The sequence below is a fragment of the Triturus cristatus genome, chromosome 3_2 (assembly GCF_964204655.1).
Source record: "Triturus cristatus chromosome 3_2, aTriCri1.1, whole genome shotgun sequence".
Lineage (NCBI taxonomy): Eukaryota > Metazoa > Chordata > Amphibia > Caudata > Salamandridae > Triturus > Triturus cristatus.
This window is the reverse complement of record NC_140584.1, coordinates 1,098,842,630-1,098,914,718: the sequence shown is the minus strand read 5'-3', so window position 1 is coordinate 1,098,914,718 and position 72,089 is coordinate 1,098,842,630.

Below are 72,089 nucleotides of genomic sequence, written 5' to 3'. Positions count from 1 at the left end.
TTGTCATTTACCTCAACAAACTCTGGCAGTGGCATTCAGGAGAGGCAGTCTGCTCTGAAACTCTTACCGCCAGATACATGGCTAATAGTGAAAGTGCACTCGCGTAGTTTTGACACAAGTCTGGCCAACCTGGCTGACACATTGTTTTGAATGCCCCAGGTAAACGAAGGGTATATGATCGGTATGAAGTTCAAACCACATCCCCAAAACATACATGTTAAACTTTTCAACAGCCCAGGTATATGCCAGCGCCTCAAGTTCTATTGCTGGAGCGGGTGATACAAAAATGTTGTATACCCACCACATTTTGCATGTTTATCAATTAGATTAATTAATTAATCGTAATCGAATCAATGGATTGAAGTGGAATTAACTAATCAACCTTATTAATGACTGAAATACACGTGGGATTGCTTTGCATGACTTTATTAATTTGTAAACTAAAATATGTACGCATACCAATGATAGACAATTAGAATATTGCATGATATATGTCGCTTTTGTGATGTATTTGTGATTTGTGCTTTATTTTGTAAGTATAAAACCGCTTGAGTGTTGCTTAATGCTAGATAAATACACACACATATGGGTATTAGTGAGGGAATAACATTTATTTAGTCATTTTTATGTATTAATTACGTTTTGTCTTTCTTTTGCTTAAGTTGACCATTTGGGCCTGTCGTAAAATGGCTGCCTCTGGTGCCTAACCCGACTGCCGACGCCGAACAAGGCTTGGGTGAAGTGCGCCTGCGCTGACGCCAGCTACAGTGGCCTCGTCATGACCCTAACCAGACTGTACCCTACAAGGTTACCCTGGGACACAAGCCAGCTTTTCTGAAAGAACAATAATGTGCTTCTAAAAACCGGAACAATCAAGTATAATGACCTCAGAGACTTTATTTTGGTTGGAATCCTGTCAGACGATTTCAATTGACCAATCAGAACATTTGAAGATCCGTTTTTGATACAATTTGTCAATGATTTGTACTATAAACTATGGTAGAATAGAGAGGTTGGTGCGGGTTCGTTTCTGGCCTTTCTCGATTTCCTGACGTTATGCTGACGGAGAGGACGGTGACACTGCAGGACAGCTGTTTGCCTGAATCTTTGATGGACTGAATTAATATCCAAACTCCTGATAAACTGAATTTACTAACTTTGCGAGACTGCCAGATTTGACATAGAGGACGACAATTAGCGAGAATAGGTAAATATGAAGGGCAACTTGATCAAATGAATGACTTAATTTGCAATATTAATATAAAGATTGAAATTGAATATCTACAGAAATGAGTTGGGTTGTTTATTCATTGAAATGTGTTAACAAAAAGGTTAATTAGAGAATTAGAAATTAAGCTAAACCAGCAACTAACTGATCCATCCCGATTTATGAGAGGAATACTTAAGGTTAAATCCAGGGCCTAATGAGTATAAGAAGGTTGTGTAGAATTGTCACTCATTAGGGTAAAGTGGTATTTCCTTCTCATGCCAGCGTTTGGAAGATAATCGCCTCCCAAGAAACACGGATTAATGGTGAGTGAATGTTGGTGTTATGGGCCCCACCAGCGAACGTATGGATAATGTGTGTATGTGAGATCTTTGGTCTGTGACGAAGGGAGGGATTTTGCACTCCACGCTGGAGCAGTTTTCTGGTAGCAGGATGATGGTTGTTATTGTTTTGGTTTAGTGATTATTGCTTGTACATTGCTGATTGATTTTTGGTTATTGATTGGTATTGATTTATGTACTAACACTCTATGTTGAGTTACGTTGAGTTATATGTTGTATGCACGGCTTCTGGGATGTAGGAAGTCAGAAGTTTGTAACGGTTCCGTAGTAGGGCAGAGGTAAGCGCTGCTCTCGGGAAAGACGGAATTGTTGTTGCCCTGTAGGTACACAGGGGAAACGTGTGTCAATTGAAGTTGCACGACGCATTGTCTGGGTTCGATTCGGTAGCATCATCGTGTGTTGCCATTAGAGACTTTTATAGTGAGAGAGAAGAGTGTATGAAAGCGAAGGTTACCTGTGAAGTTCTGGCCTTAGGTACCAGGGATCCAACTGGCATTCCGATAACGCTTATCACTGAAAAGGTAATAGGTACTCTCTGAGCTGGTAAGAAGGACAAAGAAGAGGTAAGCGCTGCTTTGTTAACGTATGTCATAATTCTGTAGTAGAACAGACTGTTCGCTGTTCTCAGGAAAGACAGGATTCTGTGTGAATGTACTACATTTTCTTGTGTGAACAAGTGTGAATGTAAAGGCATTCGGGTTAATTGCCTAACTCTAGGTTTATTTCTCAGGAGCATTGGGTCTCCAACTATGTGTCTTAAATACTAGAGAAACAATTAGCTAATGCTTGTTAGAAGGGTGAAGTAGAGGGATGTGCTACTTTATCAACAGAAGTAATGATTCCGTAGTAGGGCAGAGGTAAGCGCTGCTCTCGGGAAAGACGGAATTCTCGTGAGAAAGGTCTATTGCTATTCTTTGGTTAGCGAAGCGGACAATGGAGATGTTTCTATGTTGTTACTAACAGAAGTGTAGAAATTGAAACAAAAACGTATTGAGCAGATTTGTAAAGGAGGGGTAGACAGGAACAGGAGCAGGAGCAGGAGCTGCCGCAGCGGCTGTTGACGTCAGAACGACCACGCTGGGATTGGACAGTCGGTCAGAACTGGGAAACGCTCCTGATTGGTGCGTTAGAGTACGCCGTGCTAGGAGTGGAGAAATACAGGGTGACGTAGACGCTCCTTATTGGTGCGTTAGTGTGAGTCGCACTGGGATTTGAGGATTGTGACAGTGACGTAGACGCTCCTTATTGGTGCGTTAATGTGAGTCGCACTGGGATTTGAGGATTGTGACAGTGATGTAGACGCTCTGAATTGGTGCGTTAGTGTAGGTCGTGCTGTGATTGGATAGACTAGCGGTACAGTTGTAAAGAGAGACTAGCGATACACGAAAGGCAAGAAAATGTATTACGATCCACTAGAAAAAGAGAGAAAAACATGGTTAGGAAGAATCAAGAAGTGGTTTAAGAAGGACAAACCAGTTAAAACTAGGGAAGGACAGTTACTTCCTCCGCCGAAAACCCCTGCATCCTTTATGATTGCGAAATATGGGTATCATACTTGTATTTGGTTAGGTAACTGGGTGAGATATACGAAGGAGGACGGAGTATTAGCTTTTCCAGAGCATGGTTCATTTAATTTGGCTGTTTTGAGAAACTTGAGAGAGAAAATGATGAATTTAGAACCAAGACCTAGACCGACGCAGTTTGAGGCTTTGACGGAATGGGAAGACGAAATGCATGAACGAGAGAGACAAAGGAATGGTAAAGGATATAGGTACCTGTTTGGAAGACCATACGGACATGAAACGCATAATGATCGAATGAGAAGATGGCGGGATGCGAGTATGACTGAGGGTGTGTTCCCTGTAATGACTGTAGGAGAGAATGAAGGACGAAAGTGTGTAGAAAAGAGGCATAATGTGGAGTTGAGAGGGTATGGAGTGAATGAGTCCGAGGATGATGTTCTTGATGATATGTTCTATAAAAATCCACCACCGTATCGACCAGAACCAGAAATATTAACTCCAAGTGCCCCAATGAGAGAAACGATGCGAATAATAAAATCGGAGCCAGAATCCCTAAGTTTGGGTAAAAACAGTGCTACTAGAGAGGTAGAAAAGAGGTCGGAAGACAAAACAGATGGAGAAAATTCTGTAGAATTAGCGAAAACGATCCTGGAATTAACTGAGAAAATAAGAGAATTGACCAAGAATCTAGAAGCGGTAACTGTTCCAGTAACAATAGGTCCAGTAATGCCTATTTTTGACAAACAGAAGGACAGTGAGCATTGTTTTACAGTCCCTTACAGAAGTAATAAACCAGTAGAACAACCAAGAGTGAGTCAGAATGAGAATCCATGGAGGCAGACTATGAGTGTAATGGAACCGAATTTTACAAATAATCCATTTATAGATCAGAATTGTGCAGAGAGACGTATGACAATGATAGAGACAGTGTCAGAAACACAAAAAGATTTTGGACACGGAAGTATAGAAAAACCAGTAGGACCATCGACAGAAGAGCTAAGTTAATGGTTAAGAAGCTTACAGAGGAAAGACAAAGAATCCCAATCAATTGATGTGGCCAAGTTACGAATGGTATTGGAAGAATTAATAATAGGGACTATCCCAACAGAAAAATTGAAAACCTATCAGGATGAAGAATTATTATTTTTGTGCAAAAGTGTGACCTGGAGAGCAAAAAACTTACATGAAAGGTTAGAAGAAGTAGCAAATGAGATGGGCATTGATATTGAAAAGGTAAAAGCCTTACAGAAACCATATTGAGTAGATTTCACTAAAAAGGACATTGAGAATATGAACACCACAGGACGAATAGGTCAAATTAAGGACATAATCATTTTGCTGAGAAAATGGGGAGACGTGGATAAATGGAGAAGCAGGGGTATAGAAAACGCGATGATGCCTCAGATAAGACATTTTCAGTATTTCCTGTAAGAGAAAAGGAGAAGGTAGTGACGGAATCCCCTATGAGAGAGATTCCAGGAGGAGGATATGTACATGTCCCATGGACAAGACAGGATATTTTGTCTTTTACGAATGATTTCCCTCGACTGCGTGAGAAGCCCGTCGAGTGGTACAGGCAAATAGACAAATTTGTGAAATTGTCTAAAGTATTATGGATTGATTTGAATAGTCTGTTTGACATAATTGTACCAGCAGATCTATGGACAGAGTGCAAACTTATGATTAATTGGCCAACCCAGGAATATCCTAGGGATCCTAAAACAGGAGCTCCAGATCCCGAGGTAATGAAGAAATATGAGCAGGTTATGGTATTTTTGAAAAACAAAGTGCCCCCTAAAGAGTCAGTTTGGGTAAAGATTGATCGAACACATCAGGAAAGTAAGGAGTCAGTACATGCATATTATGAGAGGCTAATACTAGCTTTTAAGCAGTTTAGCGGAGAAGAGAATCTGAGCAAAATGCATTTGAGTCATTTTGTGTACAGATTCGTATATGGTTTACGTCCAGTAATTGGTGAAATGATTAAACAGCATACGGTAGATTGGCAAAACAAGAAAATAGATGAAGTATTGAGACATGCTAAATACTTCAGTGATGAAATTGAAGCAAAACAGCGGAAGTTAAAAGAGAAGGCAATGTGGGCACAGGTAAAGGTAGCATAAAGACAAGAAGCACAATTAGTGGAACAAGCAGGGTCAAAGCCGAAATTTAATCCTGGGAAGTACAAAGGGAATATTGAAGAAGCTAAAAAGAAATTTCTGTGTCATAATTGTGGCAGGATAGGGCATTGGAAATCCGAGTGTAAGTTTCCCCCGAGTACTAACAATGAAAATCCATCATTGAACCCACAGGTGCAGCATGAGGTGAGTGGTCAACTGCAGCAACAGCAGCCAGTTGTTTCCCCACAGAATCAGGTGCCAAAACCGCCTTTTCCACAGAGCAGAAACACACATAGTATAGTAGTGAATCGGGATTCTACAATGAAGAACAGGTAAATAAGCTGCCACGCGCTAGCGCTGTCTCGCAGTATTGGCTGCAACGCGATGAGAGTGACTCAGAAGAGAGCTATTGACGGTGCCGAAGGGAGGAAGGAGAGTGAGTACTTGGCGCAGCTCTAGAAGTAGACCAGACAGGACCTTTTGTAGATGGGAAGGTTAATGATGAAAATATTACTTTCCTAGTGGATACTGGTGCAGCTCGATCAACTGTTAGATCAGCTGAATCTTCCTCTCTCGGATGAAACGATCCAAGTAGTTGGTGTGTCCAACCGACAGATTAAAACATATCTTACAGACCCAGTGAAAGTTAGCATACGGACATTAGAAATGCACCGCTTTGTGGTGTGTGACACCAGTCCTGTGAATTTATTAGGTAGGGACCTGTTGTGCAAAATGAATTGCACTATATTTTGTACTCCAGATGGAATAGCTTTTGAAACACCAGATGATGATGTATTGTATAAGATGACCATAGCTAACAGAGAAAATGAAGTTTCTGAAACATATGCTGTATTCAATCCTGATGAATTACCTAAAGAATTGAGACAATCTGTAAAAGCAGGATTTTGGGATTTCACTGGAGAAGATGTAGGGCTAATGAGAAATGTAGATCCAATTAAAATATCAGTAAAGGAAGGAGTAACATATCCAAATGTTCTGCAATATAAATTGACACCTGAGATAATTGAAGGTGTAACTCCTGTAATAGAGAAAATGATCAGGCAAAGAATTTTGAGAGAAATAATGAGTAGTCCATGTAATTGACCGATAATGGGACTGAAAAAGCCTAATGGGAAATTCAGGATAGTGCAAGATCTGAGAAAGGTGAATAAAATTGTGGTATCATGTTGTCCCATTGTACCAAATCCAGCAGTGATTCTATATCAGATTCCTCATGATGCAGAATGGTATACAGTGATTGATCTGTGTCATGCTTTCTTTTCCTTCCCATTGCATCACGACAGTCAGCAAATTTTTGCATTTAATTTTGGTGAGCGTATTTTGGCATGGTGCCGAATCCCACAGGGGTATACAGAAAGCCCCTCAATATTCAATCAGCTATTAAAGAAGTCTTTGGAGAGTCTAGAAATGCCCAAAAGCTCTGTATTAGTCGAATACATTGACGACCTTTTGGTGGCGTCAAAAACACGTGAAGCTTGTGAGGTAGACAAGATAGCCTTGCTGAATCATTTGGCAGATGGAGGACTTAAAGTGTCACCATCGAAATTACAGTTTTGTAAGAAGCAAGTGCAGTATTTGGGACATAACATTGAGAAAGGACTAAGGAAAATAACCAAAGACAGAATCAGAATAATAAAAGGAATGAGAGCTCCCATGACTCAAAGAGAAATGAGAATGTTTTTGGGAATGGTTGGATACTGCCGTCAGTGGATCAGCAACTTCTCATTGATCGCAAAACCTTTGGTGCGATTAACGAGAAGTGATGTGAAAGATCCCATTGAATTGTATAAAGAGGAATTGGCAGCGTTTAGAAAATTGAGAGATGGTTTGTGTGAAGCACCTGCATTGGGTATGCCTGACTATGAGAAAGAATTTGAGTTGTATTGCAGTGAGAGAAATGGATGTGCACTTTCTGTATTGATCCAGAAGCATGGAAAACTGAGATGACCAATTGCATATTTTTCATCGATGCTTGATCCAGTAGCTGTAGCTTTACCTGGATGTTTGAAAGCGGTGGCTGCAACATGTCGAAGTTTGGAGCAGAGTGAAGGAATTGTGATGGGATATCCATTGAAAGTGTTTGTACCTCATGATGTAGCGATCCTGTTAACAAGGAGTCGTACTCAGTATATGACACACAGTCGGCTGACTAAGTATGAAAAGGTCATATTAGGTGCAACTAATGTGAGTCTTGCAAGATGTTTGAATGTAAATCCTGCAACTTTGTTGCCTGATGCCGAGATTGTGGAAGTAAGAGATGAAGTAGATCATGATTGCTTGGATGTACTTGACTTTTGTACAAAACCACGACCAGATATAAAAGATGTACCTTTGCCAGAAAGTGATTTTGTGATGGTCGTTGATGGGTCATGTTTGAGAACAGATGAAGGAGTGCTGAGTGCAGCATATGCAGTATGCACAGTCGCAGCAGTAATAGAAGCGTCCTATCTGAAAGGAGTAAAATCAGCCCAAGTAGCAGAACTCGTGGCCTTGACTAGAGCATGCAAGATTGGGAAGAGTGTGAGAGTGACTGTGATAACTGACAGCCAGTATGGCTTTGGAGTGGTCCATGACTTTGGCCAACTATGGCTACAAAGAGGTTTCCTGACCTCGAGTGGAACTCCTATTAAGAATGCTGAAGTGGTTGGAAAATTGCTTGAGGCGATACAGCTGCCTAGAGAACTGGCTGTTGTAAAATGTGCTGCTCATAGTCAAGGTGGTGATTATATCGCCACAGGAAATAGGTATGCCAATGACATGGCACAGTATTGTGCACGAAATCAGAATTCGGTCAATCGGGCTAAGGAAAGAGAAATGTCTTCTTGCTCATTGATGTTTACTAACATTGTGGGAACTTGGGAAGAGGTAAGACAGTTGCAAGAAGAGGCAGGAGATGAGGAAATGTGACAATGGGTAAAAGCAGGATGTGCCCCAAGGTAAAAGGATCATGTGTGGGTCTATCGAGATGGAAGACCAATTATGCCTGATAGCATGATGGCTACCATGGCACGGATGTATCATGGCCAGGGACATATAGGGAGAGATGCCATGATCAGGTCAATTAAGCAGACCTGGTACAATGGAAAATTCAGGCTTGTAGCAGAAAGTCTTTGTCAAAGGTGCCTAATATGTCAGCAATACAATCCTGGAAGGAAGACAGTAGTGAATCTGGGAACAATAGGTCGGGAAGGAGGGCCTTTCACCAGAATGCAAGTAGATTTCATTGAGATGCCTCCCTGTAACAGACTGAGGTATGTTTTGGTTGTGGTCTGCCCATTCTCTAGGTGGGTGGAAGCATTCCCAACAAGGAGAAATGATGGGATGACAGTGGCCAAGCTACTGCTGAGAGAGTTCATCCCTTGGTTCGGGTTCCCAGTGACAATTGAATCAGACCGAGGAGGATATTTCCATTATGAAATTGTAGGTTTAATTTGTGAAGCATTGAATGTACAACAAATACTACATTGTGCCTACCGACCAGAGACTTCTGGTGTGGTTGAACAGATGAATGGTACTATCAAAAATAGAATAGGGAAAATGTGTTTGGCCACAGGTATGAAATGGCCTGATGTCTTGCCTCTGGTACTTATGACTATTAGGTCAATTCCAGACAGAACTACAGGATTGAGTCCTCATAAAATAATCATGGGACGTGCGATGAGACATGTGTTTATACCAGTCAACAAGCTGATGACTATAACTGATGACATGGTGTTGGAATACTGTAAAGGCCTGGCTGACGCAGTTCATTCTGTGTTTCATCAGGTTGGAGCAGATGCCACCACACTTGAAAAGAAGCCAGCCCATGATCTGAGCCCAGGTGACTGAGTAAGGATAAAGGTCCACAGAAGAAGAAATTGTTTGGTCCCAAGGTGGGGAAAACCACGACAAGTCATTCTGACCACGACAACAGCTGTGAAGTGTGCTGGACTGAAAAACTGGATCCATGCAAGTCACACAATGAGAATTCCGAATCCGGTGGACAGCACAGGGAAAGAATACTTTGATGAATCAGAATCAAGTACTGAATCAGATGACGAAGGGTCAAAGACATGAGAAAACTCTGCAAGGGGGGAAACAGAACCAAGTCTAGCTTTGGTCCCCAGAAGTAGCTCTCAGAGAAGAAGATTGCAGATTTCTGAATCCAGCGATTCTGGAAACGAGCAAGAAGCGCAGGGTTCTAAAAAAGGACACAGAAAGGAAAGAGGGAAGAGTACTGAAGAAACAATAAGAGAAATTTGTGAAAAGGAAGTACCAGATGAGAGACTGAGAGAAATTCCACCTGAAATAACAAATTTAAGTGAACAAGGGACAGGTACAGAGAGAGAGGGACAGATTTCTGTGGAAGACCCCCGAGGTGGTGTAGGGAACTGCAACATCCAGGTAGGTGAAGGGACAAGTAGCCAGCAGGAAGATTGTGTGTCGGAGATCCGATGAGGGACAGAAGTAGGGAAAACAAAACAAGTGGTGGAAGAAGAAATAATTGAAAAGACAAAGCAAGTTGAGACAGAGTCTGAAGAGAGTGAAAATTAAATACCTGAAGGTCGAGTTCTAAGAAAGAGAGCTTGGAGGAAAGAAAAGAATGACAAAGGAAGTAAAGTGAAAAGAGTTGCAAAAGATGACGTTTGGCCCAATAAAATAAGGAAATTGAGATATCGACTGACACGAGTGAATTCACCAAGAGCTGAACAGGTGAATGAAGTGACAAGTCAAGAAAAATCAAAAGAAGACGAAATAACTGAGGATATAGAGAGTAAAAGAACAAGGAAACCTAACCAGAAGTATAAGTCACCGGAATGGACGTACATGGCTCTGCCTGAAAAGGGAGAAGAGGCAGATAGTCATGGAAATCCAGAGGAGGCTGTACTGAAAGTGGTTGAAGAAGAAGTAGAATCGGAAATCCTGAGAGTTCTCTTGTCCGACATTGGAGAAGAAGAAACAGAAGCTCAGAAAATTCTGTATTTGGATGACGAGAAGAAAGTGAAGAATGATGAGATGCCAAACTGAATAAACCAAGAAAACTGTTGATGAAGAAAACAAAAAATTAAATCAAAAGATAGAGGCTGGTAGAACCAAATAGTTGTTAGAGCCTTGGGTTATAAAACTAGTTGTGAATTGAAAGAGGCTAAGTCAAAAGACACGGTCCATTTTAACAAAGATGGCTAACATAGATAGTAGCAAAGGTAGATGTACATTCATGAAAAGATGGTGTAAAATGTGTTGTTGTTGCACAGGATTATTAATGCTTTTATGGAGCATCCTTGCTCTTGTCATTTCTTTTAAGGTCACTATAGATACATTAGAAGGACATAGTGAGATCAAAACTAATATAGGGAAAATTCCAAAGGTAGTTCCAACTAGAATAGATAATAATTATTTGCATAAAGATAGGTCAATAACAGATTTTTCTAATAATGTGTTTTCAAAATTATTGTATGAATATGTAAAGACAATGGACGTGCGGGACTGCTACGTATGTATGCAGTTACCTGCATCTGTTTCTGAAGGAGTGACTTATCATCACCTCCCGGCAACGTATGGAATAAGCAGTAGTGTAAGAGCTAGTTTATTTTATCAGACAGGGAAATTAGAATATTATTTTTCAGATGTAGATAACATTTTTGCGCAAGTGCCTTCTTATAATAAATTCAACAAAGTAAAACCTGCTAGGGTATTCGGTGAATTTTTCTTAGAAAAAAAAGAACTAACATTAGAGTATATTTTTAGAAACAATTTGACATGCAGTTTGAAGAAGGAGGAAAAGACATTCTTAGACATGGTTGAAGAAAGGAGATTGAAAATGCAAAGAAAGGCAGCAGAAGGGAAAGTGGAGAAAACAGTCTGGGATATAGAGAAAGAAAAACATTTGAAAGGAGAAGCTAGTCCAACTATAGCTTTAGATTGGCCTCAGAAAGGGAAATTTTGCATTCAAAGGAATCAAACTGTGTATGATAATTATTTTCTAGGTAATAGTGAGTGCCATGATACATACCAAATCATGGGTGGATGGGGACTTAAAGGTGGTAAAGATCCAGTCTTTCCTGGATTATATTTTATTTGTGGGAACAGGGCATATTATCGTTTGCCAGACCATTGGTATGGCACATGTTACGTAGGCCTCGTCTTTCCGCAAAATTTACATATGGCTAGAGGAGAAAATGGTGTACATAGTTTAAATAATCATTTAGCGCGGAGTAAGAGAGAATCCTGGGCACAAATTGTAGGTGACATTTTTGAAGCATTGATACCAGCAGTGGGAATAACTCTGAATGCAAACAAAATTAGAAAATTATCAACAGTAGTGGATCGCTTGTCAACAAGCACCGCTGGAGGATTTTTATTGGTAAACACTGAAATGGTTGCAATGCGTGCTATGGTAATGCAAAATCGACTTGCCCTTGATATATTATTGGCAAAAGAGGGTGTAGTCTGTGGAATGCTGAAGGTTCAACATTGTTGTACTTGCATTCCTGACGAAAGAAAAGATCTGAAAATTTATATTAAGAATATTACTAAATTGCATGATGAAATAGTACCACTGGAGGTTGAATGTGTTTGGGAAAAGATTGGAAAGAAAATAGCTGCTATTAAAAATTTCTTAGTAAAGCTTGGTAGTATATTTGTAGGCAAAATATTGTTTCCATTAACATGTGTAATTTGCATAATTTTAGTGATAAGATTAGGTTGTATCTTTTTGTAAGAAGAATAAAAACAAGAAAAGAGTAAAAAGTGAAAAATCAAAAAGAAAAGATAAGAAACAAGAAAGGGAGATTGAGGAGATAGAATTGGAAGAGTGGAAGGAGAGTATGTACGAATCAGCAAAAACAGAAGACGTAGGTGAAACTGAATTATGATTAAGAGCAAGAAAACATTTTAAAGATTCCGTAAAGACAGAAACAAATTTTTGGGTGGTATGGTGATAAAATCACCAAAGGGGGCATTGCTGGAGCGGGTAATACAAACATTTTGTATACCCACCCCATTTTACATGTTTATCAATTAGATTAATTAATTAATCGTAATCGAATTAATGGATTGAAGTGGAATTAACTAATCAACCTTATTAATGACTGAAATACACGTGGGATTGCTTTGCATGACTTTATTAATTTGTAAACTAAAATATGTACGCATACTAATGATAGACAATTAGAATATTGTATGATATATGTCGCTTTTGTGATGTATTTGTGATTTGTGCTTTATTTTGTAAGTATAAACCCGCTTGAGTGTTGCTTAATGCTAGATAAATACACACACATATGGGTATTAGTGAGGGAATAACATTTATTTAGTCATTTTTATCTATTAATTACGTTTTGTGTTTCTTTTGCTTAAGTTGACCATTTGGGCCTGTCGTAAAATGGCTGCCTCTGGTGCCTAACCCGACTGCCGACGCCGAACAAGGCTTGGGTGAAGAGCGCCTGCGCTGACGCCAGCTACAGTGGCCTCGTCATGACCCTAACCAGACTGTACCCTTCAAGGTTACCCTGGGACACAAGCCAGCTTTTCTGAAAGAACAATAATGTGCTTCTAAAAACCGGAACAATCAAGTATAATGACCTCAGAGACTTTATTTTGGTTGGAATCCTGTCAGACGATTTCAATTGACCAATCAGAACATTTGAAGATCCGTTTTTGATACAATTTGTCAATGATTTGTACTATAAACTATGGTAGAATAGAGAGGTTGGTGCGGGTTCGTTTCTGGCCTTTCTCGATTTCCTGACGTTATGCTGACGGAGAGGACGGTGACACTGCAGGACAGCTGTTTGCCTGAATCTTTGACGGACTGAATTAATGCCCAAACTCCTGATGAACTGAATTTACTAAATTTGATGGGCATAGATTTGCGAGACTGCCAGATTTGACATAGAGGACGACAATTAGCCAGAATAGGTAAATATGAATGGCAACTTGATCAAATGAATGATTTAATTTGCAATATTAATATAAAGATTGAAATTGAATATCCCCAAGTATTCTAACTCTTTGGTGGCAAATTTACATTTTTCCTTCCTGGCTGTCATGCCCTTGTGCATTAGGATGGACAACACCTTGTCAACAATGATATTATGTTCTAGAGAATTTTTAAAGACCAGTATGTTGTCCTGGTAGTCCTGGACCCCTTTTATGTCAGTAAACAAAACATCCATAGGTTTTTAAAAGACACAGGCAGCTGATGCCAGCCCAAAAGGCAGCCTAAGTTATTTATAGGTACCATACAAGTGACAAAAGCTGTCAAGTCCTGAGAGGCCTCATTTAAGACAATCAGATGGTAGGCCGATCTCAAATCAATGATTGAGAACCACTTTGCGCTGCCTAAGTTAGCTAGCATTTACTGTATCCTATTTAGGTGATGGCAGTCCACTAAAATGTTAGCTTTTAAGTTTTTCAAGTCGGCACAGAGCCTAAGCTCACAGTATTTTTTTCCTTCATCTACTATCGGAGCCACCCACTGGGATGACTCTGCAGGTTCTATGATGCCTCGGATATAAAGATTCATTAGCAATTGTTAAGCTCATCCCTGACAGACAAAGGAATATGTTGCACCTTGTGAATTAATAATTTAGCATTAGGTTTGACTGTGATGTGGTGGACAAAACCCCTTGACAGTCCCAACATGTTCACTGAAGAGTACCTTGTACTTATCTAAAATTGTCACACGTGGTTCCTCCAAGCTACATACCGACTTCTCAGATGTGCCAACTCGCATCACTAGAGTGTCAGAGCCAGGAACCAGGTATAGACCCGTTTTGGATAGGTCCTGTTCTTACCTTTGATGACAACGTATACTTTAGTAATGGTTTCTCGACCCAGAAATTGCATCTTTGCTGTATAGAAACCTAGAATATCAATGGGTTTCTCGCCTAATACTTTAGGATTAATATCAGGTGTAGATAGAACTTTTTCTCGCTCCCACTTATCATAGAAAGTTGTGTCATGGAAAATTGTAATTGGCGAGCCGGAGTCCGCCATAACCTGTGAGGAAAACCATCGGTTATGGCATCACAAGTTGGAACTCTCACAGCTATGGATACCATATTACGATCAGCCGTCAAAACTACATTGCTGATGGAATCAGTGTACGAGCCAGCTTCTGCATCAATGTAGCTAATGCACATAGGAGCTTTGCTACTCTTGCACACCACTTGAAAGTGTCCTAATGTATTATTTTATTATTATATGGGACGGGTATGCTCAAACGTGAGTCCCGTGCTCTCCATGCCACTGGAATCAAGCTATCCTGGCTGAAGAGGGGTGAAACCCCGAAACCGGTCCTAGGATGCTTGTTTCCAGTCCAGGGAGGACCTGGCCTGGCAGTTTGGCTTGGACTGTTCCCATTGGGCACAGGGTCAAGACTGATTTGCATATGGCTGGGTCCAAACTGGAATGGCATGGTGAGCAAAAAACTACGGATTTGGGCCCAGATCTCTGTACTGAGGTGAATGTATGACATTGTTCTGCACTGTGTCCATCAATAGTTCTTTTTTTCTAATTTATTTATAGGCATGCAACGTTTGCACAATGCGGGACAACCAGTATATTTGCGAACATGGTTCTTGAATCCACATCGGTAACAGTAAATTGAAGCCTTCTTTGTATTTCCGTCCTGTACAAAAGACTATTCTCTACTATTACCTTCTTGTTCTAGAATTGTGCTTGACACCAAATTGAGTGTAGACGCAGAATTTAAAAAGTTTGAGGATATTAAAGATTGATCTATGCTCTAGGCTAACTCTTAAGGGCCTCATTACCATGAGACCCGGAAAGCCTCCGACCGCAGGTTGAAGGCTTTCCGGGTCCCATCATGGGTTTCAGTTTGGACCGCCACATTATGATGCAGGCGGTCGAAAGTGAAAACCGCCGGACATTCCAACTGGATTCTGATGGGCTAAAGGAGCCCGTCGACTAGATAGAGGCCTGCCCATAATCCCTATGGACAGCGTTTCCGTCATAGGGATTACGATATTGCTTTCCGACAAGCTTTCCATGTCGGGATTTCCGACATGGAAAGTCTGTCGGAAAGCAACATTGGGGTCCCCTAGAACGGCCCTTTCACCCTGCCCCCTATTCATACCTGCACCGGGTGGCAGGCACCCTGAGATGCCTACCACACGGTGCAGGGATGAACAGATCCTCCCAATTGTCTATGGGAGCTTGTGCTATGGCCGGTTTACGGCCGCAGCACAAACTCCTATAGGCAAACAGGAGTATGCGACCACACCATGTGCGGTCGCGTTGTAATGCTGTGGTTGGGACCTCCAACTAGAGGTTGGTCAGAACTGATTCTACAACTGTTTCCCCTCGACATCGTAATAAGGGGTTGTGACAACTAAGTAGTCGTTCCTGGATCTCCCTGAAAGCACAATTAAAAATGAACTGGTCACAAATATATGTGTCTACATTAGGACCAAATTCACATGTGGCCGCTGAAATCCTGAGTGCAGCTATGTTCTCCTCAACCCCTTGTTCAGAAAGTTGCGTTTAACAAATCTATGTTTTTCCAAAAGTGATGCTTGATTCTTCTGCAAATTATTTACGCAATCTTTCAATGGCTTCTAAGTGTACATCCCAAGACTGTCCACGTGACCTCAATGTAGGTGGAAAATTGTTGAATATTTGCTGAGGTGTCAGATTTAAACTACCATACAAATGTGTGACTTTACATTCAGGACAGTAATTGCCTGCGTTAATAGCCATGAGGTGGTTTTTAAATAAATAAAACTAATGTGCACACTTTATGGTAGGTTTGCCAGGTGAAGACTATAAGGGAGGGCGCTGCGTAATTTGTTGTGGTGTGTCCATACTGCAGAACTAGGTAGCAAACATCTTCTAAGTAAAACAGAGGTAGAGCTGGGACACTTGAAATTAGAGAACAATGCCAGCAAAAGTACATCTATAGATAAAGCAGAAAAAAGAAATAAGGAAGGCCAACAGAATCAAATGTACAAGTCACATCAAAAACAAAGTACCTGTGATGAGCAAAGTGAACAAAATCAATATGCACAGCGTACCTGGAGCCTCCGCTGCACAGGCGGTAAATCCAGAAGTTACCAAAACATGCGTCGATCGAAATTTCCTCACATGTGTTCGATCGGCAACAAGAACTGCTTTAAAATCCTTCAAGCAGGCCGATTCAAGATGGCCATTGCGTGTTTGACGCCACTGTGTTGCCTGCCATATCCAGGGAAGCTGTTGCCTAGCAACAGGATGCCTTAGCAGAAAATTTGCCTCAGGGGTTGCTGGGGTGCTCCTCCAAACTTGCAGCCGTAGTGTCGCTGGGGCACTTCTCAAACTTGTCGCAGGTGTCTCTGGGGCACACCGACTTGCCTTGTAGAAATAAACACTGGAACACGCCCACTATCAGTGCAGTTTGCAGGCAATCAATCAATCAATTCATTTGTTGAGCGCACAACTCACCCGTGAGGGTCTCAAGGCGCTGGGGGGGGGGGGGTGTCGGGGGTGCTGCTACTGCTTGAACAGCCAGGTCTTGAGGAGTCTCCTGAAGGCCAGCAGGTCCTGGGTCTGTCGTAGGCGGATGAGGAGGGTGTTCCTGGTTTTAGTGGCGAGGTGGGAGAACGACCTGCTGCCGGCGGTCGCTCGACGGATGCGGGGGACGGTGGCGAGGGCGAGGTCAGCGGAGCGAAGCTGGCGGTTCGGGGTGTAGAAGGTGAGTCGTTTGTTGAGGTACGCTGGTCTGGTGTTGTGGAGAGCTTTGTGAGCGTGGGTGAGGAGCTTGAAGGTTATCCTCTTGTTGATGGGGAGCCAGTGTAGGTCTTTCAGGTGGGCTGTGATGTGGCTGTGGCGGGGGATGTCGAGAATGAGACGTGCGGAGGCGTTCTGTATGCGTTGCAGTAGTTTCTGGAGTTTGGCTGATGTTCCTGTGTAGAGAACGTTACCGTAGACCAGTCTGCTGGTGACAAGGGCCTGGGTGACTGTCTTTCTGGTATCGGTGGGGATCCATCTGTAGATCTTGCGGAGCATGCGGAGGGTGTTGAAGCAGGAGGCGGAGTCGGCATTCACTTGCTGGGTCATTGACAAGGCGGAGTCCAGGATGACTCCCCAGGTTGCGTGTGTGGTTAGCGGGTGTCAGTGCATCTCCCAGATTTGGCGGTGGTGGGGGCCTTGGTGAGGGAGAGAATCAGCTGGGTGTCGTCGGCGTATGAGATGATGTTGAGGTCGTGTGATCTGGCGATGTTGGCGAGTGTCGGGCTGAGGGACGATCCTTGGGGTACGCCGCAGATGATCCTGGTGTCTTTAGAGCGGAATGGGGGGAGGCGGACACTCTGGGTTCTGCCAGTGAGGAAGGAGGGGTTCTAGTCCAGGGCTTTGTCGTGGATCCCTGTGTTATGGAGGCGTGTGCGGAGGGTGTGGTGGCAGACGGTGTTGAAGGCGGCCGAGAGGTTCAGGAGGATGAGGGTTGCGGTTTCTTCGTTGTCCATCATGGCTCTGATGTCGTTGGTTGCGGCGATGAGGGCTGTTTTGGTGCTGGGGTTGCTGCGGAAGCCAGATTATGACGGGTCCAGGATGTTATTTTCGAGGAAAGAGGTCAGTTGCCTGTTGCAACAAGCGGCATGTTTGAAAACTACATAAATAAATAAATCCAAGTGCCGAAGATCGTTGGTGGGTGAAGAATAATTGTCGTCAAAATGTGGTAAGTAACACTGGGGCCGGATGGATGATTAAGAAGGCTTTATTCAGCAAGTGCTTCACCCACAATGGGTAGCGACTGGCTGGCTCAGATCCCAGGACAAACTGACTAGGTTAGCAGAAATCTTCGCCAACCAGTCTCTGCCAGCACAGCTCTAGTAAGATAATAATGCATTTGAATGCTAACAATAAATTGAATAAAAACATGCTGCAGTGTGAATTGACTAGGGCCCACAAGCATTCAAGCACGGGGCGAGCCATAAGCCACACCGCTCTACACCACAGCTGTGAGCTGAACATTACATCTGCAAACCATCTCCCTCACCTTCCAAAGGCTTTCAGTCAGAGTTTAATGTAGATGAGGGTAAATTATTGGAGAAGGTTTAGGTCTATCACCACAACCCTGAGTCATGCACTTTAATACCACACTGTTGAGCCAATACCAGGATACCTCATCTCAGCAGATATAGCTCTTTGATAGAAGCAAATTGCATCAGGTGCATCTAAACAGGCAGTGTCTCCCATTCTCCAATGATGATTTACAACAGTTTCTCAAACACATAGGGGCTTATTTACAAGGTCCTGCTCCACTTTTCCATCATTTTTAACATGGGAAAAGTGACACAAAAGTGGCACAAGGGGCTTGTAAATCTGCCCCATAGTGTGTGACCTGTAGTATATGGAGTTTTGGGTAAGTGCATGTCCATCTGCATGTCCACCTATTTATCTCTTGTATTTTGCATTCTATGTTTAGAGCTCCTCCAGAGCTCCACATTCTATATTCTTACTTACTTGTATCCTTGATGTGGAATGTTTAGTCATTCGTTCCTGACCCTGTCCTACCATCAACTTGTACCTTACTTGAATGGAAATAAAGACCGCTTAACCTAATCGGATTGGATTGATTACTTCAACAATACTACTTCAATTTGGCGACGACCTGGGATACGTATTCTTCGCAACTGAGATTTAAAAAAAAAAATTAAAAAAAAAAGAACTTTCTTGATCATTTTTTTTTCTCACAACAGAATACAGCCACGGATTCTTTATCTACGTTGACCTATGTGTCTACTACTTCTAAGCACAAGCTGGATCGTGCACGCTGAGTTACGCTGAATTCGCATCTAAGAGCCTGCTTTGACAACGCTCATCTCCGATTAATTTTATTCCCGGAACTCACATTCGGTGAGTTTCTGTTTTATTTCATTACGTGAGTTTTGGCAAGCATACAATTATTTTTAAGATACATTAAACTTACGCTCGCACCACTCACCAATGGTTCCGTTCGAACGTTTACGGCCCCCGGCTCCAATAGCCCTGTTACCTGGTTGCAGCTTCACCCAGCGCGTTCCTGCTCCGCTAAGCATCTTGGGAGTATCGTGACACAAAAGGTCACGCAACGCAACGTTTATGCGGCATATGTGCAGCCACTTTTTTAGGTTTCGCCTAGGCAGTGCGCATGCGCTGTCTCTCCGAGACATCTAGTAATCTATATGGGTGGTGAAGCTCCGCCTATTGCAGGGTAATTTCTCGCCGCTTGCCATTTGCGGACTTTGGCATTTTTTTTCTTAGCGGGCTTCCTATTGGATCTCGATCCCATACGTGACTCCCGTTTCTACAGGAAGCAGCACCGCCTGACTACAGACTCATTACGCTTACACAGCGTAATTGTTATATTATAAAATAGTGCGCATTAACATGCATGTGCTACCTTACATTATATGCATGCACCGCTGTGGCTCTTGACAACACTTGACTCTAGCTCAGATGTTCGCTTTTAAAATGACGTCCCTTTCATATTTGTAACATGGGTGCAGCCGCATTCTGCAAGTATTTTTTATATGTAGAGCAGAGGTTGCATTTACAATGGTGGTCGTCTTTGAAGCTGGGAACCAGGTTTGAGTGGGGCTGGGGTTCGAACATTCTGCGATGGTAGACAAATGACATGTCCCGGTGCTGAAAAATGTTTCTGTAATGCAATTGGTGCTTATGTAAAGCAGGCTGATACATTCGGGTCGAGTTTGTGCGTCTTTTAATTTTGTTCTATTCCTCCAGTGGACAGGCTTCTTTTATTTACATTAAGGTGCCGATTCCAATCCTGTAAAACCCGGGTACGAATCGTCTTACGGAGCGTATTCTCCGTGCCACTCGTACCGGGAAATCCACCGTACAAACCAGCAAGTACGAATCGTACAGAAATACCATTTCCGTACGACTCGTAAAAAACACCGTACGGCTAAAAAAATACCTACTATTCTGATCCTGGACAGCGCGTACGCGACGTCCGTATGGAGTCAGGCAGCGTTTTACGGACCAGCAAGTACGATTCGTCCCTACGTCATTCCGCACAGCTATTATTTTATGGCAGCCAAAAAATCCCGGAAACCTGAGTCTGACGCGAAAACGGAGCCCCGGTACGCGACGGACAGACATGGACCCCATCCTACGTGTCATCCCGGCCCTCTTAGCCTACGACCTGGTGCACCGAACCCGGCGCACACGCCGCAGAAGGTGAGAACAACACCCAGGGGTCAAGTGGGGGGGGTGAGGGGCAGGAAACATACCCCCTACCCAAATTAAAACCTACAATATTGAGGACATACATTACCTACAGGGTCTGATTACTTCGGGGGGCGTGTCCACCAATCCCTGCGTACCGCAACAACGGAAGTGGACATGTACGCGTACCCCTACGGCAACACTACAATAGTGATACGCACCGTACTCACACATCCATAGCGTGGGCACGGTGCGTATCACTATTGTAATGGTGCCGTAGGAGTGCGCGTGGTACGGACCGTACACACGCTCTCAGAGCGTGTGTACGGTGCGTATCACGATTGTAGTGGTGCCATAGGAGTACGCGTGGTACAGACCGTACACACGCTCTCAGAGCGTGTGTACAGTGCGTATCACGATTGTAGTGGTGCCGTACCACGCGTACTCCTACGGCACCACTACTATAGTGATACGGACCGTACCCAGACATTCATAGCGTGGGTACGGGCCGTATCACTATTGGATTGTGGCCGTAGGGGTATGCGTGGTACGGACCGTACACACCCTATGAATGCGGGGGTACAGGCCGTATCACACGTACCGCTACGGCACCAGTACATTTGGGATACAAGGCGTACACATGCCACGAATGTTGGCTTACGGCCTGGTGCAGCATATTACCTTTATATTGGGCTGTGTGTAGGCCCAGGACAGCAGTGTACAGCACCAAGGGGGCGGGTGGGTGCGTGACTGCATAGGATTCCCAGCAGTGGACAGACATGTGAGGGGTGGGTTCAGAGGAATACCAGCAGTGGACAGAGACATGGAGGTGGGTGCAGAGGAATACCAGCAGTAGACAGAGACATGGGGGTGGGTGCATATCACTACCAGCAGTGGACAGAGACATGGGGGTAGGTGCAGAGGAATACCAGCAGTGGACAGAGACATGGGGGTGGGTGCATATCACTCCCAGCAGTGAACAGAGACATGGGGGTGGGTGCATATCACCACCAACAGTGGACAGACATGTGAGGGGTGGGTGTATTTGACTCCCAGCAGTAGCCTGCAATATGAGGGGTGGGTGCAGAGGACTCCCAGCAGTGGACAGAGCCATGGGGGTGGGTGCATATCACTCCCAGCAGTGGACAGAGACATGGGGGTGGGTGCAGAGGAATACCAGCAGTGGACAGAGACATGGGGGTGGGTGCATATCACTACCAGCAGTGGACAGAGACATGGGGGTGGGTGCAGGGGAATACCAGCAGTGGACAGAGACATGGGGGTGGGTGCATATCACTCCCAGCAGTGGACAGAGACATGGGGGTGGGTGCAGAGGACTCCCAGCAGTTGACAGAGCCATGGGGGTGGGTGCATATCACTACCAGCAGACATGGGGGTGTGTACATCATTATCAGATGACCACAACTCCATGGGTGTATGTACGCATCCCTAATTTTTGACTATGATGATAGTGCCATAACAACACATCACTGACAGCAGTGTCCCACTCCCAGGAGGATGGATGTCTTTCCCCCACTGCATGACACACCACATGTGGGTGTGAGGACAAATAACACATGCATACCCACACCTGGCGGATGCAGCACAATACACACACTGAGATCATGCCACAAGACTGTATAGTCATGTCACTGCATACTAAACTAAGAGAGCCAAAGGAACACACACTGTCAACCACATCCCAGGACCGATAGGAATGTACAGGTGCTGGGACAGCCACCAAGATGTTGTCTCTCATGGAAGGAATAGGGTGGACTTCCCACAGATACAATGCCCACAATTGTGAGTCAGGTGCCCAAATACCCTGCAGAAAAAGTACCATATGTGTGCTAGGCCGGGATTACACACATGCGTAGTGCTGAAAAGGGAGAATTTCTCCATTAAGGCATTTCAACATACTCAATACACAAGTACAGTGACTAGCAAGGATGGCACAGACAATGCAGCCGGAGACATTGCTGAGCAGGCATGGCCATAGTTGAAGGGATCCGTCACCAACAAAGTAAATGTAGACACAGGTCAGCACAACAATTGTGCAACTCTTTGCAGGGAAGATGTCAGGTGCCACAGAGGAAGCAACACTCCTTGGGACAATGTATCAAAATCAAAATAACACACACTACCAAAGATTCTTTGCAGAGACCTTGTGATGGCACGCAGATGCCATGGTCCACCTCATGACCATCAGACTAGAACATTTCTCAGAACCATAACACATTACCACAGCACCAACTCCTGGAGCCTCAGCACCAACATCAATACCTGAAATGCAATAGTGTTCAAAGTAAAAAGAAAATGCTTTATTCAGCATAAAACAAAAATTCGTAAATAACACTATATACAAAGGCCAATGGCCAGTCCATAATAGAAGTCCTTGGGGGGACACATGGGCACGCGTCTCCCCTAGCTTGCCTGCACAGTGGAACCCTCAGGTTCGTAGACTCGGGCGGGGGGGCATCATGTGGGGAAGGACCAGGCACCGCAGGGACAGGAGGTGTAAGGGTAGGTGTGGTGGGTGCAGGGGTGGATGTCTCCACAACAGGGGGTGGGGCAGCGCCAAAGGTGGAGGTGAGCTCAGCGCTGCACACTTCTGCCAAGGCGTCCAGAGTAAACCCTGCACCGGAAGAAACCCCAGGCACAATGGAAGGGGGGGTCCGAGGGATGGGGAGCAACGCTCTTGGGGGAGGGGGTGGACATGGGGGGGACTCAACTCCCCTGCCTGGGGAGTTCCTCGCCCGCTTGCAGGGTGGTGTCACAGTGGGGCTGAGGGCCAGCACAGACATGTACCTTTCTTTTTGTGACTGTGTGGCAGGGGGAGTGCTTTTGGAGGGACTGGGTTGTGAGGCATGCGGACTCAGACTGGCTGCGTGCATGTCTGTTTGCCCCAGACCCAGTGGGTGTGCCTACATCCCCCTGAGTGTGCGTGCCAGGAGGTGTGTGCTTGCCATTACTTGGTGGTGTGCTGCCTGTGTCTGGTGGGGTGCGTGCTTGGGAATGTCTGGGTGTGAATAGGACAGGTATGGGAGTGGGAAGTGTGGATGGGGCTGGGGTAGGGGGGGACGAAGCGCTGCAGGAGACTCACTGCTGCCATCAGTGAAGAGTCCATGGACCGCAGAAACATCCGTTGGCGAGACATTGTTGCTGACTTGCCCTCCATGAACGACACCATCTGTGTCAGCAGTCTGGTGTGGCCATGGAGGACATTCAGCAGCGATATCTGCCCAACCTGCAACTGCCGCTGTATGTCCACAGACTCTGCCGTGAGGGCAGCAGGGGTGACAGGGGCAGGGGGTGCGGTGCCTGTCCCGAAGGAGACATGGTGGTGCCCTGCACGGACAGAAGGGACCGGAGCAACTGGGAGGGTGGTGATGGGAATGGAGGAGGCGGGGACAGATGTTGGGCTGCTGCCAGGTGTTGTAGCAGCCTCCGCCCCCTCGATGAGGTCAGCCTCGGACTCGTCAGCGTCGTAGTTGGGCTCGCCACCAGACAGGTCCTCTGACTGACTGCCCTCGCCCTCCGTGCCACTGGCTCCCGCAGACTCGCCAGCACTGGTGGCACCGGTGCTGGATCCCTCCTCCAGGTCCGTGCAGGTGTCTCCCTAGGTTTCCTCCGATGATGCTGTGGGCAAGGTGAAGATACAGAAAAAAATCAGTCACCTGTATACATCTGACACATGAGTACAAAAAAAATAGGTCACAGTGCATATCAGGCAATGTATCATGAGTAACATCTAGATTACTCAGCACATATGTAAGCCCTGTACTCCCCAGTTGGTTGACCCACCATGCCACTTGGAAACAAGGAAAAATAGGCACACCAGCCAAAAACTTGAATGTGAAATATACTGAGAAGCTAGTGTCTGGGAACAGTTGAGCACAGCAATACAATGAAGTCATGCCACCTCTTGTTTACCTGGAAAGAAACAGTATTGGTCATCCATTTTCCGACTCCTGAGGAGTTGGCAGGAGTCAGGGGTGATTTTATGCCCTGGGAGGGAGGCCCCATGTAATTGGGTCCATTGATGGGACACATGTGGCTTTAGTACCACCACAGGCACAGGAGGTATCCTTTTGCAACCATAAACATTACCACTCTATAAATGCCCTTGTGGTGTGTCTTGCTAACATGCTGATTTCCCATGTCTGTGCACGTTTTCCAGGGTCAGCACACAATGCCTACATCATGAGGCGTAGCAGGGTGCCACAAATGATGCTGCGGCTGCACAACGAACGAGCATGTCTTGTTAATGGGTATACTCTGTTTGTCCTGTGTGTTGCGGTATCTTTGGCTCTTACGGCATCTCCTGACCCACTTATTTACATGATGTTTCCATGTAGGGGACTCTGGCTATCCCAACATGCCATGGCTGATGACGCCTCTCCGCAACCCAAGATCAGCTGCAGATCACGGTACAACAATGCACATGGTCAGACCAGGCGAGTGATTGAGAGGACGTTTAGCCTCCTAAAGAGCCGATTCCGGTGCCTTCACAAGACAGGCGAGTCCCTCCCATATGAAGGTCTGCAAAATCTTCCTCATGTGCTGCATGCTGCACAACATGGCAGTGGAGAAGGCAGTGCCACTCATCCTGGAGCAGGATGAGCAGGAACATCCACCCGTGGAGGATGAAGGGCTTGGTCACGAGGCAAGTGAGGAGGAGGAGGATATCCGGAGTCAGCTCATACGCAACTTCTTCTCATAATGGTGAGTCACTGGGTCTGAATGTGCACGCTTGAAGCCTTGCGTGGCATGTGTTGCAATGTGTGTGTCCAGCTGACTGTATGCTAAGTGACTTAGATGTGTGTTCTGATGTGTCACTCGAGTGATGATGTAATTCCACACATTTTAGCTGAGACACTTTCTTTTAAATTAGCATGGGGACAACATTGTTCCTGTTGAGTAAATGACCATGTATGCGGAGAAAAATCTTTTAGCTGACTTCTTGTGTGTCTGTCATTCCCAGGTTCTTGCGCATGTTGTCTGCGCGTGTCATCGTTGTCCTCCTGCTATTCCTCATGAGTATTGCAACGTGTGCTGAATCAGCATTCCATGCACGGACATGGGGAAATGTCATTTTGGGTAAGGATTGCAGCAAAGCATTTTGGGGGTGGTACGTGTTTGGAGTGTGTGGGGACTGCTCCTGTGCATGTTGTGTTACCATGCATACATGTCGACTCACCATGGGGCACATAACATGTAGCATGACTCCCATGAATTGATAGTCACCCTTCTTGACAGTCATCTGTAATGGTTTGTGGATTCTGATGAAGGCATCAATGTGTGTAAAACTTCCCTCTGAAACATACGGGATGCTACGGGTGGACATAGTGTGGGACATCCCCATAACAGGCTCAATGGGGAATTGCAGCCTCTCCGTGTGCAGCAGGGGGTGTTTGGCTCATCCCCTTAACTTGTGTGCCAGTTCATTTGTATTTACAACATCCGTGTTGTGAAGGGGGTGTCCAGCTTAGGTCCCACATGTTCAGTCAAATGACCTGTGAGTCTGTTCATATTGATGCATTTCCCTTAGTGTGAGCCTGAGTAATAAAGGTGTTCCTCACCCTCCAAGTTGCCTCATCTCTTTCAATTCTGGTCTCTTGCCACTTTGCATGCGGCATCTTTGGCATAGTTGTCAAAGATTGTGCATATGAGTCTATGTGTAGTTTGGCAACATGCATGCAGTTCTTCATGGATTATAATCTCTATTGTGCATGAAGTCCATGGTTGTGTATGTATTTGGGCAGGTTGGTCCCCCCAACGGGCCGTCAACGCCTGGTGAGGGTGTGTCTCCTGTGTGCAGCTCAGCCTTCTGTTTCCTGATCCTGTGTCAGTCATCTTTGGTGATTGTTCATCCATTTTCTCTGGGTGTGCCATGAGTAACTGGACACTCCTTCCTTTACATACGCCTGTTGCAGTTGTCCTTTCTGACATCCTTGTCTTTGTGTGCTACTTTCGGCATAGTTTCCAGTACATGCCGCCTGCTGCTGCGGCCCCTGCAGCAAGGGCCCACCAAGTTCCCGGATTCGGCAACACACACGCCTCAAAGATGCTCCTCCCTTCCTCCCTCCACCCATTCAGTTGGCTGTCATCAGCTTGTCTGTGCCACTGTTGCGGCCACGCGGTGCCAAAGGCAGGACCGTCAGCGCATGCAACGTGCACATTGCACGACCCTCATGTCCTTGCATGACCCACATCACACAACAGTCTCATGTTGCAGCCACCCTCCAAGCAATGTCCATCCGAAAATCAACCGCCTGCTCTCAGGCATACCCTAAGCGCACACACGACACCTTTGCATGCTGAGTGTGCAACTCCATCTGCCTACACAGCGCTGCCCCGCCTTCCAGTCCCTGTCACACCAACCAGGTCATGTCCCTCCTACTCCACACCAGCTCCATACACCAGCAAGGCCATGGGAGTGGGACTCAAGCCTTCAGCCTGTAGTATAGTGGCATCATCTGGCACATGGCCCAGGGATCATCTCTCAGCGTGTCAATCTTCAATGTGTCCAGGACCCCCCTCTCCACCATCACATGCGCACACAACCTCATCATCATCTCGTATGCCATTGACAGCCAGGTGCTCCTCACCCTCACCAAAGACGCAGCCATTTCCAGTTCCAACCTTCAAGAAGGCATGAGGTCCGTTGATGAATGGCTGAACATCAGCCACCTGAGGCTGGACTTGTACAGGACTGAGGTAATCATCTGAGGATTGTCCCCTTACAGCTGGGTCAACTCCTTGTGTCCCACCCGCCAGGGCACTGCACCAGCACCCAGTGGCCACGCACACAAGATGGTGTGCATCATGGATTCGTCGCTCACAATTGCCATGCAACTCACCAGCATCTGTACCTCATGCTGCAACACCCTCTGCATGATGCACATGATCCACAGATAGATCCACTCCAAGGCAAGACAGACCGTCCCCCAGGTCCAGGACACCAGCCGTGTTAACTACAACCCCGCCCTCTACGGAGCAAGTACAGCCAAACTCCCGAGAATCATGTCCACATCCAGGGTGCATCTGCACACCTCAGCTTCAACATCCCGTGCCCCAGCCACATCACCGTCCACCTGAGATAGCTGCAATGGATCACTGTCTGCAGCAGGATGACCTTCAGACTCCTCACCCACACTCAGGAGGCAGTCCACAACCCCAGACCCCAAACCAACCTTGGACGTCTGTCATCCGAGACCCCGTTGGGCCAACTCCGTGCATTCAACCTTGCCCTGGCCACCATTCTTCGCATCCACCGAACTCCAGCATGCAGGACTAGGGGCCATATGTAGGTAGAACGTGTTTTGCGATTCTCTAATTGCAATTTTTAGGGAATCGCAATTAGAGAATCGCAAAACGGAATGTAGGTAGGATTAGCAAATAATTTTGCAAATCCTGCATATTCCTTAATTGCGAATTGCAAATTGCAATTCACAATTAAGGAATACCTCCCCATTCATTCCTATGGGCCTAGAGGCCCATAGGAATGAATGGGAAGACATTCTCAATTTGCGATTCTCAATTAGAGAATCGCAAATTGAGAATGCAATTTCAAGTGTGCCAGGGTGTCAAAAGGACACCCTGTTGCACCCCTGAAATGAGCATGGGTGCACATGTGGCACACATACATGCCCTAAGGACATGTGTGTGCACCACATGCCACTTTGAAAAATGCTAAAATATGCATTTTTGAAAGAAATCGCGAATTACCACCAACCTGTAGTTGGTGGTAATTTGCGATTCCTTAAGGCCAAATTGCACTTTTTGGTGCTTCTTACATTGCATTTAAGGAATCGCAAAATTTGCGATTCCTTAAATGCAATTGCAAAATAAGGAATCGCAAATTTAGCGATTCCTTATTTTGCACGCAGATTTGCCTTCCTACATACCACTTAGCAAAATTGCGATCGCAAACACCGAAATTCGGCGAATTTCGGCATTTGCGATCGCAATTTTGCTTTATACATATGGCCCATAGTTCTCCCACTTGGCCAAACATACCTGGGACTCCCTCCCCGGGAACATCCACATGAGCCATGACCTCTACGCCTTAATGATACTCTTCCAAATTGGTCTGTCCGCACAGTATTGCAAGCCCCCCTCAGCAGCTTGAGGCCATCACGGGTGAGTATTGTGCTCCATGTCTGTATTGGATGATACATTGTGACCCATGTGTGTCCTGTACCCGACTCAGATCCCAGGGTATGGATGGCTGGAGTTAGTTCAACACTCAGGCATAGTTTGACATTTCCCCACACGTATGTTGTGGACTCATGCAAAATGACTGCAACATCTAATTAAAGAAATTTAGTTTTATTCTCGGTGGGGGGCGTGTTTAGTGGGAAAAAATAGGTGCTATACAGTGTGCATAGAATCAAAAGTTCACAGGGGGAGATGGGATCCTTGGCATTTGAAGTCATCAGAGTCCAGACCACAGTGTTTGTCATCATTGGTCAGACTGTGACCAGCAAGTCCATGTGGCAGAGAATGTCAGTGAATGAGGTGCTGCTGTTGCGCATGAGGGCCAGGTGCCAGGCCAGGTGACCTGGGAGATGTGGATGGTCCGCTGCCTCTCACGGTCTTTTCCGTGGACGACCCACCTTCCTCGCGGGACTCTCAGATGCAGGCCTTGACGATGCTTGTGACGCTCCGTCGGACAAATCCTCCTCCTCCTTCCTCCCTGTGGCTGGTGGTGGTCTTCGCCTGGTGGCACAGGGAGGGTTGCCCATGTTGTCGGCGATCCGACGGAGTGAACGGCTTATGTCCGTTTGCACAGCCAGGAGCTCAGCCAGTCTTGCCTCCATCTGTCCTTGGTGTTGTTGTTGATTGGCGTGTTGCTCGGCCTGCTGGTTCTTAATCTGTGTGAGGGTCTCCACTACCTGGCTGATGGCCCTGGTGTCACGCCGGTATGCGTTCATGATGTTGCGTATGTGTGACATACCGGTCCCTTCAGCTGGCTGGTCAGGTTCTCGCCTCCGCCTGCCTCCACTCCCACCACCCCTGCCCACACGAGCCTGGCCTGCCGTTGTGGGCACATCAGGTCTACGGGACCCCTGAGGGATGGCAGCTGCGGGGTTGTCTGCCTCCTCCTGGGTGCCCGGAGAACCTTGTCCCACCAGGTCAGACTGGCTCAGTTGTTCAGTGCGGGCAGGGCTCCTGGGTGTCTCCTGGGATGTGGCAGGAATGGGGGTGGTGGTTGGCACAGATGTACCTGAAGCAGGTGCTGCAGGGGCTTGGGCACCAGAGGGTCCAGGTCATCCGCGGAGTGTTGAGAGGTGTCGCGGCAGGTGGGATCAGCTTCCTCCCGAGCCTGGGACTGGGATTCTTCCCCCCATTGTTGGGGGTAGATCCATGACGTTGCCCTGTGTGTGAGAGAGAGACAATGTTAATGCTGTTTCATGCGACATCCATGTTTCATACATATTCAAGTTGGCACAGTTCCTCCAGGTAGTTGTATATGCCTAGCATTCCCCTCAATGTTCACTTGTGGATGGGTATGTTGCGGGGGACAGATTGATATGTTCTCCTGAATGTTTGACATGTAGATTTTTGTTTGGCTTGGATGCTTATTTGGCTATGGATTGATCTTGTTGTGTCACATGTCCATTGTGAGAGTGGGTAAATCCATTGCCTGCCCCAGGTGTGTGTGCTTGTGTAAGGGGTGTGTGTGACAGGGCCTGCTGGTGGGTGTAGTGTGATTTGGCATTGGGTCTCCCAGGTGATGTATCTGTCCCCTCATGGAGCATGCTGCCATGACAGTGAGTGTGAGTTCCTGTCCTAGATATCTGAGCTTGTGGTGTTGGTGTTTGAGTTTACAGTGGTCACAGGAGGGTCTTGTGCTGCCTACAGCAGGGTCAAGTGTCAGCTACCTTGTCAGTACTTAGCCAGTCCCTGTGCATTGAGCATGGTGCATGGGTATGTACCTGGGCCATATGGGCTGAGGGCAAAGGTGTCTGCTTTTGAGTTGAACAATGTGTTTTGTGAGCCCCACCCTCCCAGCATCCCGGACATCCAGTCTTGGGTTTGTGGTTCGTGTAGCCTGGGACATGGCATGGCCTTGCTTTGTGAATGGGGCATACACTTGTTAGTGGCATGAACGTTGTTTTTGAGTGTGGTTGTGTCCGGTGAGGGCTTGGGGGTAGTTGCGTGCACTTGGTGTAGTTGGGGTGTGGATGCCATTACTCCCATGTTACGTAAGTTGTTTGTGTACTCACCAGGCTCTGCAACTCCTTCGACTCTGTGTACTCCCACCGGCGGAAGCAGGGCCATCACCTTCTCCTCCCAGGGATGGTACTGTACCGGTCTGCGGGGCAGCCTACCTCCAGTGATGTTGCTCTGGGCGTAGTCCTCGTTCATTTTCCGCTTGACTGCCCTCCACAGATCATACCACCTGGCTTTGCATTCATTCCTGGTCCTTCTGATGGGCGCAACAGCATTCACCCTATCGACGATCCTCTGCCACAGCGTGATTTTTCTGCTATGCTGCTCTGTCTGACCAATGTTCCAAACAGCTGTGGCTCGACTCTGATGACTTAATTGACAAGGATGCCCAGCTCCTCCCTTGTGAACTTTGGATTCTTGTCTGTGGGCATGGTGTGGATGGTTGTGGGTGTGTGGGTGTGAATGTGAAGGTGTGTGTGGGAATGTGAAGAGGGAGTATGTGTGAAGGAGTGTGCGTGAAGGTGTATATGTTAAGGTGTATGGGTGCAGTTGTTGAGGTATGCTCTGTAGCTGCAGTGAGTCTGTTGCAAAGGCTCATGGTTTGTGTGTGTGGGCCCTTTTTATTGGTCCATTTGTGGGTGTGCCTGAGTTTGAAATTTTGGTGGGTGTGTTATAAGAGGTGGTTGTGAGTTTGGGCCTCTGTTTGCCTGTTTGGATGTGCCAGGTCAGTCATTTAGAAGTATTTTCTACTGTAGACGTGTTTTGTGGTGTTGTGCGAGTCTAATTGACCCTCCTTGTGCTGTTTTACAGTGTCCTGGTTCAGTATGAGTCGTTATCGCAAATGTAAGGTGCGTACATACGCGATGTTGTTGTACCATGCTCACATATGCAATGTTGTTGTGAGGTCCATACATACGCGATGCTGGGGGACGGTGCATGCAAGTACGGGGCTGGGGTATGGTGGTGGGGTACGGTGCGTACAAGTACGGGGCTGGGGTACGGTGGTGGGGTATGGTGCGTACAAGTACGGGGCTGGGGTACGGTGGTGGGATATGGTGTGTCCAAGTATGGGGCTGGGGTACGGTGCTGGGGTACGGTGTGTACAAGTACGGGGCTGGGGTACGGCGCGTCCAAGTACGGGGTTGGGGTATGGTGGTGGGCTACGGTGCGTACAAGTACGGGGCTGGGGTACGGTGCTGGGGTATGGTGCGTACAGGTACGGGGCTGGGGTACGGTGGTGGGGTATGGTGCGTACAAGTACGGGGCTGGGGTACGGTGGTGGGATATGGTGTGTCCAAGTATGGGGCTGGGGTACGGTGCTGGGGTACGGTGCATACAAGTACGGGGCTGGGGTACGGCGTGTCCAAGTACGGGGCTGGCGTACGGTGGTGGGCTACGGTGCGTCCAAGTAAGGGGCTGGGGTACGGTGCTGGGGTACGTTGCGTACAAGTACGGGGCTGGGGTACGGTGGTGGGCTACGGTGCGTACAAGTACGGGGCTGGGGCACGGTGGTGGGGTACAGTGCGTCCAAGTACGGGGCTGGGGTACGGTGCTGGGGTACGGTGCGTCCAAGTACGGGGCTGGGGTACAGCGCATCCAAGTACGGGGCTGGGGTACGGTGCGGACATGGGGCGGTGCGGTGCTGACATACGGGGGTACGGTGCTGACATACGCAGGGGTAGGGGGGGCTGTACGACTCATATCCCAGGCACAAGTTTACCCGGATACGGGTGGTACGGAGTTCGCTTAGTACGGGACGTTTTCCATGCGCTTGTGTATTCGGAAGGGCGGTACGGATCGTACTTGCGCGCTCGGACTTCAGTTTTACAATTTGTACGTAAAACTGACCGGCTCCGTCTCGTACACCTTTTCCCAAAGCGATTCGTATGTATTTTTCACGTACGAATCGTATTTCACCGGTGGGACGGGACTTGTACGATTCGTACGTAAAAAAATACGGATACGAGTCGTACAGGAACTTTTTTTTACCCGATCGGAATCGGCACCTAAATGATGGCGGCCGCGCATCTTCATGTGTGCAGCACGCCCAAAATGTTTTTTTTTTTTATAAAACATTCAGTAATGGTGACCGCACATCTCCTTGCACCTGGTTGCCCAACGCGTGTTTTTTTTTTTTAAACTGCCACCTGCCTAAGATCAGGAAGCAGGCATACCAAACTGGCACCTCCTCACCACTTCCCGTCAGCCAACAGCAACCCCCATGCCCAGCATGCACAGAGAACTACACTGCCATGGCACAGCCCCTCCGACTGCCTGGCTTCCTGCCCCTGCACTGTTACCACCCGGTGCAGCCACAAGACAGTGGCTACATTCACCGCATCTGCCCCGCAACACGTTGTTCCTGCCATGGACGTTTCCCACAGCCGGGTGCAGTTAATCATTACAGGAAACCAAAGGCATGTGGCATCGCAGAATTAGAACGGACGTGCTACAGTTAGTTTTTTTTAATTTATTTATTCTTTTGCACTTTTTATATAGGGCAAACTTTACCCGCAGGTATCAGAGCGCTTGCATTAAAGTTAGACACAAGCCTAACATTAAAGAGAGTAGGCATGCACAGCGGGGAAGGGGGAGGTGGAGCGCCAGCATTTATAAAGTATGTGCTAAGCCACCGTGCATGTTTGGTGAATTACATAAAACTATGCAGCCTAAAGGTGGGATAGCAGGGTGGGCTTGTACTTGGTTCCCTGGTTCTACAGAGCACCACTTGAAGTGCATGGGTGTAAAGCAGTTAAATCCCTTCATAGAGGATTGACAAGGTCATTAGGAATTTATTTATAAAGGGCTGCCTTTTCTGGCCCTCGCAGTCTGGTTTTTGTTTGTCCCATCTGACACGCAATCTGACACTTTCAAACAGGATGCGAAAACCAGAACCGGGGCAGCTGTGCTGATAAGCTGTTGCCGATAAACTTATCTCTAATCGAGGATCGGCTTCTTCACTCAAATACCATAGAGAGGGAGACGTGTAAAGTTACACTCAGTGTCTAGTTCCCAGTTTCCCTTTAAATCGTTTGTTTATTGTCTCCGTTTGAAGAACACTTCTAAAACACCAGTCAATTAGTTACTGTTTTCTTATTCCCGATTTTATTATGCACTGTTTCAACGTGATAATATTATTGAACTTAAAAAAGCATTTTACATTTGGAAAAGGAACAAAGTAACTAAAGAAGCCAAATGAAAGGAGCAGCTCCACTGGGACATATAAGCCTCCTGCCTGTTCCTCGCTGAAACCATAAGAGGAAACAAAGGGCATACTATCAAGAAGGGCGTTAAAATTATCGCCGCTTTAGCGGCAGGAAACTCCCGCTAAAGCGGCAATAATGGGCTTGATAATATGCCGCAGAGAATTCCAATAGAAGCCCATGTTGACACCAGAACATGGGCTTCTATTGGAATTCTCGAGGGCATATTATCAAGCCCATTATCGCTGCTTTAGCGGCAGTTTTCTGCCGCTAAAGCGGCGATATTTTTAACGCCGGACCTTGATAATATGCCCCATAGTTCGCTCACACCGTAAAATGTATTGTTTGTCACGTTTTAAAACAACAGCAATCTGCAGAAAAGTACACTTGAGCCCAGTTTTAGTGTGCCAATCAGTGCTGAATTTGTGCCAGTTAGGCTTCCGGTGCTCAGCACCCGCACTTAATTGTGATAATAGCTGTCTGCTACATGGTGGCACTGTTTGCGTGATTCAGAGATGAGCACAACAGCAATTGTTTTTTAATTGAAAAGACATTATAAATTACTAATACCTGGAGTCCCAGCTGTTCTTGTAGCTTTGGGGCATGCACAAGTCTGAATTGTCACACTTGTAGGAGTGTGTTTGCTAGAAGTTGAGTTGTTACTATTATTGGCAGCACTAACAGGGGCAATGGGTAGTGCGAGCTATGGTAGCATCATTAAGAGAGCCCTGGCACATATTGTTTTACAAATTAAGCACTGGGCCAGTGGTAGCTTGATGCAAAGCATGGCATTCTATTTACTATCCAGCTGTTTTGCATTGGAAACACGCACATTTCACAGCGTAAAAAACGTTAGGCCCTGCTTTGTGTCAAGGGGCAAACAGTGATAGATTTTGACTCAAGGCCCGACTACGAAAATAGCCATACCAGCCTTTACATAAAAAGAGTAATGTCTACTTAAAGCAAGTGCAAACAACCTTCAATGTGTTAATTTCTCCCAACAATAACACACTGCATGTGTGCTACAGTGCACAGCACACATCCAATGTGTGGCAACCTTTTTGTGTTTGTCTACGCATAGAAATTTGTGGTGGAAATGTGTACCTCATGTACAATCCTATGCTAGAAGCTTACACTCCCCTGTGCACCCTGGTGTGAAGCTACCTGTCTCACAGGGCAGCCCTGTTTGTGTGACAGCGCAGGGCAATGCACTGTATTTTTTCTCCCTGTACAAACCAGCACAGTAAATTAATTTGGATGCCCCACTGTGTTAAAAAATAGAAAATCTGGGCCTTGTTTACCATGAGCACGAAAGTAAAAGTGTGTAGTTTCGGTTACAGTGCCAACATGTATGTAAAACTCTCTCCTCTCTTTTTACTATGACATATATACACTGACTGGCTGCATAACAATTACACTTGCCACATCTCTTACTAACCCTCCCTCATCTTCTTTCTTTCTCTCTCTATCTCACTTTCTCTTTCTCTGTTATTTTTTCCTCTTTTCCTTTTCTCTTTCTTACTTATCCTCTTTTATCCTCTTCTGTTTTCTCCCTTGCCACTCTTCCTTGGCCCTCTCTTACATTTTTGTCTCCACAATGTTACTTCTCTCTCTATGTCTTTCTCTGGCGCACACAGAGGCCTATTCACAAGAACGTGTGATAACTAGTGCAAGAGTAGCTTAACGCAACTCTCAACATCGCAGCCTATTGCAGGAAAATTACGTCGTGCCAACCAAGTATTCACAACGCGGCGGTAGCATGCGATAGTCACCAGATAACGCATCAAATGTCAGCGTCAAAATCAATGCCACGCCGCAAAATTGCGAAACGCAAACGCAAAAAAACATGCGATGTGGCCAATTGCGGTACAAAAATTAGCGAAAACCAGCCACAGGCCTGCAAATCCCACGCGTCTGGCGGGAAAATGCACTATAAAAGAAAGAAAAAAAACACCAAAACCAATTCAAACTGCGTAGCACCATGGATGCACCCGGACCGAGTGCAGAGGACAAGTCGAACTCCACAAGCCCCACGGAGGACCAGTATGGCACCCCGTGTTCAGGGAAGGGCAAGGAGAAGAGGAAGATGGGGTTCAGTCCGCAGGAAGACCAGATCATCGTCACGGAGGTGATAGAAAACTATCAACAACTGTTCGTCACCTCAACTGCGGCACTGGCAACCCAAATGGAAATATGGCAGTCCATCGTCACCAACGTCAATGCAGTTGGAGTGTCGAGGAGGTCGATGGAGGAGGTCAGGAGGCGTTGGCATGAAGTGCACAGCCAAACAAAGGAGAAACTCGCCGCCAACAGGAAGGCCGCAACGGCGACTGGAGGTGGGAGTCTGCGACACAGGAGGAGCTGGATGGCCACAGTCAGCAGTGTGGAGATGGTGGCAAGTTTTGGGGGCCTGGACACAGCTCGATACGACCTGACCCTACAGCAACAGGGTGAGTAACGACCAGGGACTGGGGGGACAGGATGAGATGGGCACAATGGCACACATGCACAATTATGTGTAGCACACTGCACACCCACAATGATCATGGAACAGTCCCTGATAGCCTTGGCACACTGCAGCACACATAGAAACACCAAGTAGGCCCCCATCCACAATGTGCATAAAGGGGCCCCCCTCCCTAACACCAATATCACAACCTACCCATGTACATGTGCTGAATCCAGCAGAGCAGGGGCTCTGTGAGCCACACTGACTATGCAAGTGACACTACATGCCCGATAGCATGGCAGCAGCCAAAAAACATGCCATGGCCCTCAAATCAACATGGAGGTGGCCCAGTGCGGATCACATCCATAAAGGAGCAGGTCACACACTGACATATCCACGTGCACCCACAACCCATGCCGTACAATACACGCAGCAGACGAACAATTCACAAGGACACAAAATCTGTCCGAGAGCACAAATGACCCAAGTCAAAAACAATTCAGCCCCTGTAAAGCACACAATTCAAAGGCACCCCACCTCAAAGGGAGAAGGGTATACGAAATCAGAGCTGCAGGGGCAACTCCCCTACAATGCAGCACACGCACATAGCAATCACGGAACATCAGCAATGACGGCAATGTGGTACAAAGTGCAACACCAACACCACAGAACAGAGCTCACAACAGGTTCCGCTTGTGTGTAATAACTGTCCACTCACATCTGGCATTGCCTGACACTGTGTGATGAAAATGTATGGGTACTACCACACATCCGTCTTGTAGTCGAAAAACTCACTGACTGCCATCAAATAGCCAGCTCCACCAAAACAGTCACAATGTACATTAGCATGCATTCTGAATGTAAACATCTGCAAATCTTCAATATACATGTGAAACACTGTTAACCTGTATCTCCCATTTACATTGCAGAGGGACAAGCAACACCTCCTGCAGAGCACACCACACTTCTCATCATTGATGATGAAGAGGACAACCTGCACATATGTCAGGACACCCTCCAACGGATAATGGACAGCCTCCACACCCCATCCCCAGGAGCAGGGCAGGCCAGCTAACTCGAGGTGACCCCACCACCTGCACAGACCACACAGCAGGAAAAACACACCACCACGGCTGTCTCCCAGGACCCCCGACCAAGACACGGAATTCCATCAGCGTGTGTGGGATTGCCAGGTGGAGGTGGCTGATCAGCTGTGGGTGGGTTTCAAGCTTGTGGCAGCCAAACTCGATGCCATATGTGGGTGTCTGAGTCCCATCAGGGACCACGTACAGTCCCTATCGGACACCCCCTGTATGCACCATGCTCCAACACAGACCTTTGCTGACCTCGCTGGGGCCATTAATCGGATACAAGAATTGTCTGGTCAGACAGGCACCAGCGATGACAGCACAGAGTTGGCACAGATGCGGAGGTCAATGGAGACCCTGGAGCAGTTGCAGGCTGGAAGTATGGCTGCCACGTCTGGACACCAGTGAGTAGCAGCTGGGAACTTCAAAGCCCTGCAGTTCATCATCTTGCCATTGCTGCCACTGAGCCTGTCACAGATGACTGCAACAGGAACATCGACACACACAGCTCCGACCCCATATGTGTCACACAGTGATACAGCCCCATCACCTTCGCAGTCTGATGTGTCAGTGGCACACAGTGATGCAGCCATTACCCCACTACACACACTGGACACACCGGACACAGAACCTGTATCAGGGGAGTAAGATTGGGATGGTAATTACTGTGTGATGAAGGAGGCAGTAGCCTCCATCACCACCATATGGCCTGTCCCTGCCTGGTTCTGACCTATGCATCATGCCCTGGGACAATACCTCCCAATGACCCCCGGAACAGTCAGCGACATTCACCCGGACCCCGACACGGACTGCCATATTTTCACTGCTGGACAATTACACAGCACTCCTACTGTGGACTGCACTCCCCCTCTTCCAAATCACTTTTCAATCCCCAAAGCACTCTGGTTGGCCCACCACTGGGTTTCCATGTTATGTGGGCTTGGATGGCCATGTACAGCTCCAGTTCCGTCAATCACCTGAATGTGAATAAAACATTCTAAATCACACAGATGTGTCATGATTATGTTCACTCACGTAGGGAAGTATGGCTGGATGTAGGGACAATGATTGCACATGAAGGTACACCCTGGTAACTGACATCTATGCATATGTGTATCCCTGAGGCACATGGCCAATTGGATGACTGTGAATGTGAGTACCAGGTGTGTCCTCATTGCACATTAACAACAATCTCACAACTCCCAATGTAGGCAAACGTCCATGTATTGAATAGGGCTGTGTGTAGGAATGCCCAATCAGTAGCAGGCCAGAAGTGGTGTCCTACATCACATGTGACAACCGAACTTCACGTTGCATACCTACACACACATCTGTGTGATCACATCCTGTTACAATTCATAACATTGCTCCACATGGTCTTAGTTTGGACACCATAATCACATTGCAGAAGTCACGTAAGTGCACAGGTCAGCCAGCAACTATCCCAAAACAATGTCTGGCCCACAGAGGTGCAGCTTGCAAAAGGGAGGCACCCCCATTGTACATGCGTCAGTCAGTTGCTCCCTGTGTAGGGACGATGCTCACTGTGGCACACGAGTGGACAATCGATTCAACACTTATCACAGTTAGACACCAGTGGAGTTGCATAGACTTTATTGGCATGTGCGTGTCCGTACAGACGAGGCAACGGCCACAACAGGCAGGGACATGCTTAAGGCACTTACATGCAGCATGGGAACATGTCGAGGATCAGAGAATGGTGAGGCAAAAATGGACAACAATCATCACGGATGGCAACGGTCTCAGCCCACCTTGCCATGCTGGAAGAGTCATGTGTTCTTTGGCGTCTGCCCATTGCCCTGTGTGAGGGGGCACGACTCACTGCCCATGGGATCTGCATATTGCTCTGCCACTGGAGTGCACCGATTGTCTGTTCTGCTGACAGTGATCAGGTGAAAGGGTCCGACAGGTTCACATGTCGTGCTACATTGCCATGTGTGTACACTCACCCCAGCAGTTTGTCCAAATTAGTAACGTTGTCAAACGACGGTGTGTTGCTCCGACCAAGGACCTGCATCACCTTGCACAGGTGTGTGTACACACGCGTAGTGCCATGCACATGCATCCAGAGTCCTGACGAAGGCAGACATGTCCTCTGTTGTGGTGGGATATGTGAGCATTCCCCACGATGCAACAAGTTATTGCGACCTGTGCTGTGGGTGACAATCCGATGTGGCTGCAGGAACGTAGTTACTCGCCCATGAATGCCCATGCAGCTTCATGTGCAATGTGTTCCAATAGCACGTGGTTGTCATGTTCGAAGAACACCAGGGTGAGCCAATCCATTAACTGGTCCGGGCAGGTGTGTTCACCCACGCCGTTTCACCAATCTGCAACACAGCCTAATAGGACGGCTCCTTGATGTGGTCACTGCACACGAGGAATTGAGCAATTTTTCATGCACAGCTGCCAATACATACGAGTTATGTCAAGGCATCCCATGCACGGCTGTCTCGGTTGCACTCTTGTTCGTGATCCAACAGGGAGCGCAGACACAAGTCATAGTCCAATTCTTCTACGGTTGTGTTGGATAGGCAGTCATCCATGGGACACTCGAATGTGCATGTTCGGCAGTGGAACCAGGGCTGGACGCAGGTGACGTAGGCAAGGCGGAAGCTCAGCCAGTAACTGATCCGCAGCACTGCCAGTGGCAGTGCGCCCAGTAAATGCAGCATACGTGCATGGTACTGTTCCACGTGACGGAGGTTGTGCCCAGGATGGCCTGCCATTGCGTTGGTGCATCTCGTGGAACCGGCACTCTTCTGAACTGCGGCAGTTGTGCGGAGGATATGCCACAGCTTTGAGCAATGATTTGAATGTGTGTGCAACGTTGGGGTGAATGGGTTGCTGTTTCCGTGAGTGTCAAGGGCATCCCATGCGGGGTAACCCAGGCAGGGACTTCTGTGTGTGGGGTGTGGATAAGTTGGATAGTTCATTTGTACAATGCAAGGTGTGGGAGTCGTCCACATCTGCCATGGCATCTCTCTCAGGGTGTTCAAACGAAAAAGCAAGGGCCCCCTGTACAGTAGTTGTATAATTCCTAGGGCAGGGTACTATCAAGTAAGGTATAAATCCCTAGGCAAATATGCTTAAATTGTCTGTAGTCTGTTGATATATCTATGCCCAATTAGTGCATTTAAATTCTTAGAGATGTTGGAGTGCAACTTATATAAATTCGACTAACACTTACTATATTTAAAAACATTCATTTAATGACATATTAAAAAACATTTCATAATACAAAGTGAAATACAGTTATTAAAATTTCTAAAACATTACACTTTTATCACATCACATAATAATTACAGTTATATGAGTACATATTCTTTAGTGGCTGACGAGTAGATTCTTTCTCGACGCGCGTTTCGACGCAAACTGCGTCTTCATCAGGAGGGGCCACACGTTAACCTACAACATAATGTGATAATTACACTCCAATCACTGATGTTTTACAGTTCGACATTTTTTTGACCTTCACCATCACCTCTGTGACTCAATTTATCTAATTGTTATAATTCTAGCTTTATACTTTTCAATTAGTGCTTTTATTCTTTTATCAGCCATGGAGATTTAAAATGGTATTTTTATTGTTAATCTCTTTTGTGAATTACGACGTCTTTTAAATTAACATAAAAAAACTGAAAAGTAAAATAGCAACTGCCTGAGTATATATTACATTTTATTTTTAGTTTCATCCGTATGAAGACAATTGCCTAAAAAAAGACTGTCGCCCTCATCACTATTCTCATATCATTTAACGACGGAATACGTTATATTAGGTAAATTCATAAAATCTTTCAATAGAATATTAATTAAATCCGATTGGAGAACTAAACATTGAGATGTATATATTTTTTTGTCTCTCCGTTTCAGTACACCTTGAATTACATCCGTTATTATGAAATAAATAAGAAGATATTTCCAAACCTAGAGAACAAACTACTGTAAGTAATAAAGGGAAGTGTCAACGTCTCCAAACTAACGACGGAGATATATATTTGGCTTAAATAAATATTATTGCTTTTTAGTATGAAGAATCAGCCTTAATACAAGAGCGACAATAAAGTAAAAGAAATAACGTTGTTAGACCGTTGGAAACGTATTGAAGACACAAACAACGTAAGCATGTATTATCATTGAAAGAATTTATTAAAAGAAGAAAATGATTAGTAATATGCTCTTAAAAAACAGCTACAAAAGAGATTAACAATAAAAATACCATTTTAAATCTCCATGGCTGATAAAAGAATAAAAGCACTAATTGAAAAGTATAAAGCTAGAATTATAACAATTAGATAAATTGAGTCACAGAGGTGATGGTGAAGGTCAAAAAAATGTCGATCTGTAAAACATCAGTGATTGGAGTGTAATTATCACATTATGTTGTAGGTTAACGTGTGGCCCCTCCTGATGAAGACGCAGTTTGCGTCGAAACGCGCGTCGAGAAAGAATCTACTCGTCAGCCACTAAAGAATATGTACTCATGTAACTGTAATTATTAGGTGATGTGATAAAAGTGTAATGTTTTAGAAATTTTAATAACTGTATTTCACTTTGTATTATGAAATGTTTTTTAATATGTCATTAAATGAATGTTTTTAAATATAGTAAGTGTTAGTCGAATTTATATAAGTTGCACTCCAACATCTCTAAGAATTTAAATGCACTAATCTCTCTCAGGGTGTTCCAGCTGCGTTCAGGACCAAGATCAGAGGTGCAGGTGCCCTCCCGCCTTCTGCATTGGAACAAAGGAGCTTTCATCCCTAATTTGTGTCTGACTCCTTCATGCGTTTTCGGAATGTGATGTGGCTTTGGCGCTGAGATTGAGACAAGGCCTTGGGCTCATGCTGTACCGATGGCGATACACACACACATGTTGGCATGTGGGGCCAAGTGCCCGAGAGGCCTTGCGCTGCTTGTGCAATCTCACTCCGTCTCTCTTCCTCGCTTTCTCCCTCCCTCTCTCCCTCTCTTTCCTTTGTTGGGCGCATGGCACTCCTTCTTCTCTTGGATTTTGTCTTCCAAGCTGTGTCCTACAGATTGTCCAGTGAGAACTCGCTAGGACTCATCCGAATGGTTGTTTTGGCTTTTGTTTGTATGGTGTTTTGTCTTGGTGATTGCATTGCTGTATGACTGATTCTCCATTTTCTGGCCACGCATGTATGTTGATTTTCCTGCTTGTGTGACATCAGGCAAAATAATTTTGTTTTGGGATTCGTAGTGTTGGTGTGCAGTTTCTTTGTCTGGGGTTGGGTGGGGGGGCCCGGAGGGGGGTTGCGGGTCTGGGTGTGGTGTCAGTGGGTGTTGTGGCCCTTTTGGGTGTCCGTGCTGCATGGGCAGTTGCTTGGGGGCAACTGTTGTTCTTCATGTGTAGCCAGTGGCGTAACGAAACCTGAGGGGGCCCCCCTGCAAAGTACATGGAGGGGGGCCCCCTGACCCACCGCCCACCATTTTGCCCCACCGCAGAAAAATCTGGTATATTTTGAATTGAAACCTCCAACATTTAATGAAATGCCTCTATATTTGCGTACTCAAAATTTGAATAAGAAAGTAAGAAACACTCTTACCATATAAGCTACACCATTTGTAAGATTATTGTCAAGAGCAGATTATTTAACTGAGACAGGAATCAGAGCAATGCCAAGGAGCGCTTGTATTGTTTGAGGAACTGCCTATCGCTGAAGAACAAGGAACAACTACATAGGGTCTGAATTAGAATTGACATTGATGGAAAATAACTTGAAACTTTGAAAGACAACCTCAAATCTGCAATTTAACAGACTCGACTGACAATATACATGAGCAGTACACAAGATATAACCCAGTATCCTGCCAGCTCCAAGAGAAATAAACTGGTGTGAATTATCTGCATGCCACACACTTGCGTCTGTCAGGGATTTTGTACGATATTAACCACTCTATAGTATTTAAAATGAACTGAGGATGCAATTTCAATATCTACCATCTGGGCTTTATTAGTAAGCAGGGCATACACAGGCAGGCACACAAGGCTGAGGATGAAAGCTGCTTGGATGCTTCAGAACATTGATGCAGATGTGTGTCTGTATTGATCATTTCTGTATTGTAAACAAAGCTAATTACACGATTTCAGGTGCACATACTATAGACAAGTGCAAACACCACCATCAATACCGAATCATGTAGGATAAAACCAAACCATATTAGCAAGTACCAAATGACAGAATCTACACTAACTGTAGCTGGTGAAGCAAAGGAAAAGTGCAAATACTTTCAAAGTGCATAATAAAAGAATCAGCAATCCAGCAATATACAAAACTCAAGCGTGTTTTGTAAAGCAATCCCCCTTTCTTCTTGCATCAAGGTGAAAACACTTTCAAAGTGCATGATAAAAACAAGTGGCTGGTCAAGCAGTAACATGCACAACAGCATACAAAAATCAAATCTAACCAGTTTAATCAGACTATGGCCCTTTGGTTTGTGAATGAAGGCGCAAATATTTCACAATAACTTTTTAAAAAATAGCAAGTACAGCAGGCAGCAGCATACAACAATCAAACCAGTTTAGTCAACCAATGCGCCTTTGGTTTGTGCATGAAGGTGCTGATATTTCAAAGTCACTGTTAAAACAATAATAAGTACAGCAGGCAGCAGCATATAAAAATCCCTGTACTGTACCCTTCCCAGGCGCACACACACATCTAGCGCAGTCACTGCTCCTGCGCAGTACTGCACATCTACCTGAAGTAGGAAAAGGGTGAGTCAAGCACACAGCAGCTGAACTTTTAAAAACGTGAATGAGCCTGTAGGCCTCACTCCAATGACAGGGCAAAAAGGACCTCCTTCACTACTACTGATCACTACACAGTATACTGCCACCACCGCCCTTGTGCTGCTTAACACCTGGCGAAGGCTGTAGCCTTCCACCACTATAAGGATAGCACTTTGGGTGCCTCTCCTGGTCCAACAAGACCGCATACTGTGAGACAGACTTGTGTCATGGTGCACCCGCATGATATGTGCTCACCTATGCGAAAAAAATCAGCATTAGGGTCCAGTGCTTTAAATGGGCCGGTACTCACCGGTACGGAGTACCGGCACTTCTCAGTTTTCTCCGCCTGAGTACTGGAACTTGTTTTTGGGCAAGGAATGTAATGGTATTCCCAGAAGCCGCAGGGCTCATGCCCTGAAGTACGGGTATGTCCAATGTAAAATCTACTGAAAATAACACTTTCAAATGGAGCATGTTTATGTGCCGCTCTGGCAGGCAACGGGTAGTGTATTCCTGCGCTTGGGTTCTCCTGCAGTGTTACGTTCTAATTGGCATCGCAACGAGAATGAGGATGTGGCCAGAACTGACAACAGTGGAACTGGAGAACCAGGTTTGAATCCCGACGTCGGCTCATCATCCTGTGATTCTGGACAACTCCCTTAACCAGTGGTGCCTTAAAAAAAAGTAACCTTTAATGCAAATGTTCCAACTGGCATGTAAAGCACTTAAATGTCCATGGCCCAAATTCGCGCAATATCAAACTGCCAAAAATTAGGCTCTGCACCTATGATATTGGAGCTGATGCTTGCCATGTCTCCTATGTAAGGAGGCAGTTTGATATTGTGTGAATTTGGCCCATGGGCGTTCAAGTGCTTTACATGACAATCAGAACATTTGCATTAAAGCTTAATTATGTGGCTATTGTTAAATTCCTGGCTCATAGCCACGCCCCTAACAGCCCACTCAGTCTAATTAGTGAGTACCAGCACTTCTCATTTTCCATTTAAAGCACCGACTCCAATTAATTGCCTCCCTCTTCTCCTCTTGGGGTGATAGCGGTTCTGTTTACTCCAAGTAGAATGCTGCATTTGGAACCCAGATGTGCCTTAATATAGAAGATATGTATCTGCACGCAAAGTTCGGCCAGGGCCTACGCTTAATCATTTGATTAATCATTTGAGGAAGACGGAGCCTTGTGTAGAAACTCAGCTTAATTATTCCAAGTTTGTAGAGTATAAAGAGGTTATTTGGTTTGAATAACTTGGGGAAAAGAGGAATCTACAACTAAGCCTTTGAGGTGCGGAATCTGAAACCCCAATACTCTATATAGCACGTCCCAATATAATGTCGTTAATATACTTATACATGCATACAGAGCTTTAAATGGGCCGGAACTCGCCATTACTAAGTACCGGCACTTCTACATTTTCTGGTCTTGAGTACCGGAACTTCTCCGTGTCCGAAGAGAGTACCGTTACTCATGGGGTAGCATGCCAAGCTCAGTGCAATTTGGGATGTACAAAAAGAAGCGCGACAGACCTGACTAGTCAGTCCGTTTTCGTGAAGCACTCTGATAATCGAGTGCTAATCTGCCCTCAGTGTGCTAACTGCGGGGCGGCCCGTATGCATTTATTTAGAGCTGGCAGGAAGTTTGGGAGGGACCCGCGTCACACTGTGATATTTGACACTCAGGCTCTGTGGCGTCAATAGCACTGTAGGGGTGCGAGCAGGCCCTGCTAATAGGCATATTGTCACTGTGGGAAATCTAAGAAAGGATTCCTGCTGGCATAGCAGAGTACGGATGCACTTGTTTGAAGTCAGATTGAGGAGGAAGGTGTTGTTCTCAGCAGAGAACTAAATCAAATAAGCTTAAACTTGAAACTTGAGGAGGAAGGTGCTGATAGTGAAATTGGAGCACAGCCGATGGGAATCAAGGTTAGTAATGTGGGCAGCAGCCTGGGATGGATTGGCAAAGCGCATGGGCCCTGCCTTAGTATCACTTGTGGGCTGGTTTCATGGAGGACAACCAACCACAATATCCTACCGGCCACCCAGCCCCCTCTATGGCCACCTGACTAGGCCACTATGCAGGGCCGGCTTTAGCGTTGATGGCGCCCTGTGCGACAATGTCTGTTGCCCCCCCCAATAATCACCTCTGCCACGGATTCCCTCACTAGCACCCTTTAACAGTGCCATTTAGATTTATAGCACCACTCATACCAGTGTACGGTGTCAGAGCACTTTACACCACACACACATTGCACAGAGACAATCACATGTGTGTAAATCAGTGTATATAAAATGTTACATCAGATAGGACTACAAGGTGTAGTGTAGGAGTGACATGTCATCGATACTGGTAGGCAGTATAGTTTGAGTCCTTATTCTGGAAAAGCACAAATTCAGAATTTAAAACATAACACCATTGTTAGAGGTTCTCTTTCATACAAAGAATTGTTTTCTACCCAAATGAACCCTTTTGGCAAGATTAGGATGATGAAAGACTGAGCAAAAAATCAATAGCTCTAACATATCCCTTGCAGTTTGCATGCAGCTCTAGGATGACAGTTAATAGCTCAATGTTATATATTAGGATTTTGCCTTAGAAATGACAAGTAACAAAAGGAGCTCTCTTACAGAAGCCATAACCCACTGACCTATTTACATTATATGCACTTCGTTATCTGCATGGTACACGTTCTTAGCAGCAGGCACCTTGTCCCTCTGCAGTACCTCAGGATGAGTCAAAACTTCCACAAGACAAACCTCCAGTCTCTTTCCAGGAAGATGATAAATCACCGGAGTTATATTGACGTTTTAATTGATGTCTGAAAATTGCTGGAGGCCAGGAACACGGCAACAGGTGCTTTTAAAATTATAGTATACATTTTTTTTAAATGACGCCCCCACCCAAAGTCAACGTCCGGTGCAGTCGCACCGATCACATCGCCCTAGAGCCGGCCCTGACACTATGGAATGTCTAGGCGGGACGCAGCACAAAAGATTGTGCTTAGAGGCGGGGAGCCGAGACGAGCGAGAGGCCAGGTTTGTGGCTGTAGTTTTGGACCGTCTTCACCTTAGCCCAGACCCCACAAGTAGTGCTATTCCACATTCCGTTCTGCCATTCCGTCACACTGTGCCTTAATAGATGTGGTCGGGGCGGGGCAGGTTGTCATTAGGCCATCCACAACACGGCCCCTGCGGGACAAGGGGCTCGGTAGGTGGAACAGCTGAACACAAAAGCAGTGTCTTTGCAGTATTCCTCTGCCAAGCACTCCTTGCACTGAGGCATCCTGTGGTAGGCGGGGAGTACAGGTACTATTCAGAGGCCTAAGATTTACAAAAGAGGTCTAGGATATAGATACAGCACTTATCCCTGTCTCAGGAATATCAGTAAATATATGGTGCAAGGATCAGAGAAGCAAGACCCCTTCGCTTCCCAAAAAGTGGAAGAAAACTTTCACTCAAAGCAATATAAGAAATTTAGATCCGCACTCAAATGCAAAACACAAGTCCATCCAATTTGTGTGTTTTTAAATTGTTCTTTATTTTCATATTCTTTCTTCTAGTAGCCTTCCTAGTAGTAGCCGGCTACTAGGAACGCTACTAGAAGAAAGAATATGAAAATAAAGAACAATTTAAAAACACACAAATTGGATGTACTTGTGTTTTGCATTTGAGTGCGGATCTAAATTTCTTATACTATTCAGAGGCCTTCCTGAAAGGCCAGGTTTTGCTCTACCTTTTGGGCCGTTACCACGTCAGCCCTAAGGGGCTAGCCCGGTGCTGAAGCAATTTGTTTCAGGTGACCTCTCTGCCAGGCCATCGCATTCAGGCAATGGTGGGTGTGGGAGTGTGCAAAGGCTCAGAGGCCTCACTGGGAGGCCAGGTGTGATGTTGGCGCCACTGGGACATTTTAAGCTCGGCCCCAATTTCAATAATTAGGTTACCTGCACATGTTCCGTTTTTCAAACGCCAACAAAAGTACTTGCCAAAAAGATCTGTGCTTTATCTGATAACAGTTTTGACTCATCATAAGTTAGCACAGAGGGTTCATGTGCTTGCTGCAAAACACAACATGCTGATCCCAGATTTGTATTTTAAGTACATAGGCATGTGGGTTACTAGTTTTGCACACCAATTAAATCTCAATCAAATCAAATGTGTGCCCCTGGCCAGGTCCCTTAGCCATCCCCGTAGCCCCGCCCTATAGCCCCCCTCCGCCCAAGCCCCACCCCCTAATCACATCTTAATATGGTGAGTACCTGCACTCATTTTTTTCCATTTAAAGCACTGCATATATATATATGTACATCCATCTATGTCTATAGTATGATTTTAATTATCTTGAAACCCTGGAATGCTACCTTGGCCAGAAAATACATAGTAAGCCAAAACCCAACATTTTGTTGAATGTGGAAGCAGAACACTGCTGCTTTAAATAGTATTTGTTCTTTCGAACCATATCTCATGCTGGCTTGTTTTTTAGCATTTAGTAACATGCTCACTGAAAGCTGGCCTGGCTCAATATTCATTAGCCTGGGCAGAGAAGAGGTAAAAGTCAGCAGCACATTTCAGAATCCGTTTGTTACACATTTTGCACAAAAGCATATTTGTTCACAAAGCAACGCGTGCGAACCCGCGGGCACATGGCCTCTTGTTTATTATGAGGCTGGTTAAGCATCATGCCCCAGACATGCTGTATTCCCTTATTGCAAACCACAATGAAGTTTCATCTCAGCACCCCTTCTTCATTTGCTCACCTCCACCCCACTCTCAGCTCACCGCCCTCTTTGCTTGAGGTTGCCTCCACCTCCTTCACCTCAGTGGGTTGCTAATGCGTTGAAGGGGGTGCTGGTTTCTAATGTACCTGCCTGTTTTGTTTTTGTGGCAGTTTGTGTGTGGAAGCAGGTGGGGGATGCACACAGGCCATGCGCCAGTTTGGGTCAAGCAAACACGTCGCCACTACGTCGCCTGCGCAAGCTCAATAGCTACAAACTGTGGCACGCCCAGGGCACAACAGGCCACAATGCCAGCAAGGGATGTGTGCCTTCAAACCCCTATTGGGTAATAAAAGACAAACAGTACTGGGGTGCAACTGCCCCGTTACACTCTTGTACTCCGGCACTAGTGCACCTGCTGCACTATCTATAACTACGACTCTGGTGACTAAGGTTTAAATCATAGCTGCCAAGGTTTCGGATTGCTTATGTGTGACATTTTCATAACTTCAGTGTAATTATGAGTAACATTCAGCGACTATGAGTGACACTTTGTCGTGAGCAAAATCCAACAAGGAAGACGAGAGAAACATATAAATCTCAGAAATTACACCCATTGAAGCAATCAGAAACGCTAAGAAGAGCTTAAAACTGCTAAATAGCACCAGAAATAGAAGGACACTAACCTAGTGCCCTTACATAGGGTTGCTGCGCAGAGGGTGTTCATCGCTGCAGCCAGCCTCCAGATTCAGGGGTTTTGAGGGAAGGAAGAGGTGTGAGAAGGCTACATACATGGGTTTGCTCCCTGGACATTGTGTGTCGCTGCAGTCAGTCCCCAGGTTCATGGCCGAACTGGCCATAGTGGGCACCGGGCGTTTCCCCGGTAGGCCGCTAGGGTGGGGGCTGTTTTTGGGCCCCTGGGGGCCATTTTTGTTATCGGGGGTCGGCATTATCGGCCCCCTGTAACAAAATCAACCGAAACCAGCCCTCGCAAACTGCTCGGCTGCACTCCCCCTCACCCTAGAGGGGGGTGGCTGAGCAGTTTGTCAGGGCCGGTTTCTGTTCCCAGTCCCACCCTGCCCAGGTTCAGGGGTCTGAGGAAAGGAGGAGGTGGGAAAAGGCTCCATACATGGGGGTGCTGCCTAGAGACTGCTTTTGCTGCAGCAAGGCCCCAGTTTCAGGGGTTATGAGGAAAGCAGAGGGGTGTGAGAAAGCTTCATACACATTGCTCCCAAGTTTTCAGACTGTGTGACATTTCCATGGTGTCAGTGCATGAGTGACACTCGAATGCCAAATGTGTGTCACTTAGTGTAACATTTTCCTGCGAGCAAAACCAAGCAATAAAGTGGTTGGTAAGAGAGAAATATTAGAAATTACACTTTTTTGATCAACAAGAAGCCCTAAAATATCTTTCAACTGCAGCAAAACCCCTGAAATGGAAGGTTAAAATTCTGATACAAAGCTTTGTATACCAAGAAACTATAAAAGTAAAAAGCAATCAGAAAACATTTCACTTCGCCCCTACCCATGTCATTGCAATACATTGCGTCCTAATAATACAGTTAAGTACCTGCTGTAGAGATCAAACAAACACAGGGTGGATATTCTGATGTTCCAGCCAGTACAAGAAAAGCAAAATCACAGCTGGTACATATATATTTTTACAGTTTATCTGTATACATCACGGAAAAAATATAAATAGAAAGCACGTTTAAATGTGTTACAGGAACTAATACTCAAACACAGAAATTGCAGTTACAAATGAATAAATATAATTTTGTTTCCAGTTGGTACAAGTCATGTTCAGGATCCAGGCCTTTGCAGACTTGAAAATACAACTAATGGCCGTAATTTTCTCTCCGAAGGATTTCAATACTAAACAGAAATGCATGACTCACCCTAGTGCTCCCATTCCACAGTCGGGTGCAGTTTAAAGTTGTCTCAGGGCACACGGATAGTCAGTCACACTCTCACTCTGGTTGGCGGTGGTTTTCAGTGATTAGGGGACCACTAAAATTTTATTTTCTGGCGGGCCAAGCAGCATTGAAGCAGGGAGGATAGCAAATCAGGGGGCCCAGTCACGTATGCTAATTACCTGTCACGTGAACCTGAGCCTCGCATGCGCTCTCAATCTGCGGCAGAAAGCGAAAGTTGAATTTGCCTTCATCATTTATTGGCTACAATGATAGCAGCACAAACTGATGGTGCCGGATGGCGCCAGTGACGGAGATTATAACCAACACGAGGCACAGCCCAGTTTCCCGATTTTTTCAGTGCAGATCTACTGCGGGATGATTTTCTCAATTAATAGGAAATTGAGAACCACAAAATATAATCACGAACACCACGTGTGGCGTTGTGGTGTCTGTTCTCCCTGGAGCTTGGGGGCCCCCCCGCACCGCGGGGGCTGCGGGGGCCTGTGTTACGCCCCTGTGTGTAGCTATGGGCTGTGCTCCCTTGTCTGGTGCAGGTTGTGGTCTGACTTTGCACCAGGTTATGTTATGTTATGTTAATTTATTTCTTCTATAGCGCTCGGCTACTCCGAGGAGCATCCCGGCGCTTTGATGAAGAGTATCGACAGGCAAAACAAGACATAACAACTAAAAAAGCAGACAGAAGAGAAGGATCAAGTTTATTTAGTAAAAAGTTTATTTAGTAAAAAGCCACGTTTTAAGCTCTTTTCTAAAAGCAAGGAGACTGGGAGCCTGTCTGAGAGAAAGTGGTAGTTCATTCCACTCCTTCGGGGCTAGATAGCGGAAAGATCGACATCCCATCCTTGCACGCCTGATAACCGGGACTGTCATTTTGGATAGACAAGATGATCTCAAAGACCTGCTGGGTACATATCGGGAGAGACGTTTCCTTATGTACTTAGGGCCAGATCCTTGTAAAGCTTTGAAGGCAAAAGTCAGGTACTTAAAAAGAATTCTTTTAGCGATCGGTAGCCAGTGTAAAGAATTCAGTAAAGCCGTGGCACCTGCTCTTCTCGGGAGCCCGTAAATAGCACGGGCTGCCGAGTTCTGGACCACTTGCAAACGGGTCAAAAGATATTTTGGTAGACCCAAGAAAAGGGCGTTTGCGTAGTCCAGTCGAGATCCAATCAAGGCCTGAACAATAATCTTCCTATGCTGGAAAGACACTAGAGGAAGAAACTTCCTCAGCATCCGTAAAATGCCAAAGCATTTACCTGAGAGGCACGAAACATGTGGCCCAAAGGACAATTCACTGTCCACAATCACTCCCAAATTTTTTGCCTTGAGAGACACGTTGTCAGGTGGAAACAGATCTTGTGGCCACCAAGCTTTCCAGTCTGGTTCACAGGTGCAACCAAAAAAGAGCAGCTCCGACTTATCGGAATTGCACTTTAATCCATTACACCTGAACCACTCAAAAACCGCACCAAGGCAATCCCTGATCTGTACGCCGTCGAATGACCCGCCCCTATCACAAGTGAACAGGAGCTGGGTGTCATCGGCGTAAGATACGATCTGGGCGCCAAAAGACTCCGCGACTACCGCCAGAGGGGCCATAAAGATGTTAAATAGCATGGGGCTAAGAATGGAACCCTGCGGTACCCCTACCTCTAGTGGAGCCATATCAGCGGAGAAAGGGGGCGCCCAGATCGTTTGCCGGCGGCCGGCCAGAAAAGATTTAAGCCAATTCCACACCGTTCCCCGAATGCCGCTCTCCCAGAGTCTTACAAGGAGGCGATCATGAGGGACGGTGTCGAAGGCCGCCGACAGATCTAACATTACCAACATGGCCCTTCCTCCAGAGTCGAGTACTTCCCTGATGGCATCCGTGACCTCGAGAAGAGCCGACTCCGTGCTGAAATTTGCACGGAACCCAGATTGCGTGTCATGCAACAGGTCGTTTCCTTCTATGAAATTGGAAATCGTCCGATGTGCAAATTTCTCGGCCACTTTCGCCAGGGCAGGGAGAAGGGAAATAGGCCTATAGTTGGCATGGATAAGGGGGTCCAAGGTAGGCTTCTTGATCAATGGCAGGATCAGAGCATGTTTCCATGCCTGCGGGACCACTCCCGTTGACAGCAAAGAATTCAGAAGGGGGTTCAGCAAGGCATTTAAAGCGGGTGCCACCTTCCCCAGATGTTTAGCCGGGCACGGATCAAGTGGAGAACCTGATTTCAAGCTTGACAAAAGCTCGAGAGAAGTGTCAAGGCATAGATGTGGAAATTGTAAAAGAGAAAGGCCTAGACCCTCCCTAAATGAAGGGGGGGATGAGGGACCCACGACCGACTGAGAGCTAGGGTGGAAAAGAGAGGCTTGAATGGTTGTGATTTTACTGGTGAAGAAAGTTGCAAGCTGTTTTATCCATACTTCTGAATGAGTATGAGATGGTGTACAGATAGCTGGAGAGGTGAAATCCAGAACAACTTAAAAAATTTCTTTACAGCCATTTTCAGCCTCATCAATTCGACGCTCAAAATAGGCCTTTTTTTCATTCCAGATTGACTGGTGGTAGGCTTTAGTTATTGCTCGAAATTTCAATTTCTCAGTCATATCATAGGTCTGTCTCCAAACTCTCTCAGCCCTTTTACAACCCTGCCGCTGCTCCCTTAGCTGGGGAGTGAACCATGGGGCCGACGCTCTACGTTCGCCTGATTTAAGCTTTTTTTCGGGGATTAAGGTCTGAAATCTGGCTGTCAGCCAATTCTGAAAGAGACTAAGGGCCTCATGTAGGAAGCCAAATACCGGTCGGTAACGGCCGATTTTCGGTAATTATACCGTTACCGACCGGTATTTTGGCTTTTGAGATGTAGGGGGAGAATTTCATGATTCGGTATTTACCGAATCGGTAAAATTACCGAATCGGTAATATTACTGATTCGGTAAATACCGAATCATGAAATGAGATGTAGGGGGAGTGTGTGGTGGGTGTGGGGATTCGTTATTTACCACCAACTAAAGGTTGGTGGTAAATGACGAATAGGTGAAAAAAAGCATTTTTGTGCACGTTTAAGTGTGCAATGTGGCAGACATACATGCCCTTAGGGCATGTATGTGCGCCACATGTGCACACATGGCCGAATCAGGGGTGCAACAGGGTGTCTATGTGACACCCTGCCACCCTTGCATGTGCTCCCCCATTACCGAATCGGTATTTACCGATTCGGTAATGAGGCATACCTTCCCATCAATGGGAAGGTATGCCTCATTACCGAATCGGTAAATACCGATTCGGGAATTACCGAATTTTTCCGATTCGGTAATATTTACCGACTCATTACCTACATTGCATTTACCACTTCATAAATACCGAATCGGTATGATTCGGTATTTATGAAGTGGTAAATGCCAGCCCACCTACATAAGGCCCTAAGATTCTCTTCCAAATTGCCCAAAAGAGGACATGGAAAGGTGGTAAGGGCCTCAGATAACATATCCACCGAAAGCAGATGGAAAGGGCGCGAAGTTCGCGTGGTCTCTATTGATTCTCTCACCCGAGTAAGAGCAGTGGCAGGCACAAAAAAGGAGATCAAAAAATGATCAGACCATAATACTGGTTGTATAGACGTTATCGTAATAGATTTTGTTGAAAAAATCTGGTCAAGAGTATGGCCTTTGTTGTGCGTCGGTTTCTGCAGAAACGGAGACAATCCTAATGGAACTGTGATGTCACTGAGTTTCATTGCATCAAGGTCCGCTGTATTATCCATGTGAACATTGAGATCCCCAAGAATAATACAATGCTCAGATCTGAGACAAGGGACTGAGAGAGCTACTTGTAGTTCATCAAAGAACGGCCCTGCAAGTCCCGGGGCTCTATACAGGAGAATCCCGGTACAAGCCTGGAGGGGGGAGAGCTGAAGGGTGAAACCCAAGGCTTCACATCCCTGAATATTCTCTACCGGGAAGGTTGAGCAGGGAATGTTTTTATTTACCACAAGAGCTACACCTCCCCCTCTGCCTGATATTCTATCCCTCCTAAAGATGTTGTATTCCGGAGGGATGGCGTTGGCTAAATCAGGTGCAGAGCAGTCACTCAGCCAGGTCTCAGTAAGAAATAGGCATGATATATTGGAATTCTGTAATAAATTCCAGATATCAAGGGAGTGACAGGTCAAGGATCTAGTATTAAGAAGAAGACCTTGATAAGGGGCCGGAATATTGTCCAGCGCAGTTCCGATAGACGTTGGAAGACGCCAACCGCAAGTTGGACAACCTTTTCTTAAGGCCCGGCTGCCAGGAAAGAAAGAATGACATTGGCCACTAGGGGGGCGTAAGGCAAGTAAGTCTGCCGAAATATAGCAAAACATATCTGTGAGATAACACAGAAGTACTACAAGCAAATACAAAAATAGGCACCCCACCGTCCAGCTCCGGCCGCTGCCGAGACGCTGACGGGCAGGACTCTGGCAAGACTCCTGCGCTCGGAGGACTGGTTTAAATAGTCCCTCCAGGTGGGGAGCAAAACGACCCTCCGGTACACCCAAGATGGCGCTGGAAGAGCGTCAAAGCCCTTCTCAAGATGGCGCCCGCTAGGAAGTAAAAAGAAACCCTCCACAACCCCGAAACCGGGCCCGCTCAAGCGGCGGTGTTCTTACCAATTACAGTGCAAGTAAGGGGTGAGCCCCAGGAGTACTGCCTATTAAAATCAGGGGAAAAATAAAATAAACGAACAAAAGTACAAAACGGGCTTTTTTAAAAACAGAACGCGCTCACCACGCTGCGCAAGAGCTGTTACTAGCTGCCAATACCTGGCCAATCGTTTCTATCAATGTGTTCAGTGCCCAAGGACCGCCTTAAATAGTCCCTCCAGGTGGGGAGCAAAACGACCCTCCGGTACACCCAAGATGGCGCTGGAAGAGCGTCAAAGCCCTTCTCAAGATGGCGCCCGATAGGAAGTAAAAAGAAACCCTCCACAACCCCGAAACCGGGCCCGCTCAAGCGGCGGTGTTCTTACCAATTACAGTGCAAGTAAGGGGTGAGCCCCAGGAGTACTCCCTATTAAAATCAGGGGAAAAATAAAATAAACGAACAAAAGTACAAAACGGGCTTTTTTAAAAACAGAACGCGCTCACCACGCTGCGCAAGAGCTGTTACTAGCTGCCAATACCTGGCCAATCGTTTCTATCAATGCAGGTCAGAGCAGGTGTTAATTTCCTGGTGCTAACGCGCCTTATCGCATGTTTTGTGTTCTTATCGCAGATCTGGCTGGTCGTTGAGAATGTTGCGGAGTGATGTTGTCACTGCTTTTTGCTCGGAAACACCTACTCTGCATCTCATTAGCAATAGTTGCCGGGGCCATACGTGGCGATGTTTGTTGCGGATGCTAACGCCGGAAAAGTGGTGCTGTAGGCTGTTTGCACCGGCATGTGAATGGGGTGGTAAATTTATCACGACTTTGGGTGCACTAAAGTGCTGTTAACTCAGAGATGTTTCCATGAGAATATGGCCCCTACTGTTTTTATCTTCCCTTCTCCCTGAAGCAAAGACAATACAATTGCTCAGTTTAACAAGCATTTGCAATGCAATAGGTCTCGCATTTACGCAAGTTTAAGCTATTGGCATTGTAAATGACATGCATCAACAATGCCATTTGCGATTCCTTATTAGCGAAAAATAAGGAATCGCTAATAAGGAATAGCAAAAGGCTATGCATGTAGGAATCGCTATTCAAATAGCGATTCCTTAACTTTCCTTAATTGCTACTAGCAAATTGCGAGTAGCAATTAAGGAATGCCATCCCAATCATTCCTATGGGCCTCCAGGCCCATAGGAATGAATTGGAGATTGCATGAGCAAATAGCGAGTACCAGTAGGTTCTCGCAAATTGCTCATGCAATTTCAAGGGTGCAAGGGTGTCAAAATGACACCCTATTGCACCCCTGAAATTGATATGTGCACATATGTTGCACACACACATGCTCTAAGGGCATGTGTGTGCGCAACATGACACTTTGAAAAATGCACAAAAGTGCATTTTTAAAACTTTTAGCAAATTACCATGCAGTTCATCTTCATGGTAATTTGCTCCCCCTATTAGCGAATTCGCTAATTTTTTAACTTTCATGCATTGCATTTAAGGAATCCCAAATTGAGATTCCTTAAATTAAGGAATCTCAATTTGGGATTCCTTAAATGCTATCGCTATTTAAGGAATCGCTATTTAAGGATTCCTTAAATAGCGATTTTTGCTTTTGGGTTGATGCATTGGGATTGGGTATTGTTAACTCAATACCGGGAGCTATTAGCGAATCGGTATTTTACCGACTGGATTATGGCTTGATGCATGAGGCTGTAAGCCTTTTATTTATCTCTTTTAAAAACCAAAACATAAATAAAAGGCATTGTCATTTACAATGCCAATAGTTGAACTCAAGTAAATGCGAGACCTATTGCATTGTAAATGCTTGTTTGAAATTGCTGTCTAAAATTCCTATGGGAAATTGCATTGGGAAAATCCGTTTTGGGTCCCCTCTTTTTTCTTGGCCCCCCGCTTGATGGACCACTCTGAAGCTGTCGCAGAAGTAGTAGATGTTTATTAACTTTTTTGAGCGGGGGCAAGTTTCATGAATATTCATCAAACAGCGCCAAACTGATTGTAGGAGAGTAGGATCTGCTTCTTATGGTTATCCCCACTTTTTGCTGATGTTTCACTGTTTTTCGACTTTAGTCTGGCTGGGACCCTGCTACTCAGGGCCCCAGCCTAGCTGCTTCTCTCTAAATTGATTGCATGTACTTTAGGTACACTCCAGATTGGATTCTAGGGTACCCTTATAAGTCTAAAAAATAAAGTGAAGTATAGAAACAGACTACGCCCAATTGAATAATTCAAAGGGCAATCCCTTTTTAGGACGTAATCCCTCACTCACCATAGGTGACATGCTTCATCATTTGGGATTCTCCTCCCAGAGGAAAAACCTAGTTCCTCTGGGGGCTACAACCCCCTCACTGAGAGGGAGGAGCTCAGGGATGTTTTAGAAATGCACTGGAGGATGAACTAAATCCACAAATGATGAGTTTATAGTATGAGTGAGGGGTGCAGTGCTACTAAACAAACAGTTAAGTGAAAAGAGTGTAATAAAACTAGTTCAGGAACGGCATACGAATACAAGGAAAATTGCTGAAAATATTCCACAACCATGCATGATCAGGATTAAAATAGTGTGCACCTCCAGTCAAAAGTGTAGACTGTGGTGATCAAACAATAAGTAATGGTCGACATGTTTCAGCCATATCGCCTAAAAAGGCTAGGCTTTCATCAGGACCACTCAAGCTACTGCACAAACAACCCTGTGTGACTACCACATGGGTAAAGGATACATCGGGCACATACAAGCTGCTTGATAAGTGTCCGTCAGCAGTGCGTTTCACCTTCACCCGTAAAGACTGGGTGAGACAACAACCTCCACCTGGCAACCGCTCAGGAAAGGAACACCGGCTTCAGGCTCTTTCAAGCCTCGGTTCCCCGACGGAGAGAGCGGTGTTCCTTTCCTGAGCGGTTTAGTTCATCCTCCAGTGCATTTCTAAAACATCCCTGAGCTCCTCCCTCTCAGTGAGGGGGTTGTAGCCCCCAGAGGAACTAGGTTTTTCCTCTGGGAGGATAATCCCAAATGATGAAGCATGTCACCTATGGTGAGTGAGGGATTACGTCCTAAAAAGGGATTGCCCTTTGAATTATTCAATTGGGCGTAGTCTGTTTCTATACTTCACTTTATTTTTTAGACCTTTGCATTTGTAGACGTCAGGGTTTCATACTGTTTTCTGATATGTATCTTATGGAATAAACCCTGGGTGGTCTTTAAATTTTCCCTGAGACCCTCTGGCTTTGAACCGTTTCTTTGAGTGTACCCTTATAAGACCCTAGTATATGGTATACTATGTACCCAGGGCATAGGTACCTCAGAGGCCTACCAGGGGCTGCAGCATGTATTGTGCCACATCTGGGAAGCCATTTAAAATGACACAACAGGTCTGCTACAGCAGCCTGTGTAAGGTGGTGTATGCATCCCTTATTGAGATATAGGTTCTCTATATCTCTCCATATCACTGCACATATAAACCTATCAGTCAGCCCTATGGCAGGCCTTATCAATCCTGAAGGCAGGGTGCTGGGTTTATGTGAGAGGGTGCCTATGCATGAGCAGAGCCCCTCTGCAACCTTCGGAACCTTTATTCCGGGGTTGTTCGTGATGCAGCCAATCATATACTCTTAAGTGCATTATAACCTAGCGGTAAATGCTAACTTTGGAATGGCTGCATGGAAACATGTCGTGTTTGGTGTCAAACACCTTGGAATCATATCTCCCACAACAGTAACTGGTGTGGGAGGTATGATTCCACCCTACTAGAGGCAGAACCATGACTTCACTGGTATACCCGGTACCAGCATCCAAAATAGATGCTGCCAGCCACAGACATGAGTCTGCCCTCCTGCTGCCCTCCTGCTCCTGGAAAAAACTCCGGCAGGGGAGGCCTGGACAATGGGTTTCCCATCACAGGGAGGTGTAACCACCTCCTAGACAGGCTTTAGTGTATTGGGGATGGGTGGGTGCACTCCAAGAGTGGTTTGATAGCTGCACTGGGGGCACATTTGGTGTCCCTGTGCATAGTCCAGCTCAAACCGGTTGCAGGGGCACTTAGCAGCTGCTCTGGCGCGAAACTGGACAAAGGACATGGTGTAGCCACCCCTCTGTCCTGACCCTCCCATAGGTGGGTCCCCAAAGTTTTTCCCACCCCTTCCTTGGGTATAAAGTAGGAACCCCTGACTACAGGACTTTTTTCATTTACCTGGACGAAACTCTGCTACAGAATCCCACAACTTCTACTATCTACACGATGTTGGATGCCCAAAGAATCTCCCTTGGAGTAAAGGAGTTACTCCCCTGCAAGGCAGGCACCAAAGACACATCTGTCCAGTGTGCATCGACGCTGCTCCCGAAGCAAACCGACAATTTTGCAACACAGGAGGTGAGTTTCCAATCTTCCCCGTGTGGGTTGTCGTTGCCAAGGCTTGTTGGTTTCCAATTCAGGAACCGACCCCCCAGCACTCGAAATCCTTTGTGGGACAGCTTGCCTGCAGACTGTGGTCATCGTCGACACCTCCAGGTCCCCGTGGCATTGGAGTCAAGCTTCACCTTTTCACACCTGAAACACCCAACATCGGTGGGCATTCGTCTATCGTGCCCCTGGTCATTGGAAAGTGACCCAGACTCTGTCCCCTCTGCTTTCAGGTTATTTTTATCTTTGATCCAGGCTTGGATCACACCAGACATTTCTCCTTTCCACGGCAGCAGCACTTTGCAGCACATCGCCATTGAAATCAACGACGATTCCCGGCACCATTTGACACCTATGCACCCGGCTTCCCTGGGTGAGGTAACACGAGTATTCCAGCGCTCCCGTGGGTGCTGGCCCTAGAACCCTCTAATTCTGAAAGGGTTTGCTCAAAGTCCTCTCCTAAGTGTCCTTATTCTTTAAAATTCCAACCGCAACTTTCCCTTTGAATAGTACGGGGCTCGCGGCTGTGTTCTCACACTGCACACGTCCCCAGTAGGTCTCCTGTGTCACTGCCTTGGGTGGTTCCTTGGTGTCCCAGCGATTCTATGTGCTTTAGGCACTGTGTCTAGTCAAGTTGTGGTTCTTATACCACTTTCTTAATATATGGTTTGGTCTCCCCCTGGGGCCCATTGTATACTGTGCTATTTACTGTTGTTTAATAACTGTATTATTGTGTGCCTTTCTCTCTAACTTCATAAAGAGGTTAGTAGAGAGTGTTTAGAAATAAATACATATATTTTAAATATATACCTTGTGTGGTTCTCCTTTTATTTAGTTATTCAAGAGGCTATAATCTGGTAAACCAAGCTGCTTTACACTCCTTCAAGACTTAGCCTATAGGCTGCTCTCCATAGCTACCACTAGGATAGCTTTCAATAAAGGTTGTCTTAAGGCTAATCATCAACAAGGGTTGCTTGGACTGGTGCAAGGTGCCCACTATAACTAGTGGACAGCATATACCAGTCCAACTTCTCACACTGATGTCAATCAAATCTCTCAGCTATGGCCTGATATCACTCATTTTTCAATCTTAATTTCTCAAAAACGGCTCAACTGATTTACACCATATCACAAAAAGCACTCTTTCTGAGTAAAAATCTGGTGTTATTCTTTTCAGCTCTTGTTTCAAAAATTCCTGGGGGAAATGGCATGGGGAACATGCATTTTGGGACCCTCCATTTTTCTCTGCCCCTGCTTGATGTATCACCCCAACACTTTCCAGAAAGAAGCTGAGGTGGATGAACTTTTCTTTTGGGCCAAAGTTATTAGCAAAACAAAAAAGCTGCTCGTATGGAAGCTGTGACCTACGTATAACTACACAATGGCAATCACCACTGAGTAATATTTGTGTGTTTGTGTGGACACGTGTGTGTGTAGTGCCATTTTAATGTAAGGTGTGATAAGTTTATTTGTTGAACTCCATGAACTACACAAGTGTAATAACAATAATTAAATAACTGAACACAAAGTACTTTATCTTTTGTGTTAAGAGGAAGGGAGAAGGATGTAACCTTGTGATCGCTGAAGTGCACAATATGAAGTCCTGGACTCAAATCCTGGCTTTCCCACTTGACTAAATTGTGTGGTCCACGCCCCATTGCTTTGCCTGCTATGTATCATTAGGTCGAGCATTCAAGACCTCTTGTTTATACTTTAGTATATACTTATTATATACTTTATGTGTTTGTACTTTGTGGGCTCTGGCGATCATCCCTAGGACTTGGCTGTTTCCGCTTAGGGACTTAGGGACTTTTTTTCTGTTCAACTGTCTCTATTTAACTTTCCTGATAGAATATGACCAGCAGATGTCAGTAAAATACCAGCATTACTTTCTGCTAAGAGACTTTCTTTTTTTAAATTTTTGTGGCAACTGCCTCTGTTTAACTTTCTTGACAGAAAACTACCGGTAGAGGTCAGTAAAATACCAGAATCACTTTAGCATTCTCTAGATTCCAGTCTATAAAAATTGTCTTCCACGAGCACCCGTAGACAATAATATTTTTTTCAAATCTTGTATTTTCCGTGATATGATCACCAAAGGCCCTGATTTTATATTAAAAATAGAGCGTTGTACTATACCATTTCCCGCTGAAAGGCAATATTTCTCTCCATGTGGTGTGGGTCACACAGTTTGGTGCTTACTTTCCCTCCATGTTAAAGAACAGTAGATGTTTCAGCACCCAGGCTACTGTGCTGCATAGCTAATTACATATAAGATCCCAAAGGTGAGACCGATCCTTCTACTGTGTTTAGAAGTACTCCGTGCAATTTAAGACTACCGGTCGACTGGTCGCATTCATTTTTCCACAAGTAAGTTACTTTCTTTTAAATTTTATACAAACTAAATACATTTTAAATGGATGCCAGTTCCAGTACCAGTACCAGTGGCAGAGCAACTACAGCTTCCAGCTCTAATTCTGACATTAATTTAAGTAATCCGAAAGAGTTTCTAACTGCGCCTGGTGACCCCATTATTAAATGGGTAGAGTGGAAAGAGGATAATGCAGGAATTTTGTCTCCAGAGAGGAAAAAAAGAATTCTTCTTCATTGTTTGGGTCCAGAAGGTTTAAGAGTGTATAATCAAATGCAAAAACCTGAAAGATCTGGTGACATAGACGTTTTTAAAGCAGCCATTCTAGATCTTACTGAACACTATTCCCCTAAAGTTTGTATTTGTGTAATCAGACGTGCTTTCTTCAAAAGAAAGCAATTGCAACACAAGTCTGTGTAGGAATATGTCTCTTCCTTAAAAACGTTAGCTGCGTCTAGCAAGTTTGGTGTTTTGCATGACGAATTAATATGTGACCAAGGCATCCAAGATAAGTTGTGGATTGAAGGTGATTACAGTTTAAAAGACGTCATCGCCTTAGTAAAAAAACACAGAACTTTCTGACAGAAGTTCCAAGGCCTTGTCTAAACAGAACGAACCTTCCACTACGGTCAACAACATTTCTGAGTCTAAAAAAGGGAAGGAATTTTCAGGAAAGATCAAGTACAGTCAAAATAAATCCTTCAATTCCAGAAACTTTTTTAAATCCAAAGTTGGTCAATACGATTCCTCTTCTTTTGCATGTTACCGTTGTGGGAGCAAAAAACACAATGCGAGTTCTGATAATTGTCCAGCAAGAACATCCAAATGTTCGAATTGTGGGATTGTAGGACATTTTGCCAAAGCATGCAGAAGAAAGTTAAAACAAAAACCCAAAGTCACAATTCTCTCAGAGACTGATTCGAATTCATTATGACTCTGATACTCAGTTTGAACCAAGTGTTACAGAACAGAAGAAGTACAATTATGTTCTCAATATCAACAGTACAGACCGGAGTAAACCGTTATGCATAGTAAAATTTGGTGGTGTTCCCTTGCAAGTTGTCGCTGATTCCGGTTCCCCTTTTACCATAATTGCCAAAAGTGTGTGGGACACGAAGTTAGTTAGTGTTTTAGGCACACATTTAGAACCTACTGATGTTGTTCCTGAAAGTTTCACAGGTGACAAGATTGATATGTTGGGTTACCGTTCACTTGTATTTGATTTTAAAAATCGTACAGCTGTTTGTAAACTTTACATTGCTTCTGAGGGTCCATCTGTTTTGGGCTGGAAGGATCAAAGGGCCTTGCATATCATTCTTGATCCAAACAGCCCACAGCAGGTACTTGTTGCTTGTGAAAGCAAAAACACCAAGAATTGGGCCCTAAAGGAGTTTCCAGGAGTATTTTCAGGCAAAATCGGGAAACTCAAGGGATTTTCTCACTGTATTAGAGGTAAAAACAATGCTATACCCAAAATACATAAGGTAAGAAATGTTCCCATGATTGTCAAAGAAGAAGTGAAAAAAGAGTTACTCAAGCTACAGGCATGTGGCATTATTGAGCCTGTAGAGGCTTCCAAATGGATTTCTCCATTGGTTATTGCTTGATGAGCCAATGGAAAAATCCGTCTATTTGTTGATTTAAGACGTCTCAATGACAATATAATTGTTGATCAATTCCCTTTGCATAGAATAGATGAAATGTTATCACTTACTCGTGGTGCTCATTGTTTTTCCACAATCAATTTATATTCAGCGTATTACCAAATTTCTTTCCACCATTATAGTGGAGATTTAACAGCATTCTGTACTACTTTTGGGTGTTCGTTTTCGCCACATGCCCTTTGGCTTAGCCTCTGCGGCTGCTGTTTTTTAACGACTTATGACGCAACCTTTTGGTGATATGCCTGGCATCACATTTTTTCAAGATGACATTTTAATTATGGGCCGTGATTCCCAACAGCATGATTCAAGACTGAGAAAAGTACTTGGTGTTCTCAATAGCAAATGTCTCACTGCTGAAATTTCTAAGTGCAAATTTTCAGAAAATAAGGTGATCTATTTAGGTCACGAAATCAGTGAACAAGGGATTAGACCCAAAACTAAACTTATCAGGGCTATCATTGATGCTCCTGCACCCAAATCAAAGGATGAGCTAAGATCATTTTTGGGTTTAGCCAAATTTTACTCAAAATTTGTCAGCAATTTTTCTGAGAAAACTCATCCCATGAGAAATTTACTTAAGAACAAAGTTACATTTGAATGGTCTGAGGAATGTCAGCAAGCGTTTGTCCTTATTAAAAAGGCTATTTGTTCTGCACCCAATCTTCAAGGATTTGATCCTTGTGCCTCCACTTTCGTCACTACTGATGCGAATTCGAAGGGCCTGGGTGCTGCCTTGACTCAGATCCCCGATACTGAACAATAAGTTGTTATCGCTTTTGCGTCTAGATCTCTCACTCCTACAGAAGAGAAATATTCTGTTATAGAAAGAGAAACTTTAGCAGTTGTGTGGGGTTTAGAACATTTTAGAAAATTGTGATGGGGCAAAAGATTCATTATCAGAAGTGACCATAAACACCTTACTAAACTTCTCACTACCGATGGTCTTCACAGAGTCACTGCCAGGATGGCTAGACTTTCTATGCGTCTCCAAGATTATTTATTTGAAATACAGTATGTTCCTGGAGCTAAGAATGTTATTGCTGATTGTCTTAGCAGGCTTTCAATGCAGTTGACTGAAATAGATTGTAACTCTTGGAATGATTTCTCTGTTGCTAATGTTATTTTTGATGATAATCTTAAGAATAGTATTTCTCAGGAGCAAGGGATGAAAGGTGGTGATGAAGACATTCTTTTAGCTGATGTTGTTAAGTCAAGAGTTATTGATGGATGGAACATCTCTTGCAAAAAGGATCTTCATGATAATTTGAGAGGCTTCAGGGAAATCAGAGATGAACTTTCCGTCTGTGATCATTTACTGTTAAGGGCTGACAAAGTAATTCCTGCTGCCTCTTTAAGAGAGCAGATCATGCATTTATCACAAGAGGGTCATCCTGGCATATCCTGCACTAAATCTAGCGTCAGAGACCTTTATTGGCGGCCTGGAATTGACATTTCCGCAAAACAATTATAAGATCCTGTGTAAATTGTGAAACTGCAGACAAATCCAAGAAAACATTTAATCCACCTTTGGGTGTTGTTTGTTCACCAAATTTACCCTGGAAAGAAGTGGCATTAGACATTATGGGCCCAATCTCCTGGGTTGATAGTGCACATAAGTACATTCTTGTTCTTGTATATTTGTTCTCCGGATGGTTTGAACTTAAAGTTGTTTACAAAGTAGACACAAGAACTGTTATCAATTTCTTAGATTCCATTTTTCTGCATGAAGGTTTTCCTGCTTATGTATTGACTGACATGGTGTACAATTCAAATCTAAATTAATGTTGAGTTTTCTTACCACAAACAGGATTAAGCAAAAATTCACCCCCCTTTATCATCCTTCCAGCAATGGCACTGTTGAGAGGCTGAATAGAGTTATCAAGGGGACTTAACAGTTGTGTAGGAATTCAAAGTTGTCATGGGAAAGTGAATTAAAGAAAATGTTGTGGGCTTATAGAATCACATCGTATTCCTCTTTAGGTAAAAGCCCTTTTTCTCTTATGAGATATAGAGTTCCATTTTCTAAAACTAATCCCGGTTGGATGAAGCGGAACAATATGTTGTTTTGTAATCTAAACGATGTCAGAACCACTTTAACTAATTCACTAGTGAAAAATAAGGTGTATTACGATGCTAAACATGGTACCAAACCTGTAAATTTGGAAGTTGGTCAATGGGTTTGTATTAAGAGTGCCAGAAAAGTACCCAAAGGGTATAGCAAGTTTAGCCAACCCAAAAAGATTTTGAAAATTCACCGTAATACTGTTACTTTAGATAATGGTGAAACTTGGCAAATGAGTCGCTTAGCCTTAGATCATTCTGTCGAGACTGGATGTGTGCCATCTCCTTCTCAACAATTTTACTCTGGACTTAAGTCACTTTCTCGTCATCCTTTTTGGTGTTTATGAGGATACCTGTAAAGATTTTGACTCTGCTCCTGTGCTTGTTCCCAATGATGTTGAAGACAATTGTGGTGTATTTAATGAAGCATCCAGTCGTTCCAGACCTTGCTTTAATGTTAAAACCTCTTTTGGAAGAACTGTTAAAAAAACAGATAGGTACAGTGAATTTATTTGTTATTAAGTTTTTTTTTAAGCTTGTTTTTGTTTTCTCTTCAAGGGGAGGATGTGAAGTATATGGAGTTTTGGGTAAGTGCATGTCCATCTGCATGTCCACCTATTTATTTCTTGTATTTTTTATTCTATGTTTAGGGCTCCTCCAGAGCTCCACATTCTATATTCTTACTTACTTGTATCCTTGATGTGGAATGTTGAGTCATTCGTTCCTGACCCTGTCCTACCATCAACTTGTACCTTACTTGAATGAAAATAAAGACCGCTTAACCTAATCGGATTGGATTGATTACTTCAACAATACTACATGACCTTAATGATGTCACAGATAGCATTATTAGGTCGCTGTTGGTGAGCCTGTATAAATGAAATACCAGTTTTGATGTGAGCTGCGATGGTAGGGCCTGCCGTCTCGAGATGACCCAATACATGTCCACCACCTCCCCTCAAAGACTTTACATTGCAGAGTCAGGTACAGAAATTGATCTGAGTATTTATTATTAGAGACAGAGTAGGCCTCTCACCTCAACCTAGAGACAGCCACTGTGATATTATTCCACGATGGGGAATCGCTCTGTTGGGTGTACATAAACAGGCAGGGTCTTCCCAAGCACCAGGATGGATTTCTTATCAGTTTTGAGAGACCTCAGTAAGGCCCACAGATGTGATAGGGTAGCTGGGTAGGTCCATGCAGGTAGAATGGAAGTGTTAATTAATTCAATAGTGTTGCCAGTGAAAATAGTGCAGTCACAAAACTGTTAGATTAGAAATACTGACCATTGTTTCTTGTTTTGAAGGTCTGAGCTGTTGTACGTCTGTGTCCCCAGCTCCATCTGGATATTGTAACATTCGTAGTACTTGCTTCAGGTGCCTCCATCCTTCCAACTGGGCTAGGACAAAGCTGGCAACTCTCGGCTAGTTAAATGTTAAACTTGGTGGTAAAGCTGAACTAGTCACCTGTTTACTCCAGGTCCTCACATCCTATGCATGAAGCCTCTCGATAATAATGGTGGCGGGCAAAGCATCTCGGGTAAACATATGAGTGTCTTTCTCTATTAAGGGCTAAGAAATCAAAGGGGTCAAGTTTCAATTCTAGTCCTATGTACACCCAGACACTTTTTCCGCAGTATTTGTTCAGCTTGTGAGGGTTTCCTCCAGGCTTTTCAGAACACTGCCTGGGATGGCCCCTGCAGTGCAGCAACATAGGCAACAGTAATCCAGGTACAAGCAGCGCCTAGCACACTAGAGTATCTGCAGAGTTACATAAAATATCCCTTAAATACTCTCACCGGACAGGTTGTTGCTGATCCTCATGTTACTGGGTCAAACCTCTAGTGCTTCCTCCTCTATTTATTTCACTTCCTTTCTGTTCTAGTGCCTAGCCCCCACATTTTGCCTGATATTGATGTGATCTTGCATGAAAGTGCACTGGATCTCTGCTATCCAGGTCCCCAGTGCCAGAGCTTGTTCCCTAAAGTTACCTAAGGCATAGGGACAAAAGAGGGTCCCCCAGGGTAGCAGCACAAATTGTGCCACCTTAGGGACCCCTCACCAAGAACATGCACACTGCCATTGCAGGCTGTGTGTTTTGGTGCAGATGAAGCCAAAGATTTGACATGACACACAGCCCTGTGTGCCATGCCCTACAGCACTGCATGAGATATAGGTAAGTCATGCCTACAGCAGGCCTTACAAGCCCTAAGGCAGGGTGCACTATAACCCATGTGTAGTCCTAGCTGCCTGAGCAGATATGAACCTACAATATCTAAGCCCATTCTTGGAAATTGTAAGTGCACAGGGAAGCCATAGAGATTGCATGGGCTTGACACTCATCATTACGAGTTCCTCAGCTCCATGATGGCTTCACTGAAACCACAGATGTTTGGTACCAAACATCTCATCTTAATAAATCCACACTGATGCCAGTATTGGATTTATTAATAAATGCACACAGAGTGCACCTTAGAGGTGTCCCCTAAAATCCTACTAGCACTGGTGGGATCTCTGACTAGCCTTAGCCACCCTGCCACCCTCCTGGGGTGAGAGCCTCCGCTCTCAGAAGTCAGAGACAAAGCCTGCTCTGGGTGGAGGTGATAACACCACCCCCACTAAGCAGGACCTGCATTCTAGAGCAGGAAGCTTCAAAGATGACGTTGCCTTTGAGGTGTGACCCACGCCTCTGCTGTGAGAAGCAGATGCTGATCCCCCTGTCCAGACCCCACTTTTGGCAGGAGGACAGGCGGGACAATTAGTGAGATTAGGAGGTGTGCCCACTTCTAGCCTGCACAACCCCTCAGGTGGGGCAGCTGAAGTGAGCCCCCAATGTACTTTCCTCCATCCTGCTTTGGAGGAAGATAGTGTATCACAGTCAGGGTTATGTCCCCTCCTCACAAGGAGTGGCCATATAGAGGGCATAGTCACCCTAAGGAATGGGAGCCCATTGGCTACTACCTGGTACTCCCCTTAACACCCCGAAATCTAGTATTTAGGTTGCACCCCTCTACCCAGAACTCAGCTTCCACAGACCCAAGAAGAGAAAAGGACTAAGAAGAGCTGCTGCCCCGAAAACAGATACCCTGCTGCAGATCTTTGGCATGAACCCCTGCCTGTTGTCGCATGACTTGACCATCTTGGTGTGGTGACTCGCCTGCTCCTGTGAGGCCTCCAAGAAACCCGGTGTACCTCCAGCCCTTCGACAATTGCTAAAGAACTGCCTTGGAGTAGAGGAGCTACTCCCCGGCAGTCTGCAAGCACCGAACCCGCAGAGTCCGGCTTCTCGACTTGCAGCTCCCTGGTGACTCCAACGCAGCAATTGAACCAGAAGCAGTCCACCAGTTCCAGAGGGTCACATCTGTCCCCCCACCTAGTGAGAAGACACCAAAACCTACCGTAGACGTGTTGTACCAATATCTGAGGTACCTGACCACCTGTGACAATCTCTGAGACAAAGAGTCCAATCAGGACTCCTACTGGCCAGGTGACAAGCACCAGTCGAGGGACACTGAAACCCCTGAGACACACTTTGTGAGTGACCCAACTGTCCAGACATCATCCCTGCAACCTGCTCGTCCCTGACCACAAAGCCACCTTGACGCACAGAGCACCGCTGAGCTACCTGCTCTGGACCCAACCCGCCCAGCATATATATCGATGACCCAGCTGTGCTCCCATGATCCTGTGGCCCTTGCGATCCGATCCCTCATTTGGGGTCCCCCTGGACTTACCTGTAAGTCCCCTTGTGCAGTTTGTTTAGAGGTGCCCCTCCCACCTTCTCTGTAGCGCCTGCTACCAACGACCTCTGCACCCTGCTCCCGGCCGAATCTGGGATGATCCTGACAAGCTGCTGCTGAAATATTGGACCTGGCCTTGCTACTACCTTAAGTCCTGAAGGTATACATTTTTACGCATTTTTGTTCTTTTTCTCCATAGACTTCTACAGTGCATAATTGCGCACAAGTGTCAACTATTTTCGAACTTTGAAAAATCATAACTCGAAAAGTATTAACCTGTGAATAAAGTTCTTGGTCTTAAAAATTACATAAAAATTGGTGCTATTTTTATAAATTGGTCTCGGATTTATTCTTGAGTATGTGTCTCATTATTGCCTCTGTGAGTACAACAAATGCTTAACACGACCTCCTGATAAGCCTAACTGCTCGCCCACACTACTGCAAAATAGAGCATTAGTTATTTGTTTTGCCTCTGTATACCAAAGGGGAACCTCTGGACTCTCTACACAGTGTACTTCATTTTAGTGCACTATATAGAGAGCCAGCTTCTTACTATTGCTTTTGGGGGGTGAGAGGGGTATAAGATATGGCAGGGGATGTGGGAAGCTTGGATTTGAATCCGCCTGTAGCCCCCTCCAGACAGTCCATTCAGTTTATCATCCCGTAAGGTCTTTTTAAGGGCAGGGAGCTTAGACAAGGCACAGTTCTGTGTGTTCACTATGAGATTTTTGGTTGTGAGTCTGGCCAGACAGAAGCTGTTCTGTGCTTGTGATGCTTTGCTTGCCAGGTTGTTCTATTGGAATGGATGCTGTGGTAGGCCGTGCCATGTGCTTTGATGCCCATGCGGGCCGGATGAGTCATCCAGTACCATTGTATTAGAGTTGGGTGATGTGTTCGGATTTTGCTTGGTTGCTGCATACAGTGGTTTCAGAGATTTAGTCTTTTCACAAAGAGACTGTCACGCCCGCCCCACAGATCAGAGGAGGCGTTTGACTATTGTATATGCTGTTTTATTGATCTCACAGGTACGTGATCAGGGTTGCAGGGAAAGCGGTCCGTGCATACCTGAGGTTTCCGGCTCCTGGCTCCTCCCCTCCCTCTCGAGGCTGTTTGCAGAAGCGGAGGTAGATGGCGGACGGCGAGGTTGCATCAAAGGCGTTTTTCTGAGTTAGCGGCCCTTCAGAGCTCCGAAGTACGAAATTAACCCGACCGGAGTGGCTTTCTCTCTCATCTTCTTCGGCGCTGGAGTGTATGCGTACGCAGTCTTGTGGCCATAGAGGTGTTTGCTGGCTGCCCTGCAAAACAGTGTTGGAGAGAATATTGGTTTACTTGCGGCTTAGTGGTTTTTCGAGCGCAGCTGTATTCACTGATTGGAGCCCTACCTCTGCTCGGGCAAGTGGAACTGCTGGCTGTGGTTGTTGTTCTTAAGACTTCGTGGCATTTGCTCAGCAGGATCGGCCAGATTCAAAGGTATAGAGGCATTGGTGTTAAACTCTGGTACTAATTACTCACTCTACTGCCTTTTTTTTTTTTCGATATGGGGAAGTTAATAAATACACGCAAAGCGAAAGCTCTTCGTATTCAGGTTAGAGAAGCGAAAAACGCCACCAAACTACTAAATAAAAATACTACTGGTGATATAGGCGATGTAAAGGAAAAAAGCGATTGCACTGGTAGCTCGGATGAGCTGGAGGAGTCTTTCGTGGAATTTTCAACTCCGACTCCGACCTCGGATTTAGCGGCCTCTCACAGTTTAGAGGCAGCACGTTCTTCCCCTTTTCAGGACACTATTTCCAAGCAAGACAGTACCATGGTGGTGTTAAAAGGTGCTAAACCATTCCCTCCTTTTGACAAAAAAAATGTCGCACCTTGTCAAAGTATTCCCGTTCAAGTATGTTCTTCTTCTTCCTCAATTCTTCAACCCCCAAATTCCTCGTATAAGCCTAACCTTTCTCCATCTTCTATAATCCCGACATCCCTACTTAAAGAAAACTTTTCGTTACATTCTCTGCAAATTGTGGATGACACCCAGAAAGAGGCCTTAAACTCGGAAAACACGGCAACAGTTGCATTGCTAGTTGATAAACTTCCAAATACCGCTGTCGATTCAGTTTCTAATGTTAGTCCCCTTAGTCCTTTGCTAGATTTGGACACTGAGACTGTGGGGGAGATCCAGATGTCAGTCAAAGACATGCTAAATTTAATCCTTGATGAGGTTCGAGAGTTAAAAAGGTTTCAAAAATCTAAGCTGGCTCTGATTAATCAGTGTTTGGACAAAATGGAGGATCTTTTCTCTACATTTCCTGTTCGCCTTCAAGAAGCCGAAACTCGCATTTCTAATTTGGAGGACCAAATGGATGAGGTTAAAAAAAATGCAAGTCGGCTTTCCTTTACTACACGTTCACTAGAAACTAAACTGGATGATTTGGAGAACTATAATCATCGATCGAACCTTCGTATAGTGGGGGTTCCAGAAGGGCTTG